The 60,948-nt window shown below is 44.1% G+C and overlaps 1 long non-coding RNA gene across 1 annotated transcript; it reads left to right on the top strand.

Annotated features, from left to right (window-relative positions):
* Positions 1-5,270: 5,270 nt before the first annotated feature.
* On the top strand, positions 5,271-44,638 carry LOC134757491 (uncharacterized). The gene is made up of 3 exons (XR_010131508.1): positions 5,271-5,626; positions 31,249-31,315; positions 44,294-44,638. It is a non-coding gene; the product is annotated as an uncharacterized lncRNA (long non-coding RNA).
* The last annotated feature ends 16,310 nt before the right edge of the window (positions 44,639-60,948 follow it).

Below are 60,948 nucleotides of genomic sequence, written 5' to 3'. Positions count from 1 at the left end.
GTTTTCCAAAGTACTTTTATCTTACCATGTCTTGGTTCAGAAGAACACGAAGGCACACTACAACCTCTAATTATGCCCATTCTTGATAACTTATGGGGGAAAGATCTGCTTCAGCAATGGGGCACAGAAATTTCAATCCCTTCTCCCCAGTTCGGTCAAACTAGTCAAAAAATAATGTCAAACATGGGCTATGTTCCCAGAAAAGGCCTAGGAAGACAGGAGGCTGGCATTATTGAACCCATACAGGTTACTGTAAAAAATGACTGAAAAGGATTAGGTTACCATTTTTAGGGCTGGTCACTGTTGAGTCTCCCTTAAAATGGAAGACCCAAAATCCTGTTTGGGTTGAGCAGGGGCCACTTTCTCAGGAAAAATTGGGGGCCTTACAGGAATTAGTCAAAGAGCAATTAAACAAAGGAAACATTGAGCCCACATTTCCTCCATGGAATTCACCAGTGTTTGTAATAAAGAAAAAATCCAGCAGATGGTTCATGCTAACCGACTTATGAGTGGTCAATGCAGTCATCCAGGTGATGGGGGCCCTGCAGCCAGGGCTTCCATCACCCACCATGATTCCTAGAGACTGGCCATTAATAATTATAGATTTGAAGGATTGCTTTTTTAATATTCCTCTAGCAGAGTCTGATTTTGAGAAATTTGCTTTTACTATTCCTGCTATGAACAACAAGGAACCAGCAACCAGATATCATTGCAAAGTCTTGCCGCAGGGTATGTTGAATAGTCCTACTATTTGTCAAACTTTTGCGGGGAGGGATTTTCAACCTGTGAGAGATCAGTTTCCCGATTCATATGTCATTCATTATATGGATGACATATTGTGTGCAGCTGAAAATCGAGACCGACTTATCCAGTGTTATTCATATTTACAGGAGGTGCTAGCCAATGCTGGATCGCTCATAGCACCAGATAAAATTCAAACGGCCACTCCTTTCCAATATTTGGAAATGCAGGTTCAGGAAAGGGCAATTAAACCCCAAAAGGTTCAAATTCAAAAAGACTCTCTGAAAACTAAATGATTTTCAAAAATTATTAGGGGATATCCGTTGGATTTGACCTACTTTCAGAATCCCTACCTATGTTATGTCTAATCTGTTCTCTATTTTAAGAGGAGACCCTGCTCTCAATAGTAAATGATAACTGACTCCTGAGGCTGACAAAGAATTACAAATAATTGAAGAAAAAATACAACAGGCCCAGGTTAATAGAATAGAGTCAAGTTTACCATTACAGTTCATTGTGTTCCCTACTCTCCATTCTCCTACAGGGGTTATAGCTCAGAGTGAGGACTTAGTTGAATGGTCTTTTCTGCCTCACAATACTGTTAGAACACTCACAGTATACTTGGATCAGATGGCAATCTTGATTGAGCAAGCTTGCCTTAGAGTTGCTAAACTTTGTGGCTCAGATCCAGATAAGATTATAATTCCAATGAATAAAAATCAGATTTGGCAAGCCTTTGTTAATTTGGTCAATTGGCAAATAAATTTAGCTGGCTTCATTGGAATTCTTGGTAATCATTATCCAAAAAACAAAATTTTTCAGTTTTTAAAGCTAACAACATGGGTCCTTCCAAAAATTACCCATAGTGCTCCATTGGAAGGAGCAGTGACTGTGTTTACAGATGGCTCTAGTAATGGAAAAGCAGCTTACGTAGGACCTAAAAACAGAATTATTCAAACTGACTTTCAATCGGCACAGAAGGCTGAATTACAGGCAGTTATAGGTGTGTTTGAAAACTTTAAGCAACCTGTAAATATTGTCTTTGATTCAGCTTATGTTGTTCAAGCCACTCAATACATAGAAACTGCACTCATTAAATATCTGGTGGATGAACAACTCTATCAGCTGTTTTCTTCTTTACAAAAGGCAGTGCATGGTCACCGTTTTCCTTTCTATATTACACACATTTGAGCACACACTAATCTTCCTGGGCCCCTTGTAAGGGCTAATGATCAAGCTGATTTATTAATTTCCACTGTGCTTACTAATGTCCAAGATTTTCACTCCCTAACACGTTAATGCAGCAGGACTTAAACAAAAATAACAAATTACTTGGAGACAGGCAAAGGGCATTGTGCAACATTGCCCTCAGTGCCAGGTAGTACAATTGCCACGTGAAAGGACTGGTGTTAACCCACAGGGATTAACCCCCAATATGTTGTGGCAAAAGGACCTAACCCGTGTACCTTTGTTCGGGAAACTTTCATACGTCCATGTTACTATAGATACCTTTTCTCATTTTGTATGGGCAACTTGCCAAACAGGCGAGGCAGCTGCTCATATTAAGACATTTACTTCCCTGTTTCACTGCCATGGGGATCCCACAAAAGATTAAAACCAACAATGGCCCAGGCTACTGTAGTAAATCTTTACAGGCGTTCCTTTAACAGTGGAACATTGAGCACAGTACTGGAATACCCTATAATTCTCAAGGTCAAGCCATTATTTAATAGGCTAATCGAACCTTAAAATCTCAATTACAAAAACAAAAGACAGAGGGGGGAACCAGAGAATACGCTACTCCCCATATGCAGCTACAATTGGCTCTTATCACTTTACATTTTCTGAATTTGTCTAGAGATCAGGTCACAATGGCAGCAGAGCAGCATTTGACAAGGCAAAAAATAAATGCTTATGAAGGAAAACATGTGTGGTGGAAGGACATCAGAACCAAAACCTGGGAAAAGGGCAAAATCATTACATGGGGTCAAGGGTTTTCTTGTATCTCACCAGAAGAGAATCAGCTTCTTGTCTGGGTACCCACAAGACATCTTAAGCTGTGCCATGAGCCAGAATCCAAGGAAGAGGAAAAGACCTTGGAACATCCCTGCACCCCCAGTTCATCAGATGGCTCAGATGAACATCTCTGTTGAGCAGATGGAAACCAGTAAAACTCGCCAAGCAACTCCACTGACCTGGGGGCAGATGAAGAGACTAGCTCACATTGCAGAAGAGAACCTGAGGTCTCTGAACAAGCTGCTGACCACCAGTAATCTAATGGTAGCTATGATGGTGGTAATCTCCCTGCAGTGAGTCTCCCCATAGCTGAGGCAGATCAAAATTACACTTACTGGGCCTACATTCCATTCCCACCGCTGATTAGGCCTGTTACATGGTTAGACCCCATGTTAATGATAGTATCTGGATGCCTGGACCAATAGATAACCAAGGCCCTACTCATCCAGAGGAGGAAGGAATGTTAATGAATGTTTCCATTGGTTATCACTTTCCTTCCATCTGCCTGGGGCCGGCAGCAGGATGTTTAAATTATGATAAACAAAGTTGGATGGCTTGTGTCCCTGCAAATAATGGATCAAAAGCCTCTATTCATGCAATCAGTGGAAGAACATTTAAATCTTTGGACACTATTAAATACCTTGAGCACGGCTATGTTATGACACATCGCCAGATTAATAATTTTAAACCTAATAAGAAGCCCTGCCTTAGGAAGGCCACTAAATGGTCTGGAAAGCTAGAGGTGCTAACCTGGGAAGATTGTATTGCAAACAGCACTGCTGTACTGCAAAGTAATTCCTATGGAATCGTCATTGATTGGGCCCCTATGGGACGCTTTGCAGTAAATTGTACTGGACAGAGCGAAGATGGTAGAGAGACTCCTTTTGCAAACAACTACCCAGATAATGCACCAAAATTATATAGAAGAATTAAAACAAATTAACCTATTAAGTGGGAGGAGAAAGGTATGGCTCTTTCAAGCCCAAAAATGATTGATCCAATTATAAGTCCAGAACATCTAGAATTGTGGAAATTAATGATGACTCAAACCCCAATTCGGATTTGGAAAGGAGAATATAAAACAAAGACCCTTAGTAAAAAAAACTTTGATTTGTTGTAGCCATGACCTCTAATCAGACATTCCCATTGCAGAGTTTTGTTAAACCTCCTTTTATGTTGGCAGTGGGAAAAATTAATATCCTAACTGACTCTCAAACCATATCATGCCTCAACTGTCATCTTTTTACCTGCATTAATTCTACCTTTAATAAAGATAATAGCATTTTACTGGTTAGGGCCCAAGGAGTTTGAATAACTGTTTCCCTCAATAGACCTTGGGAGGCCTCTCCCTCCATACATATTATCACGGAAGTACTAAAAGGAATACTTAATAGATCAAAGAGATTCATATTTACTTTAATAGCTGTGATCATGGGCCTTATAGCTGTCACAGCTACTGCTGCTGCTGCTGGTGTTGCTTTGCACTCTTCTATTCAAACAGCGGGCTTTGTGGATAGTTGGCAGAAAAATTCTAAGCTTTGGAATTCCCAAAGCCAAATAGGTCAAAAATTGGCGAATCAAATTAATGATCTCTGTCAAACAGTAATTTGGACGGGAGATTGGATTATGAGCTTGGAGCATAGAATTCAAAAACAATGTGACTGGAATACTTCCGATTTTTGTTTTGCTCCTAGCTCTTATAATGCCATTGAACACCAGTGAAAGACGATTAGACGTCACCTACAAGGAAAAGAAGATAATTTAACATTAGATATTGCTAAACTGAAAAAACAAGTTTTTGAGGCATCTCAGGCTCATCTCACCCTACTGCCTGGAGCTGATATTCTTGCTGGAGCCTCTGATGGCCTTTCTAATACTAATCCTTTAAAGTGGATTGAAACCATAGGTGGATCAACAATTGCAAATTTTATTTTGGTTTGTGTCTGTTTATGTTGCTTGTTTTTAGTCTACAGATGCAGATGGTGCCTTGGGAGAGAAACCAGACACCATGAACGAGCCATGATAGCAATGGCAGTTATTAATCAAAAAAAATTAATAGAGGCAAAAAAGGGGAACATGTGGGAAAGTGTTTCTGGGGTGCCAGTTGAGTTGGTCTCCCCTGTGTGAGACACCCATGGGAAGCCATGGGCGGTCTCTGGGGAGAAAAGTCTCCTTATTGCTTTCATGTCTTTATGCCCTGAGAGCATAACCACTCAGCAGCATTCCACAGGTTGCTCAGGGGGACAACACTCCCTTGAAGCAGTGGAGTATAATCAAACATCTTGGCTCCTCCTTAAACTCGCTCCCAGCCATTTCGGTCCTGATAAGCTAAAGATCTTAAGTAGTTTAGACACACGCCTTTGCTCAAGGAAATTCACAGAAACCGCCACTGCTACACATCTTATCGAATGACTCACGAGTTCTCCTTCACTGATTAATCCTTTTCCTCATCCCTTCCTCCCCCTCCCATCTGCCCTAAGAACAAAGAGCTTGTAAGCCAATAAATTGGGTGAAGCCCAAGAGCTCTGGGCCCTGAGCAAGCCTCTGATGCTCTGGTCCCCTGAACCCACCTTTTAAATGCTTATTCTGTCTCTTACTAACTCCTTTGTGTCTGTCGGACTTGGGGTACCCACTGGGTGGTGTGGGGCTGGTTTCCCTAACATTCCCCACCCAAATAAAGCAGCTCCAACCTTCCAGATGGTTGCTCAGCTCAGAAGTCTTAGAGAAATTCTGATGCCTCTCCTCACATTTGCTCTGTCAGCAAATCCTGGTGTCACAAGAGGGCTCAGGAGGGTTTCTGGATGCCAATGAGACCCCAGCCACAGCCGGTCCCCAGATTCTTGACATCGTCACAAGAAAGAATTCACAGGTGAGTCAGAATGAAGTGAAAAGCAAGAAGCTTTTATTGGAAAGAAAAAGTCCGCACTTAAGAGAGAAGTGGGTGCATGCTCGTGAGAACGAGTCACGCAAACAGAGTTTGGGTTTCTAATTTTATTAGGTGTTTCTTTAGTTAGGGTGTGGAATAATCATTAGGTATTCTGGAAAAGGAGGGGACTTCAGGGACCCCTAAAATTGCCCATGCTAGAGTGTTGTGGCACAATCCTAGCTCACTGCAACCTTGACCTCCTGGCCTTAAGTGATCCTCCTGCCTCAGCCTCCTGAGCAGCTGGGACTACAGACGTGCACCACTATGCCTGGCTAACTTCTAAAAATTTTTAGTAGAGACAGGGTCTCATTATGTTGCCTAGGCTGGTCTTGAACTCCTGGCCTCAAGTGATCCTCCCACCTCGGTGGGAGCCTGCAATTACAGGCATGAGCCACCACACCCGGCTTCTGCTTTATTATTTTCCAAAGCACTCATCCCTGCCTGACACATTATAGATGCATGTGTGTCTTGTCTCTAGAATGTGGGCTCCCAGAGGGCAGGGACTTTGCTCTGTTCTGTTCTCTGTTGTTGAATCCCCAGTGCCTAGGATGGTGCCTGGCACATAGTAGGTATTCAATATCTATTGAATGAATATGGTCCCTGGGGCTAAAAGTAAGAAAGGAGAAAAAAATAAAGCAACCCCCAAATTTGATGAGAACCCTATAGTCCCTGACTGATTGTTTCCTGGCCATCATCATCATCAGCTTCAACTTTGTCAACACACCCTTAATATGGGTGTACTTTGTTTTACAGTTTGCCAAGCACTTTCACACCCATTACTGGATATGACACACAACCTGGTGAGAGTGCTCTCAGTGGAGTTAAGATTCATACTTTTCCCAGACATGGTGGATTGCCCCTGTAATCCCAACAACTTGGGAGGCTGAAGTGAGAGGATTGTTTAAGGCCAGAAGTTTGAGACCAGCCTGGGCAACATACTGAGACCTCATCTCTAAAACAAATAAATTAGCCAGGCATGGTGGCACATGCCTGTAGCCCCAGCAACTCAGATCACTTGAGGCCAGGAGTTAGAGGCTGCAGGGAGCTATGGTCACATGACTGCACTCCAGCCTATGCAATAGAGTGAGACCCTGCCTCTAAAACAAAACAAAAAAATTCACACTCTCCCCAGACTTCAGTTTTTTATCAAGAAATGGATAAAACCAGGGGACTTTCCCACAGTTTACTCAGTGGTAAGGAACAGTGATTCAACCATGTGTTTTAATTCCAAGTCCAGTTGTCTTTATCTCGAGCAGAAAGTCTACATATGCAGCAGTTAAGACCTGCAAGCTGTGGAGTTTGGACAGAAAAGACTTTGAAACTTGCCTCCAGCATTTCCTGGCTGTGTGATGTTGGGAAAGTTGTCAGCCCTCTCTGTTGTGTCTATTTTTTTCACTCATCAAATGGGGCTAATAATAGTACCAGCTGTGTTTGGTGGCTCACACCTGTAATCCCAGCACTTTGGGAGTCTGAGGCCAGTGGATCACTTGAGTACAGGAGTTCAAGACCAGCCTGGGCAACATCATGTTGAGAGGTGGAGCCAGCTGGACTTGTGGGTCGAGTGGGGACTTGGAGAACTTTTCTGTCTAGCTAGAGGATTGTAAATGCACCAACCAGCACTCTGTAAAAATGCACCAATCAGCGCTCTGTGTCTAGCTAAAGGATTGTAAATGCACCAATAAGCACTCTATAAAAATGCACCAATCAGCACTCTGTGTCTAGCTAAAGGATTGTAAATGCACCAATCAGCACTCTGTGTCTAGTTAAAGGATTGTAAATGCACCGATCAGCACTCTGTAAAAATGCACCAATCAGCACTCTGTGTCTAACTAAAGGATTGTAAATGCACCAATCAGCACTCTGTGTCTAGTTAAAGGATTGTAAATGCACCAATCAGCACTCTGTAAAAACGTAACAATCAGTGCTCTGTGTCTAGCTAAAGGATTGTAAACGCACCAATCAGCACTCTGTAAAAACACACCGATCAGCACTCTGTGTCTAGCTAAAGGATTGTAAATGCATCAATCAGCACTCTGTAAAATGAACCAATCAGCACTCTGTAAAATGGACCAATCAGCAGTACGTGGGTGCAGACAAATAAGGGAATAAAAGCTGGCTACCCCAGCCAGCAGCTGCAACCTGCTCGGGTCCCCTTCCACACTGTGGAAGCTTTGTTCTTTCACTCTTCACAGTAAATCTTGCTGCTGCTCACTCTATGGGTCCGCACTATCTTTACAAGCTGTAACACTCACTGCAAGGGTCTGCAACTTCATTCCTGAAGTCAATGAGACCACGAACCCACCGGGAGGAACAAACAACTCTGGACACGCCACCTTTAAGGGCTATAACACTCACTGCGAAGGTCTGCGGCTTCACTACTGAAGTTAGCAAGACCACGAACCCACCGGAAGGAAGAAACTCTGGACACATCTGAACATCTGAAGGAACAAACTCGGACACACGATCTTTGAGAGATGTAACACTCACTGCGAGGGTCTGCAGCTTCATTCTTGAAGTCAGACAGACCAAGAACCCACTGGAAGGAATAAATTCCGGACACAGTGTGACCCCATTCCTACAAAAAATATAAAATTTAGCTGGGTGTGGTGGCATGCACCTGTGGTCCCAGCTACTCGGGAGGCTGAGATGAAAGGATTACTTGAGCCCTGGAGGTCGAGGCTGCAGTGAGCTGAGATTGCACCACTGCACTCCAGCCAGGGTGACAGAATGAGACCATGTCTCAAAATAATAATAATGACAGTACCTATCTCATAGGGTGGTTCTGAGCATTGAATGAGGTAAGACCTGGAACATAACAATAACTGATTTTTAAAAATAATTTAAAAAATGTAAGTGTTACCAAAATACCAGGGGTTCAGTCTTGGTCCTGCTGCTCACCACACAGAAAGCCAATGACTGGGACAATGACTACTGCCAAGGAAGAAGGCTTTAATCAGGTGCTGCAGCCAAGGAGATGGGAGCTCAGGCTCAAATCCATCTCCCTGACTGACTAAATCTAGGGGTTTACATAGCAGGGAAGAAATGTAACAATGTATAAGAAAACAGGAAGGGGCAAGGAAGCAATCATGATAAATGAGGGGTCCCATATCTTATTGTTCTGATGTGGTGATCTGATGAGTTTCAGTTCTTTCATAGTTTTTTTTTTAATTTATTTTTTATTTTTTGAGAGGCCTGAAGATGTTTTCTGAGGAAGGAACTCAGACAAAACAAATGTAAGTTTCAAGCTTTAAGACCAGAAGCGGCCAGACATGGTGGCTCATGCCTGTAATCCCAGCACTTTGGGAGGCTGAGGTGGGCGGGTCACTTGAAGTCAGGAGTTTGAGACCAGCCTGGCCAACATGGTGAAACCCCGTCTCTACCTAAAATACAAAAATTAGCTGGGCGTGGTGGCGCATACCTATAATCCCAGCTACTTGGGAGGCTGAGACAGGAGAATGGCTTGAACCCGGGAGGTAGAGGTTGCAGTGAGCTGAGATTGTGCCCCCACACTCCAGCCTGGGCAACAGAATGAGACTCCATCAAAAACAAAAACAAAATGAAATAAAAACAACAACAATGAAACAACCAGAAGAGTCAATTTCCATGTTTAAAGAAAAAAAAGAAGTCTGTCTGTGGATCTATTGGGTCGGTTTCATAAGCATGTTACACTGTGTTCATGCAAGCATTTTTTGAGTGGCCCTTGATTCTGTCCAAATTTCTTCAGCTAACCTGATAGAGAAAACACTGGAAGTACGACATCATCTACTTTAAAGTTGGTAAAAACTAAAGCTCCTGATCACAAAAGGGATTTCACTCAGTGCCTTTGGGAAGAGAAGGACGGAAAATTGCATAGCAACTAGAAGACAGGCTCCCCAGAGGGAGAACAGAGCTGTGGCCAATCCCTGGAGCACTCATAACTGAGATCATTTTATTGTGCCCTCGCCTGAGAGGATGGTGTTTGCACACAGCAGAGACATACAAAGGTGGTCCCTTAGCCTCCACGGGCAGGGACTGTGCTCTGCTTCCCGGCTGCAATCCCTTTGTACCTGCGCCCCCTTGTGGGAAGTCCCACAGTCTTTCCAGAAGTGGGGTGCAGAAAAGGGTGTTAACCTAGACCAAAGAAACGGTGCTAACCAAAACTAAGAAAAGGGAGCCAACCTAGGGCAAAGTAAAGGTACTAACCTGGACCATGGAAGGGAGCTAACCTGGACTAAGCACCTCAGGCTAGGAGTCAACTTCGCACCTGACATCATGCATGACTTCACTTAACATATCCATGAGGTGGCTTTGCAAATATGGAAACTGAGAGATACAGACAGACAAACAAAGAAAAACTTGCCTAAACTCATCTCATTAGGAAGCATCAGAACCAACATTCAAATCCAGATCGGTCTGCACTTCAGAGCTCACACCCTTTCTCCAATATTGCATTGTAGGTGTGAAATGAAGTCAACCAGCCTATTTGTAGATCCAGCTGTATCACAATTCCATTATTCCATCCTATGTAATATCCCAAAATATGAAAACATCCCCCTACCCTCTAGAAAAAAAATATTTCACAATGGTCATGCCGGCAGGAGTGAGGTGGGGCTTGGGGCTATTATCTAAATGCCTTGTTATAACATGCATAATTTTCAAGATAAACTGTTCAACCAATTCTTAAATCACTGACCCATATAAACACAATAATCCCATGTATTTAATGCCAGTACAGCATGTCTTTTAAGACAAAGTGGTCAGAAGAATATAAACTTAAAAGTGGTTACCTCTGGGAAGAGAAGCATGAGAGAGGTATGAAGAGGGATGCTACTTTTTATTCTGCTTGTTTCTGTGTTATTGAAAACAAGCATATGTTATACATATGTCTTTTTTCTTTTCTTTGAGACGGAGTTTTGCTCTGTTGCTCAGGCTGGAGTACAGTGGCACGATCTCAGCTCACTGTAACCTCCACCTCCTGTGTTCAAGCGATTCTCCTGCCTCAGCCTCCCGAATAGCTGAGATTGCAGGCACGTGCCACCATGCCTGGGTAATTTTTGTATTTTTAGTAGAGATGGGGTTTTGCCCTGTTGCCCAGTTGGGTCTCAAACTCCTGACCTCAAGTGATCCCAAAGTGTTGGGATTACAAGCATGAGCCACAGTGCCTGGCCATGTTATACATATTTCTGTCAAGTTTTTCAACAAGCATTATTTTCATAAGTTCAAAACCATTTAAAATTGTTTTAAAAGACAACATTCAACTCAAAAATCCGTAGGTGATTTTGAGATTGAAGATGGGCAAAAAAAGAAAAAAAAAAAGAAAATTGCTGATTTTAATCTGTAACCAGATAAAAACAAACAAACAAATGAAGACAGAAAGATTATTACCTTAAAAATGACAGTATCTGTAGTGAAACTGCTATACTACGGGCCAATAATAACAAAAACTAACATTTATAAACATTTACTATATATAAGCTTTGGTCTAGGATTCTTTCCATATACTAACGCATTTAATCCCCATGGCAACACTTTGAGTTAGATAATTGTGGTAGACAGCCTTCAAAATGGCTCTCAATGATCCTCCCCTCCTGGTATTCACCTTCTTGTGTATGCCCTGTGAATAGGGCCAATATGTGCAACCAATAAGATATTGTAGAAATAATGGTATGTCAGCCTGAGCAATATAGTAAGACCCCACCTCTACAAAACATTAAAAATTAACTGGCATGGTGGCAATGTCACACATCTGTAGTCCCAGCTACTCAGGAGGCTAAGGCAGGAGGATCTCTTGAGCCCTCAGGAGGTTGAGGCTACAGTGAGCTGTGATTGTACCACTGCACTCCAGCCTGGGCTACAGAGTGAGACCTTGTCTCAAAAAAAAGGAAAACAGAGAAATGATGGCATGTGACTTCCAAGACTAGGTTATAAAAGACACTGCTGCTGCTTCCTTCCTCTTTCTCTCTCTTGAGTTACCCATTCTGGGAGAAGCCAGCTGTCATTTTGTAAGGACCCACAGTTAGCCCTGTGGAGATGCCTGTGTGTAGGGGAACAGAGGAACAGCCATGTGTCTGGGCCACCTTGGAAGCAGGTCCTCCAGCCCCAGTCAAGCCTTCAGATGACTGCAGCTCCTGCAACATCTTAACTGCAAACTCATGAGAGACCCTGAGTTTCTGAGCCAGAAACTCCAAGCTAAGCTGCTCCTGAATTCCTGACCTATAGAAGCTGTGAGAGACAATAAATTCTTATTTGTTGTTTTAGATTGCTATATTTTGGGTAGATTTGTTATGCAGCAGTAAATATTACTCAGTTGGGCATGGTGGCTTATGCCTATAATCCCAGCACTTTGGGAGGCCAAGGCAGGAGGATTGCTTGAGCCCAGGAATTTGAGAACAACCTGGGCAACATAGCGAGACCCTATCCTTATTTATTTTTTAAAACATTACAGCACTTATTATCACATCCATTTTACAGATGAGGAAACTTAGGCATAAAGATGTCAAATAATTTGCCAATTACCAAGTAGTCAGAGCTGGGGCCAGGATCACAGCCTGAGTAAATCACTCCCAGAGGTGGTGCAATGAACCTCAGCACCAGCAGAAATGTGATAGAGGGCAGAGTGCAAGAAACCAGGTCTCCTATTCTCTCTGCCTCTCATCAGTTCCTTTGATCCCCCGACCTGCACCCCCACGCCACCAAAGCCTCCTTGGTGAGTTTCTAGCTTAGTTTCCAGGGAGCACATCATGTAAGTTTGTGACCAGCATGTGACTTGGTAATTAGTATCCATGACACTTGGCCTTTGAGCACAAGAAACAAGCCCAGTGTATTCGTCTGTTCTCACACTGCTATAAAGACATACCTGAGACTGGCTAATTTATAAAGGTTTAATTGGCTCACAGTTCCACAGTCTGTACAGGATGCATGGCTGGGAAGGCCTCAGGAAACTTACAATCATGGCAGAAGGCAAAGGGGAAGCAGGCACATCTGCATGGCAGGAGAAGGAGGAGGAGAGAGGCTTAGGGGAAGTGCTACACACTTTTAAACAAGAAGATCTCAGGAGAACTCTGTCACAAGACACCACTAGAAGGATGATGATAAACCATTAGAAACCACCCCCATGATCCAATCATCTCCCACCAGGCCCCACTTCCAACACTGGGGATTACAATTCAATATGAGATTTGGATGGGAACACAGAGCCATCACCCAGGAACCACAAAGTGAAGCTACCTGGCATGGGCATTGATGCTGTGGTCTGAAGCATGCCATCTTATTCTTCAGTGATGAAGAAGGAACCCTGCTGTTTGTATAAGAAGGAAAATAATTTTTAAAGGTTACATTCTGTCCAATCAGCAAAGGATGCATTTAAATGTTCAAATCCTACTTCTGACTACATTGGGCTTGGCAGTAATACTCCAGCAATATTTGAAGATGCTGGACTTTTCCATGCTGTTTTGTTTCATTTTATTTTATTTTTATTATTGTTAGAGACAGGGTCTCACTCTGTCACCCAGGCTGGAGTGCAGTAGTGTGATCACAGCTCACTGCAACCTCCACCTCCTGGGTTCAAGAGATTCTCCTGCCTCAGCCTCCTGAGTAGCTCGGGTTACAGTTGTGCGCCATCACACCCAGATAATTTTCACATGTTTAGTAGAGACAGGGTTTTGCCATGTTGGCCAGGCTAGTCTCAAACTCCTGGCCTCAAACGATCCTCTTGCCTCAGCCTCCCAAAATGTTGATTACAGGCATGAGCCACCATACCCGGCCTATACTGTAATGTTTTAAATGAGTATTTTTATTCCTTCCTCCATCTTTTATTTTGAAAATGTTCAAACCAACAAAAACTTGCAAGAACAGTACAATAGACAAACACATTCCTTTTATGTAAGTTCACTAATTGTTCACGTTTTACCAGACTTGCTTTTTCCTACTTCTCTCTGAGCCATATGAGAGTTAATTACAGACTTTTTGAAACTGCATTCCTGTATTCGTTTCTTGTGACTGCTGCAACAAATTATCATACATTTGTTGGCTAATTCACAAAGCTCCACCATAAATCACATTGCAAAATTATCTGATGTCACCCAAGGCTCCAGGTAAATAAAGATGTCCTGTCATGCAGGCCATCTCAGGGGCTTAGAGATCACCCCCCAGGAGCTGGAGGCAAAGGGATAGACCTCTCTGTGAGTAAAGTAATTCTTCACTACATAGTAACGTTCACACTTTTTTTTTTAGATTAGGGTCTGAAATCTTCGGGAGACATCTTTTAGCCTACCTCAATCCCAGCTACTTTTCTAGGTACCTCCTGAGAACAAAGACATCCTCCTAAATGGTCGTCTTTTATTCCTTCAAACAGGAGATTTAAGAGACTGTTGTTTCCTGAAGAACTATCCAATTTCTATTCCTGTAAAATTGTTCCTCTTCTGGGAGTGGGAAGTCTCCTTCAGGAACCTGGTTCATTCTTCTGCTCCTGGAAGAAAAAACTGAGGTCTCCCTGGCTCAGGTGCAGATCCAAGTCAGGGCCAGGTGCCAGGTGCCAGGTGCAGCCAGCAGGAAGTGCTGGGTCTTCTCTCTAAGGTCACTGCACAGTCACCACTCGCCTCCATCACATTCCATCTTCCATACGTGGAACAACTGGGTTCCACCCATCCCTTTCCAGATCTGCAGGCTGGGACAGGGGGCGGGGAGGTGGCCTCCAGTAAGGAAGGGAAGAGGGAGGAATTGTCTCACAATAGAAATAGCCATCATTTCCTGACACTTCCTCTGTGCCACAGACTTAAAGATCATTTTTTAAAATTTGAACATGTATTAGTAATATGTCTATGGAGTAAAAAAAAAGGGGTAATCAGTAAAATTTTCCCTGCCCTTGTCCTGAGATGTATGATGCATTTACAAACATATACACATATATTCTTGGTTTTTTAACCCAAAAGGTGGCTTACCTGGCATCTTGTTTTGTTTTGTTTGAGACAGTGTCTCACTCTGTCACCCATGCTGGAGTGCAGTGTCATGAGCATGACTCACTGTAACCTTGAACTCCTGGGCTTAGCAATCCTCCTTCCTTAGACTCCTGAGTAGCCAGGACTGCAAGCATGTGCCACCATCCCTGGCTAATTTTTACTTTTTTATTGTTTGTAGAGATGGGTGTCTTGCTATGTTGCCCAGGCTGGTCTTAAACTCCTGGACTCAGACGAACCTCCTGCCTCAGCCTCCAAAAATTCTGGGGTTATAGGCATGAGCCACTATGTCTAGCTTCCACCTTGCTTTTTCACTTCATAATATACCTTCTATAGGCTGGGCTCACACCTGTAATCCCAGCACTTTGGGAGGCCGAGGCGGGCGGATCACGAGGTCAGGAGATCGAGACCATGCTGGCTAACATGGTGAAACCCCGTCTCTACTAAAAATACAAAAAATTAACTGGTGTGGTGGTGGGCGCCTATAGTCCCAGCTACTCGGGAGGCTGAGGCAGGAGAATGGCGTGAACTCCGTAGGTGGAGCTTGCAGAGAGCCGAGATTGCGCCACTGCACTCCAGCCTGTGCGACAGAGACTCCATCTCAAAATATTAATAATAATAATAATAAACCTTCTATAAATATAATTTTCTATATATCTACATATAGAGGTAAAATTGCTGCACAGATGTGTCAAAATTTATTTAATCCATCTCCTATCGATGGAAATATAGGCTGCCTCTAGGCAATTGTTCTTGCCACAGCCCTGAGACCTAAGCTCTAGTCTTATATCCTCAGTTTATGGATGAGAAAACAGGCTCAGAAAGGTTGTGGCATGTGGTCCAGCTCACACAGGAAATAATCGGAAACCAGGTTCCCATCCAGTGACCTTACCCTTAACCATCATGAAAATAGCTTTTATTTTGAGCCAGGAAATTACTTACCCACACACATAATTTTCTGTTTTAGAACAGTTTTAGATCCACAGAAAACCTTTGAGGATAAGATAGAGACTGCAGCCGGCAGTCCACCGCGGTAGGGCCATGGGGAGCGCTCATAGGGAAGGTGTTCCTGGCATCCGATGGTGCACGGAGGGAGCCGGGTGCTATAAGCTGTGCCTGGTCACTGCCGCCTCCCACCCTCAGCGCCGGGTGCTCCCAGCTCTGGGGGATAGCAGGTGGTAAGGGTATCTTCCTTATTCCTGCTCCCTCCTCCAAAGTGTCCTCATCCAACCCAGACGGAGCCAGCCGACATCTCAGCTAGCCTCTCAGCCAGACTCTCAGCCAGCCAGCCTCTCACCCAGCCAGGAAGACTGCCCGCTAACCTCTCGACCAGCCCCTCAGCCAGCCTGCCAGCCTCTCAGCGGGCCAGCCAGCCTGCTGGCAAGCCTCCAAGACAGCCACTCGGCCAGCCTCCCAGCCTACCCCTCACCCAGCCTCCCAGTCAGCCCCGACCAGCCATTTAAGACTGAGCCCAATCTCTCTCCCACTGCAAAATTTCATTACTATGTTCCCTATACCTATCATGATGGTCCTGAATAGTCTGCCTTACCGTATTTTAACATGTGTCATTGAATAATTTTTTCTTCTACAGAGGTAGATGCTACTATTAGAATCACTTTATAGAGGAGGATACAGAAGTACAGAGTACTGTCTCAGATTCCCTGTCTCAGGTGCCCGGGCTCATGTACAGTCTCAGGTGCACTGCCTCTCTCTTTAGCCAGCTGGTTCCCCAGCCAACGGTGCACCCTAAATCCCCAGGGAATGACAAAGTTGAGAGATTGGGTGACGCTCAAATGCCATGGATGTTTTTAGTTATGAAGAGCTCAAGTCATCTCTAAACCTCCCAAAAGCCAGGGGTAGTCATTTCACAGAGCAGCCAGTATAGACCTTGAGCTCCCTCAGGCATGAACCTGGCTGTTGACTCTGGGTCTATTATAGAAATTCCAGATGAGAACTCCACTTTCAAGGGCAAGCACCAAGCCCTCACTGCCACTGGTAAACCCTCTGTTCTTATCAGCAAACTGTGAGATTATGCAATTTTTGTGTTTGTTCTCCTTGTGGTAGATGATTTCAAATTACATGAGAATAATTTATGACCAATTTGGGTTGCATTATTCAATCAGGATTGCAGGGGTGGCAGAATCACCAGGTCAGCTCAGGCTTTGGGTATTTCTTTTTTCCTTTTCTTTCTTTTCTTTTTTTTTTTTTAAGACGTGGTCTTGCTGAGTCTCCCAGGCTGGAGTGCAGTGGCATGCTCATGGCCCACTGCAGCCTCCACCTCCTGGGCTCAAGCAATCCTGCTACCTCAGCCTCCCTAGTACCTGGTACTGCAGGTGTGCACCACCATGACTGGCTAATGTTTGTTTTTAGTAGAGACAGGGTTTCACCATGTTCCCAGGCTGGTTTTGAACTCCTGGGCTCAAGCGATACACCTGCCTCGGCCTCCCAAAGTGCAGGTGTGAGCCACCATGCCAGGTGGGTATTTTCATTAAAAAAGGCAAAAGCCCTTGCTGATGGGAGCTGCATCAACTAAAACCTGAATTCACCATAATTGGTGATTTTTGCCCCCTGAATCCTAGTCATAGTCCAAGTGAAATAGCAAGACACAAACAGGGGCATTGGCCAACAGCCTAGTGCTGAAGGAGATGGATCAGATGTGGACACGTGGAGTCAGGCTTCCAGAAGTCATCAGGTGGATGTGTGGAGTCAGGCTTCCAAGCTCACACGCATGGCTGTTGGCTGGGGGCCTCAGTTTCTCACCACACTGATATTCCCACAGGGTTGCTTCAGCATCCTCACAGCAGGATGGCTGACTTCCCCAAGAGAGAAGCTCAAGAGAGAGCAAGGAGAAAGACACAACATCTTTAATGATCTATGCTTGGAAGCTATATGTTGCCACTTTTGCAATATCCTACAGATCGCTCAGCTCCATCCAACATGGAAAGGGATCAGACATGGGCATCATTGCCAGATGATAATCCCTGATGGTCATCTTGGATGCTGGCCACCACAGTTACATTTGAGGTGAGTGTGGCAGGGGCAGAGCACATCTAGGGCAGATGTGGCAGGAATGAAGGATGGAAAAGGAGCTAAGGTTGTGAGTGTCTATTTAAGCCAAAGATGAGAGTTCTAGCTGGGAATAAACAGACATTACTAATATAAGAGTGTGACATTATCATGTTGGCATTTTATTTTTATTTTATTTTATTTTATTTTATTTTATTTTATTTTATTTTTGAGACAGGGTCTTGCTCTGTCATCCAGGCTGGAGTGCAGTGGCACAATCATAACTCACCGTAGCCTCAAACTCCTGGGCTCAAGTGATCCTCCATCTCAGCCTCCTGAGTAGCTGGGACACAGGTCTGCACAACCATGCCCAGCAAAAAAAAAATTTTAATTAGAGTCTTGCTCTGTTGCCCAGGCTGGAATGCAGCGGTGCAATCATCACTCACTGCAGTTTTGACCTCCCCAGGCTCATGTGATCCTCCCACCTCAGCCTCCCAAGCAGCTGAGACTACAGGTGTGTACCACCATGACCAGCTAAGCTAATTTTTGTATATATATATATATATATATATATATATATATATATATATATATATATACATATTTTGGTAGAGATGTGGTTTCACCATGCTGCCCAGGCTGGTCTGGAACTCCTGGCCCTAATGCCTGCCTTGGCCTCCCAAAATGCTGGGATTACAAGCATGAGTCGCTGTGCCCAGCCTCATGTGCTCATTCTGAGGGAGATATTACAGGATTTGGTGATTGAATGAAGAAGGAGGAGGAGGGAAAGGAAAATATTTCTGATGACAGTGAGGATTTTAACATGTTATGGTTTCAGAAGACACCATCACCCAGGGAGGCTTGAATATATCACCTGACTCAGTTACTGATATGCATCTCTCCTTCCTTAGCAAATGTGAAAGCCTCAATTTTTTTTCTTGTCACCCTGCTCATTCAGGCTGCTCTCCACCCCCAAATGTACTGCCAGCTGCTGTTTATTTAGGAAACGAAAGCTAATTTTAGTGTTAGCTTTAGCAAACCCCAATCTCGAAGCAAATCAGCTGCAAGTACAAGGGGCTTCAGAGTCAAACAGAAATACCTTTGGACTTACCTGCTGGACAAAGTTATCTCAATACTCCCCAGCACCGCTCTACTATGGAGCTAAAAATAATGATTTTCCCTGTTGAATTTTGAAAATATCATGTTCACTGTATTTGCTTTATCCTCCACCTGGGATGCTCTTCCTTCAGTTCTCTGCTCAAATGTCATCGTATCAGTGACAGATGCTGAACTCCTTATGTAAACTAGCACCCCACTCCACCTTCTTGGGTGGAAAATCAACCACTTTGATTTTCTTCATAGCACCAATTGCCATCTGACAAATGACATATTTACTTGGCAAGCAGTTTATTGTATCTCCTCATCCCTTTCATAGATTACAAGCCCCATGAGGGCAATGACTTGTGTATTTTGGTCACTGCTGTATCCCCAGAGGCCCCTGAAACAGTGGAATACCTCAATTTCTATTTGCATAATGTCATCCAGGGCTGGCCAAGGTAGAAGGCCTGGGAAATGAAACCTTTAAACAAACTGCTGGTGGCAATGTTGTTTGAAATCAACTTTCTGAAAAGTAATTTGACTTGATACTCTCTTTAAAAAACAATTAAGGTCAGGTGCAGTGGCTCATGCCGGTAATCCTAGCACTTTGGGAGGCCAAGGCGGGAGGATTACTTGAGCCCAGGAGTTCAAGACCAGCCTGGGCAACATAGTGGTACCCTGTCTCTACAATTTTTTTTTTAAATTAGCCCAATGTGGTGGCATTCGCCTGTGATCCCAGCTACTTAGGAAGCTGAGGCAGGTGGATCATTTGAACCTGGCAGGTCAAGGCTGCAGTGAGCCATGTTTGCACTATTGCACTCCAGCCTGGATGATAGAGAAAGACCCTGTCTCGATTTTAAAAATTTAATATTTTTAAACTTTTATTATCTTAAAACAATTATACATATATATATATTTTTTGTGTGTGGAGACAGGGTCTCACTATGTTGCTCAGGCTGGCCTCAAACTCCTGGCCTCAAGTGATCCTCCCTCCTTGGCCTCCCAAAGTGCTGGGATTATAGGCATGAGCCACTGCACCTGGTCTTACTTTTAAATTTTTAATTAATTTATTTATTTTTAAGAGGTAGGGTTCTTGCTATGTTGCCCAGCCTGGATTTAGACTCCTGGGCTCAAGTGATCTTTCTGCCTCGGCTTCCAGAGTAGCTGGGACTATGGTGTGCAGCACTGCACCTGGCTGGTTCTATTTTTTTTTTTTTTTTTTTTTTTTTGAGACAGAGTCTGGCTCTGTTGCCCAGGCTGGAGAGCAGTGGCACAATCTAGGCTCACTGCAACCTCCATATCCCAGGCTCAAGCCATACTATCACCTTGGCCTTCCAAGTAGCTGGGACTACAGGTGCATGCCAGCTAATTTTTGTAATTTTTTTTTTTTGTAGAGATGGGGTTTAGCCATGTTGCCCAGGATCCTGGGCTCAAGCGATCTGCCCACCTGGGCCTCCCAAAGTGCTGGGATTGCAGGTATGAGCCACCACTCGCGGCCTTGATTCTCTTTCTATATGTTTATCCTAAGGATGGAATCAGCATTGTAGATACATATTTAGAACAGAGGTTGGCAAACCTTTTCTGTAAATAGTCAGATTGTAAATATTTGAGGCTTTGTGGGACATAAGGTTTCTGTTGCAACTACTCCACTTTGCCTTGAAAGCAACCATAGACGCTATGGGAATAAATGCACGTGGCTCTGTTCCAACAAAACAGGCAGCAAAGTGAATCTGGCCCACAAGCTGCAGTTTGCTGACTGAGATTTAGAACAAAATGCCGATTATAATGGCAAAGATTGTGAATGTCCTAATTATTCAGCAACTGGGAGTTACTTAAATTATACAGCATCCACAAGATAAAAAAGAAGTTACAGCCATTAAAAATGGTATTTTCAAAGAAATTGTAATGAACTGGTGATGGGCTCAGAGCATAATTATGTCAATGAGAGTCAGTTTAGCCATTAATTAAGACTCTGAACTCTGGAGTCAGGGAAATTGAAACTTCAAACTTGAGCACTTTCTAGCTGTTTGACCTTAAGCAAATTCTTTAACTTCTGGGAAACCTTTCCTTATTTAAAAAATGGAAACAGAAATATTATCTATCTTGTAAGGTTGTTGAAAGATAATGCATAGAGCATATTGCTTAGCATACAATAAGTGCTTAACAAATCATTGTTTCCAAGTGGGGAATTAAAAATGGAATTATTTTTATAGGTTCGTGGATTTGAAAGCTGGAAGGAAACCTTGTAAGTCCCTCAAAATAGGTGCTCAGTAAATGTCTCCCAGTCTGTTTCTAAAAGGCAAGGGAAGGACTTTGATTGGTTCATTGAGTGTCACATGACCACACTCTGGCCCAATCATTGTGTTGGCAAGTTGAAGTACTATGGTTCCTCTCAGACTTGCTGTTTGACTTGTGCCTGCAACAGGCAGGGCAGCAGTACAAACTGGCCATGGAGCACAAGATTTCTTTTTGAGACAGGGTTTTGCCCTGTCACCCAGGTTGGAGTGTAGCGGCACAGATTACAGTTCACAGTAATCTTGAACTCCTGGGCTCAAGGGATCCTCCCACCTCAGCCTCCTGAGTATCTGAGATTACAGGTGCCTGCGCCCATGCCCTGCTCAATGTGTCTTTTCTATAAGCACCCACGTGCTTATGGACAATGACGGTGATGGCAGGTGAGTCCCTGCCTTGGTTAGTTTACCAGTCCCTGTCTGGTGGTCTTTTGGGAACTTTCCAGACTTTGGCACATAGCATGGTAGAGCATTTCCAAAATATATATCCTGGATTGCACTTCTTATCACGCTTTGTGCTCTGGGGTGCTGAGTGTCTGTTTGTTTCTGTCTTTGTTCCTTTCTTTCGTTCATTCATATATATATATATTCACACACACACACACATACACAGGGCCTTTCTCTGTCACCTAGGCTGCAGTGTAGTAGTGCAATCATAGCTCACTGCAGCCTTGACCTCCTGGGCTCAAGCCGTCCTCCCACCTCAGCCTCCTGAGCAGCTGGGAGGCCTCCTGAGTAGCGGGGACTACAGGTGCACACCACCATGCCTGGCTAATTTTTGTATTTTTTGTAGAGATAGTGTTTCATCACGTTGCCTAGGCTGGTCTCAAACTCCTGGGCTCAAGTGATCCACCTTCCAAACTGTTGGCATTACAGGGGTGAGCCACCACACGGGGCCCTGAGTGTCATGCTTACTGTTTTGACTCTTTTGAGCCCTTATAGTACAGTCCTGAGTTGCTCAACGATGAAGATATGTTTCAAGACATGTGTCATTAGGCAAGGTCATCTTTGTGTGAACATCATAGTGTGTACTCACATAAACCTAGGTGGTATAGCCTTCTACACACCTAGGCTATAGGTATAATGGTATAGCCTGTTGCTCCTGGGGTACAAACCTGTAGAGCATGTTCCTGTACTGAAGATTTTAGGCAATTGTAAAACAACGGGAAGTATTTGTATATCTAAACATAGAGAAGTTACAGTAAAAATACAGCATTATAATCTTATGGGACCATCATTATGTACGCAGCCTGTTGTTGGCGGAAACACTGTCGCAGTGCATGACTGTATACATGATGCAGTGATTACAGTGGTAGGGATTGAGTATCCTGGTATAAGGGGCTGTGCTTTTGAAAATCTGTTTTTTTCTCTCTTGCTTTCTTTTCTTTCTTTTTTTTTTTTCTTTTGAGACAAGGTCTCACTCTGTTGCCCAGGCTGGAGTGCAGTGGAGCGATCTCAGCTCAGTGCAACCTCTGCCTTTTAGGCTCAAGTGGTCCTCCCGCATCAGCCTCCCAAATAGTAGGGACGACTGGCGCATGCTACCATGCCCAGCTAATTTTTTTTTTTTTTGGTTGAGACTGGGTCTCACTACATTGCCCAGGCTTGTCTTGAACTCCTGAGCTCAAGAGATCCGCCCACCTCAGCCTCTCAAAGTGCTGGGATTACAGGCATGAGCCACCGCGCCTGGCCTCTCTTGCTTTTTTCTCTCCCTCTTCTTCCATAAAACCCAATTCCCTGCCTTATAATCAATCTCCCCGTTTACTTTTCTCTCTCCCGCTTCCCTCTACAACTTTCTCCAGTTCCAACTGCCTTGCTAACCTGATGATTTCCATTCACTGGTTCTTGGTGCTCTGATATCTTTGCTTTGTTTGTAATTTTACTGTCAGTGCATTTAAAGTCTAATTCAACGTTCAAAGTTCCCTGTAACCCACCCCAAACCGATCTACTACATCCTTATCTGTGCATCAACAATCTTGTTGGGTGCTGACAGAAAATACAGACTTCCTGGGCCCCACAGTAGGCCTATGGACACAGATCTCTGGGAGTGGGGTTTTTGGTAAAAATTATTCTAACAAAATTCTTATGGGGATCTGATGAACAGACAGCTTGGGGATCTCTTGTCACGGCTGAATTTATTACACTCGTAAATTTACAGTTATTATATGTGAATGGATGTCCATCTTCTCTACCAAATCCTGAGCTTTATGGACATAAGACTGTGTCCAACACATATTATTTGTTCAATATGTATTTATAGAAGAAATGAAAAATACCCCAAACAAGCATCACATGGTGATGAGCTTCCCAAATCCACCAGCAGGTGGCGGAAGAGGCTAGTCCACAGAGTCAATAACTGGACCTGTGTTCTCATTCCCCCTAAGATTGACAGCAGGGGTGGGTTTACATTTTTTTTAAAAGTCGTTTTTAATGAACAATCCCATAAGTTTATGGAATGATTTCTGTTTGCAGCACATGAAAAACCTTCTTGAAGATCCTTTTAAAAGTCATTAAAAATGGAAACATTAAATGGATTTCCCTAGAAGAGGAATGACTTTTCCTCCAACAATTCTATCAATTAAGCATTTTCAAAGAGTACTTGATATTTTCCAAATAAATATATGGTGCTACTTACTGCACCTTCCTGGGCCTTGGTTCTTGCTAGTTCCCACAGGCTCCTTCCAGGTATGAGGGGGCTCCTGGGGGAGGGGTCATAGAGTTGTTTCTTGATCCAGATGCTGGTTTTACAGGTGATAAATTGTGAAAACTTAGCAAGCTGTTTGCTTATAGGTGCATTTTTCTGTGTGTATGTTATACGTCAAAAAGGTTGGAAAAAAAAAAAAAGGCTGAGCATGGTGGCTCATGCCTGTAATTCCAGCACTTTGGGAGGCCAAGGTGGGAAGATGAACTGAACCCAGGAGTTCAAGACCAGCCTGGGAAACAAAGTGAGACCCTGTTTCTACAAAAAAAAAAAAAAAAAAAAAAAAAAATAGAAAAAGTTAGCTGGGCATGGTAGCATGCACCTGTAGGCCCAGCTACTCAGGTGGCTGAGCTGCGAGAATTGCTTGAGCCCAGGAGTTTGAGGCTGCAGTGAGCCGTGATTGCGCCACTGCACTCCAGACTGGGCAACAGAGCAAGACTCTGTCTCAAAAAAAAGAAAACGTTAATAAAAAGAAGCAAAATCAATAAAGACCCAATATTAGTTTCCTATCACTACCACAACAAATTGTCACAAATTTAGTGGCTGCAAACAACATAAATTTATGATGTAGCCACTCTGGAAAACAGTACGGAGGTTCTTCAAAAAATTAAAAATAGAATTACCATATGCCCCAGCAATCCTCCTTCTGGGTATACACCTAAAATATTTGAAAAAGCATCTGTGCAGATATCTGTACTCCCATGTTCATTGCAGCATTATTCACAATAACCAGAAGTAGAAGCACCTAAATATCTATCAATGGATGAGTGGATAAACAAAATGTGGTATATACACATAATGGAATATTATTCAGCCTTAAAAAAGGAAATCTTATCATATGCTGCAACATGGATGAACTTTGAGGAAATATGCTAAATGAAATAAACCAGTCACAGAAGGACAAATACTGCGTGACTCCATTTATATGAGGTATCCAAATTAATCAACTTTTTTTTTTTTTTTTTTTTTTTAGATAGGGTCTCACGCTGTTGCCAGGCTGGAGTGCAGTGGTGTCGTCATAGCTCACTCCTGGGCTCAGTGGGCTCAAGTGATCCTTCTGCCTCAGCCTCCAGAGTAGTTGGGACTACAGGCACACAGCACTGCACCCAGCTAATTTTTTAATTTTTGTAGAGATGGGAGCTCACTATGTTGCCCAGGCTGGTATCAAATTCCTGGGCTCAAGTGATGCTCTTCTCTTGGCCTCCCAAAGCATTGGGATTGCAAACATGAGCCACCATGCCTGGCTGTCAAACTCTTATAAACAGAAAGTAAAACAATGATTATCAGGAGGCGTGAAGGAGAGGAAAACAGGGCATTGTTGTGGATATAGTCTCGGTTTTGCAAGATGAAAAACTTCTAGAGGCTCATTGCAGAACAATGTGCCTATAGTTAACACAACTGTTCTGTACACTTAAAAATAGTTAAGATGGTATTTTTTTTACCAGAATAAAAAAACCTCACAAATGTATTATCTTATATATCTATAGGTCAGAAGTGCAAAATTTGTCTCACTGGACTAGAATCAAGGTGTGCAAAGAGTTGCATTTCTTTCTGGATGTTACAAGGGAGATTCCCTTTCCTGCTTATTTGAGTTGTGGGCAGAATTCTGCCCTTTGCAGCTATAGGGATGGAGCCCTGGTTTTCCGTCCGGCCATCAGCCAAGGGCTGTTGTCATCCTCTAGAAACTTCCACATACCGTGTTCCCCTCCTCCATATTCTGAGCCAGCAGTGACTGGAGGTGTCTTTTGCTTATAGCATTTCTCTGACCCACTTTTCTGCCTCTCCTTTCTATTGATAAGGACTTGTGTTATTAGATTTGGTCCAATTGGGTAATCTAGGATAATCTCCCACTTTGAGATCCATAATTTTTTTTGAGACAGGGTCTCGCTCTGTTGCCCAGGCTGGAGTGCAGTGGCACGATCTCAGCTCTCTGCAACCTCTGCCTCCCTGGTTCAAGCAATTCTTGTGCCTCAGCCTCCCTAGAAGCTGGGATTACAGGCACCCACCACGACACCCAGCTAGTTTTTGTATTTTTAGTAGACATAGTGTTTCACCATGTTGGCCAGGCTGGTCTTGAACTCCTGGCCTCAAGTGATCTGCCCACCTCAGCCTCCCAAAGTGCTGGTATTACAGGGGTGAGCCATTGCATCTGGCCTGAGATCCATAACTTAATCAAATGGGCAAAGTCTCTTTTGCCATGTAAGGTAACATATTCTTAGAAATTTGGGAGAATTAGAACGTGTCCATCTTTGGGATGTGTAGTTCTACCACACCTCCTCCCACCCTCACCTGATCATTTTCATTCAGCTCCACTTGATGGCAGGAGAGAGGATTCAATCTGGCAAAAGATGCGAATATTGACTTTCATATGTGTATAAGGACTCACATTTATTGAGTATTTACTATGTGCCAGACACATTTTAAGCACGTCACAGGCCTCATCTTATATAATTCTCCTAGAAGTAAATGTTATTATTTTGTAACCAAGTAATATGGTTTGGCTGTGTCCCCACCCAAATCTCATTTTGAATTGTAACTCTCACAATTCCCACATGTCGTGGGAAGAACCTGGTGGGAGGTAATTGAATCACAGGGGGCGAGTCTTTCCCATGCTGTTCTCACCATAGTGAATAAGTCTCACAAGATCTAATGGTTTTAAACGTCAGTTTCCCTGCACAAACTCTCTCTTTTTGCCTCCTGCCATCCATGTAAGACGTGACTTGTTCCTCCTTGCGTCACACCATGATTGTGAGGCCTCCCCAGCCACGTGGAACTGTAAGTTCATTAAACCCTTTTTCCTGTATAAATTACCCAGTCTCAGGTATGTCTTTATTTGCACCGTGAAAACAGACTAATACACCAAGGAAACTGAAGCTTAGAGTGGTTAATAAATCTCTTTAATGTCACACTGCTACTATTAATAGATTTGGTGTAAACTTGGGATTTATATTCATACAGTCTCATCCTTAATCAATTAGCTATGCTGTCTCTTTAATAAATATAATAATATCGATGACAAAGTGTTATTAGAAGGTTGCACTTGTACATTAAAAAAACTCAGTAAGCAGTAATTTCAAGAAATTGGAGATAGCTAGGGATGATGGCTCATGACTGCGATTCCCAGCACTTTGGGAGGCTAAGGCCAGAGGATCACTTGAAGCCAGAAGTTTGAGGCCAGCTTGAGCAACATAGCTGTCTCTACAACAACAACAACAAAAGTTAGCTGGGCGTAGTAATGCATGCCTGTAGTCCTAGCTAGCCGTGAGGCTGAGGTAGCAGGATTGCTTGAGCCCAGGAGGTCGAGGCTTCGGTAAGCCGAGATCATGCCACTGCACTCCAGCCTGGGCAACAGAGCAAGATTGTCTCTAAAAAAATAAAAAATTGCAGAATTAGACATATTTCCATATTTATTTACAGTCAAATACATTGTAACTCAAAGAGAAAGTGGTTATATGTTGAAGGTCACAAAGAGATTTGACGTCCTAGATAGAAACTTAGTGTCTTCAGACTAGAAGGGTCTTGAAATGGTAATTTTTTTCTCTCTTTGCATTTGGGTAGGACCTCATATAACCCAACCTAGTGAGAAAATCTGGCTTTGGGGAAAGTGGTGTGTTTTGGTGACAGGAACATAGTTTCAACTTGGTTTTCCTTTTTAGAATTATTTTTACTTGTTTTAGAAATAGTGATGGGGTCTCCCTATGTTGCCCAGGCTGGTCTTGAACTCCTGAGCTGTAGGGATCCTCCTGCCTTGGCCTCCCAAAGCGTTGGGATTACAGATGTGAGCCACTGAACCCGGCTTCACCTTAGTTTTCTAATTACACATGAAAGGAGTTGTTCTTTCCATTTTCTCTTGTATTCACAAGACTGTGCTGAAGCAGCCAGCTGCCCTTATGCAGCCTGAATCCTGACTTTTACGCTGTGTCCAGCCCTCCCTGTGTGACTGCAGGGCAAATTCTGATTGGTCTCAGCCTGTTATGGTGATGCCTGGGCTTAGCAAGGGGTGCTAGGTTCTGGTCAATGAGGCAGAGTCTACTGGGCAGCTTCTGGAAATGTTTTTTTAGTCTTAAAAAAGAGACACACAAAGAAGAAACAGCTCCTGCTCTCCATCCCTGCCTGCCCACAGTGCTTGGAAGTGCCCATATCAGGTCAATCAGAGGAGGAGACCCCAAAAACGGCCAAATATGAAGATGGAAGGGCTTGACTTGGTTAAGCCACTCAACCAATTGGCCCTGGATTCTCTCTGCTGCCTGAATTCTTTTTTTTTTTTTTTTTTTCTTAATTTTAGACAAGGTCTCACTCTGTCACCCAGGCTGGAGTGCAGTGGTGTGATCTCAGCTCACTGCAGCCTTGAACTCCTGGGCTGAAGCAATCCTCCCACCTCAGACTCTCAAGTAGCTGGGACCACAGGCATGTGCCACCACACCTGGCTAATTTTTGTATTTTTTTTGTAGAGATGGGGTCTTGCCATGTTGCCCAGGCTGGTCTCGAGCTCCTGAGTTCAAGCAATCCACCCGCCTCAGCTTCCCAAAGCGCTGGGATTACAGGCATGAGCCACTGAGCCAGACATTTCCTTTCCTTTTCTTTTTCTTCTCTTCTTCTTCTTCTTCTTTTTTTTTTTTCTTGAGATGGAGTCTCACTCTGTTGCCGAGGCTGGAGTGTGGTGATGTAATCTTGGCTCACTGCAACCTCCGCCTCCTGGATTCAAGTGATTCTCCTGCCTCAGCTTTCCAAGTAGCTGGGATTACAGGTATGCACCACCACACCTGGCTAATTTTTTTGTATTTTTCACAGAGACGAGGTTTTACCATGTTGGCTGGGAGTTCAGACCTCCCAAAGTGCTAGGATTATTACAGGCGTGAGCCACTGAGCCCACAACCTTTCCTTTTCTTTTTTGAGACAGGGTCTCACTACATTCCCCTGGCTGGTCTCAAACTCCTGGGCTCAAATGATCCAATCCTCCTGACCCAGTCTCCTGAGTAGCTGGGATTTCATGTGCGCACCACTGCAGCTGGCTCTGGATTCTTACACTTAGGCCATTTTTGGCTGGAGTTTCTCTTATTAATACTTGCAGATGGCAGCACCCCAACTGAATCACACCACACTAGTTTCTCTGTGTTTTATTCATGGGTTATACTTTGTCTCAAAACCAGAAATGGCATTAAGTCCTTAGTTTTCTGTAATGTCCTTTTTCTGATCCTGGATCCCATCCAGAAACATGACATTGTACTTAGTCCTAATATCTCCTTAGGCTCCTCTTCATGGTGACAGTCGCTCAGACTTCCCTTGTTCTTGGCTTTTTTGACAGTTTTGAGGAGTGCTGGATGGTTATTTTGTAGAATGTCCCTGAATTTGGTTTTGTCTTATGTCTTTATTATCATTAGGCAGAGGTTATGGGGTTTTGGGAGGAAGACCTCAGAGGTAAAGTGCCTCTCTCATCGCATGTCGAGGGTGCCTACCATCGACGTGACGGGTCACTGTTAATGTTGACCTTCATCACCTGGCTGAGGCTGGGTTTACCAGGTTTCTCCACTGCACGCTCACTCTCCCTCCACCCCTTTCCATACTGCATTCACTCTTTGGAGGGAAGACACCGTGTGCTGCCTACACTTAAGGAATGAGGCATTGTGTTCCCCCAACTCTTGAGGACAAAGTGTCTACATGAATTATTTGGAATATTCTTCCACATGGGTGATTCGCCTTCTGCCATGATTGGAAGCTTCCCGAGGCTCTCACCAGGAGCAGATGCCAGTGCCATGCTTCCTGTACAGCCTGCAGAACCATGAGCTAGTTTTCCTTATTTGTTTATGAAATCATTTATTTAAACCGAGCTTGGTGGTTCATGCCTCTAATCCCAGCACATCGGGAGGCTGAGGCGAGAGGACTGCTTGAGTCCAGGAGTTTCAGGCTGCAGTGAGCTGTGTTTGCACCACTGCACTCCAACCTGGGTGATAAAGCAAGACCCTGTGTCAAAAATAAAAGTAAAAATAAGATAAAAATAGATAAATCATTTATTTGTATCAGTATGGACTCAGGAGTTCTTTTGAGTTCTAATCTAATATAACTTTATGTTTTGGGGGGCTTTTTGTTGCTTAGATTATTCTAGTTTTGGTTACTGTGACCCTTTTAGTCGGCATCTGTCTCCCTTTGGCATACTCCACCATTGTGGGGGGGGGGGGTGTGTGTGTGTGTGTGCGCGTGCATTTCCTTCCTTTCTGGCACTACGAGATTCTCCAGGCTTGTCTTTTATATTTCCTGGTTGATATACTTTGGATGTGTGTCCCCTTTACATCTTATGTTGAAATGTGACCTCCAGTGTTGGAGGTGGGGCCTGTTGGGGAGGTGGGAAGTGACTGGATCACAAGGGCGGATCCCTCGTAAATGGCTTAGTGCTGTCCCCTTGGTGATGAGTGAGTTCTCACTCAGTTCACATGAGAGCTCGTTGTTTAAAGGATCCTGGCTCTTGCCTCTGTCTCTTGCTTCTGTTCTCACAATGTGATACATCAGCTCCCCCTTTGCCTTCTGCCATGACTGGAAGCTTCCCGAGGTCCTCACCAGAAGCACATGCAGATGCCATGCTTCCTGTACAGCCTGCAGAATCATGAGCCAATTAAGCCTCTTTTCTTTATAAATCACCCAACCTCGGGTACTTTTTTACAGCAATGCAGAAATGGACTAACACACTGGCCCTGTCCTAGAATCAGCTGCCTCTCCAAAGAGCTCTGTGCTGGTTAATACTAAATGCTAACTTGATTGGACTGAAGGATGCAAAATATTCATCCTGGGTGTGTCTGTGAGAGTATTGCCAAAGGAGCTTAACATTTGAGTCGGTGGGCTGGGAAAGGCAGACCCACCCTTAATCTAGGTGGGTACCATCTAATCAGATGCCAGCGTGGCCAGGACATAAAGCAGGCAAAAGAAACATGAAAAGGCTAGACCGGTCTAGCCTTCCAGCCTACATCTTTCTTCCATGCTGGATGCTTCCTGCCGTCGAACATCGAACTCCAGGTTCTTCAGTTTTGGAACTTGGACTGGCTCTCCTTGCTCCTCAGCCTGCAGATGGCCTACTGTGGGACCTTGTGATTATGTGAGCAAATACTTAATAAACTCCGTACATGTGTGTATATATATATATACACCATCTGAATGATAGTACACTAAACAGGACTTTGTACTAATGTCTCTAACTCAAATCCGTTTCCACGTGGATCATTTTAGTCATCTCTACTTGTTTATCTGTAATCTCCCACCCCAACAATGAAAACATTAGCTTCCACCATTGCTAATCTAGGTGAGTACCATCTAATCAGCTGCCAGCGTGGCCATGATGCTTCCACCATTGAATGTGTCCCCCAAAGTTCATGTGTTGGCAACTTGATCCTCAACATGGTGGTGTTGGGAGGTGGGGCCTAGTGGGAGGTGTTTGGGTCGTGGGGGCCCTGCCCTCATAATAGAGTAATGATAGAATGGATTCCTTATAAAATAATAAGTTTGGCTCTCTTTTGGCTGTCTGTTACCTTCTCCTTGCTCATCTGCTATGAGATGGCGCACAAGAAGGCTCTCGCCAGATGCTGGTCTTGTGATCTTGGACTTCCCAGCCTCCAGAACTGTGAGCCAATACGTTTCTGTTCATTATAAATTACCCAGCCTGTGGTATTCTGTTATAGCAGCACAAAATGGACTAAGACACCTTGTCAAACTCTCTTTTTTCCTGTGCTACACTGTCCTGCACCTTCCAGATAATGGCTGCTCCATCAGCCTGGTTCTTGGAATGAGGATGACATAAGGTAGAGTCCCAGCTGACCAACAGTGGAGATGTATCATGAGCAAGAAATAAACCTTTCTTATTTTCAGCCACTAAGCTTTGAAATATTCATTACAGCAGCCCAACCTAGCTCATCCTGACTGACAATTTATAACAGTGAAAGATGGAAGTAATGCAATTATCTACCAAGAAGGGACTGATATAACTTGGATATTTGTCCCTGACAAGTCTCATGTTGAAATTTGATGCCCAATGTTGGAGGTGGGACCTAGTGGGAGGCATTTGGGTCATGGGGGTGGATCCTTTATGAATGGTTTGATGCCCTCCCTTTGATAATAAGTGAGTGGTCCCTCCATTAGTTCATGTGAGAGCTGGTTGTTTTAAGAGAGCATGGCACCCCTCCTATTCTCTCTTGCTCCCTCTCTTGCCATGTGACATGCCTGCTCCTCCTTCACCTTCCATCATGAGTAAATGCATCCTGCAGTCCTGACCAGAAGCAGATGTTGGTGTCAAGCTTTGTGTTCAGCCTGTAGAATTGTGAGCCAAATAAACCTCTTTTCTCTATAAGTTACCTAGATTCAGGTATTCCTTTATAGCAATGCAAAATGGACTAATACAAGGACAAAGTTAATAAATTATGGTACATTTCAGCAATGGTTTACTTGTACAGCCCTTGCAAAAAAAAAAAAAAAGTCAGTTTCTGTTACTGACATGAAAAACTGTCCGTACTGTCAAGTGAAGAAAAGAAGCAAGTTATGGAACAGTTTATTCAGTATGATCACATTGTTGTAAAACAAATAATGTACGTACATTTTTTAGTATATGGATAGAAAAAAAGCACTGGAGGAATGTACACCAAATTGTCTACAGAAATGATCTTTGCATTTTAGAGTTTTGAGTTGTTTGAATTTTTACAAGTTCTGAGTCAAGATTCTCTCTGCTCTGGGCTGGATCTGTTTCATTTGTCAGTTGGCAGCTAGACTAGATTATGCAAATTGTATTTCCCCTTGGATGGATTTGACAGTCTACAAGGTTAAGTCTGGAGGCAAACATGTGGACATGTTAAGTGGGGACAGGCTAATAAATAAGGCAATTTGAGCAACATTCCTGGAATTTTTTCCAAGCCTATCAAACGCCCAGAATGTAATCGGTACTTATCTTGATTCCCAGCATAAACAATGGTGATTACAAACCGATGAAGACCTTAGATGGTTTCTGAGCCTCTGTTTGTTCCTTATGACTCTCGAATAATTACTTTCAGAGAGCAGTTTCAGCAATGATGAGGATTGGGTTTGGGGTGGGGGCTTTGTCTCATTCATCTTTGAATTTTCAGTACCTGGCTCTGGCTTGGCACGGGGTAGGTGTTCAATTAATGTCATTCTGAAATGTCTGTTTTCAATAATGATTATTAGTTTCCAATATATTTATTTTATTTTTTGAATGATCATACAGTAAGATTGACCTTTTGTGGTGTGCAGAATTTTTTTTTTTTTTTTTGAGTACAAGGTCTCACTATGTCACCCAGGCTGGAGTGCAGTGGTGTGATCACAACTCACTGCAGCCTCAACACAACTGGCTCAAATGTTCCTCCACCTCAGCTTCCCAAGTACCTGGGACCACAGGTGTGCACCATCACACCTAGCAAATTTTTAAATTTTTACTTTTGTGGTGATGGGGTCTCCCTATGTTACCCAGGCTGGTGTTGAACTCCTGGGCTCAAGCAATCCTTGTGTCTCAGGCTCCCAAAGTGTTGGGATTACAGGCATGAGCCACCAGGCCCAGACTGGTGTGCAGATCTGTGAATTTTAAGACATGTATAGATTTCTGAAACCACCACCATCATCAGAATACAAAACAGTTGCGTCGTCCCCACAACTCCATCATGCTTTCTCTTTATCATTACATTCCCCCCACCCCTCACCCCTGGCAAACACTCACAGGCTCTGTGTCATGGCTTTGTCTTTTCAAGAATGTCCTATAGATATGATCACGTGGCAGATGAACTTTTGAGAGCAGCTTCTATTACTCAGTTAGTTTCTTTTTATTGCTGAGGAGTATTCCTCAACATTCTTTTTTCTTTCACCTTTCATTTCACATTCAATGAGTACATGTGTGAGTTTGTTACATGGGTAAATTTTATGTCATGGGAGTTTGGTGTACAGATTATTTCACCACCAAGGCAGTAAGCATAGTACCCGGAAGGTAGTTTTTCAGTCATCTCCCCCACCTTCCACCCTCAATAGGTCCCAGTGTGTATCGTTCCCTTCTTTGTGTCCATGCAAACTTTGATATTTAGCTCCCATTTATAAGTGAGAACATGTGGTATTTGGTTTTCTGTTCCTGTATTAATTTGCTTAGGATAACGTCCTCCAGCTCCAACCACGCTGCTGCAAAGGATATGATCTCATTCCTTTTTATGACTGCATAGTCCACGGTCCTCAACAACATTTTTTGAGCACCTACTATGTGCCAGGCACCATGCTTGGTATTGGGAATATAACATATAAAGGGAAGACGTGGTCTCTGTTGGCTTGGAGCTTTCACACATTGATGGGAGATTCATAAATCTTTGGGGTCCTAAGGGAGTCTGGTTCATCCTCAGCTTCTCAACATATGGACTATAGACCAAGAGCACCGGCATTCCTTGAGAGCTTGTTAGAAATGCAGAATCTCAGGCCCTAAACCCAGGCATATTGAATCACGGTCTGTACAAGATCTCCGTGCACATTCAAATTTGAGAAGTGTCGGTCTTACTATGCCCTCCACAAGTGCAGAACTTCCTACTTGCCTGCCCAATACCCATTCAGTCTTATTATTTTTTTTTTCTTTTTTGAGACAGAGTCTTGCTCTGTCACCCAGGCTGGAGTGCAGTGGCACAATCTCAGCTAATTGCAACCTCTGCCTCCTGGGCTCAAACGATCCTTTCACCTCAGCCTCCTGAGTAGCTGGGACTACAGGTGTGCACCACCATGCCCAGCTAATTTTTGTATTTTTTTTGTAGAGACGGGGTTTTGTTATGTTGCCCAGGCTGGTCTTGAACTCTTGGGCTCGAACAATCTGCTGGCCTCAGCCTCCCGAAGTCCTGGAATTACAGGTGTGACCCACCGTGCCCAGTCAAGTGTTTTACAATTTTTAATTAATTAATTTAGAGATAGGGTCTTGCTCTGTTGCCCAGGCTGGAGTATAGTGGCATGATCACTACTCACTGCAGCCTCAAATTCCCAGGCTCAAGCGATCCTCCTACTTCAGCCTCCTGAGTAGCTAGGACCACACGTGTGCACCACCACTTCTGGTTAATTTTTTATTGATTTTTTTATTTTTTTGATACAGAGTCTTGCTCTGTCACCCAGGCTGGAGTGCAGTGGCATGATCTTGGCTCACTGCAACCCCCACCTCCCGTGTTCAAGCAATTCTCCTGCCTCAGCCTCCTGAGTAGCTGGTACTACAGGCGTGTGCCACCATGCCTGGCTAATTTTTTGTATTTTTAGTAGAGATGGGGTTTCACCATGTTAGCCAGGACGTTCTCGATCTCCTGACCTCGTGATCCACCCACCTAGGCCTCTCAAAGTGCTGGGATTACAGGCATGAGCCACCGTGCGCAGTCTAATTTTTTTTTTTTTTTTGGTAGAGACAGGGTTTCACTGTGTTGCCCAGGCTTGGCCATTCAGTCTTTGCAAGAATGCCTTCGGTAATGGAGGTCTCATTCTTGGCAGCCAGCCCTTTCCAGCGATGGGCAGCTCTAATTGTTTGCAGTTTTTCTTAGTCTAAATGAAAATTTGCTTCTGTATAAATTGCACAGTACAGCTCTAGTTCTGACTTTTGGGTCAAGCCAAAATACACCTACTTCTTCTTTGCCCTAATATTTCTCTGGTTGTTTACAGACGCTGCCCTTTTCTCCAGGCTGCACATTCCCCTCACTGCCACTGATGCTATAATCATTCTTTATATTCATTTATTCACCCACTTTGTGTGTGTGTGTGTGTGTGTGTGTGTGTATTTTTTGAGATGAAGTATTGCTCTGTCACCCAGGCCGGAGTGCAGTGGCACAATCCCAGCTCACGGCAACCTCTGCCTCCTGGATTCAAGCAATTCTCCTGCCTCAGCCTCCCAAGTAGCTGGGATTACAGGCAACCGCCACTATGCCCAGATTTTTTTTTTTTTTTGTATTTTTAGTAGAGATGGGGTTTCACCATGTTGGCCAGGCTGGTCTTGAACTCCTGACCTCAAGTGATGCGCCTGCCTTGGCCTCCCAAAGTGCTGGTGTTACAGGCATGAGCCACCACATCTGGCCCCACTTAGTATATTTTTATTGGAACCTACTACATCCAGACATTGAACTTGACCAACGTCAAAAAAAAATTGACATAGAGTTAAAATGGCTTAATTGGATGTTGTAGTTCTGAGTATTTCTTATAAGATATTAATATAAATGATGGAAAGAAAACTTTTAGATGAAACATTTAATATGGATATTGAGGCATAATTAGAAAGATATATTTGGTCTTTGTCCCTGGTGTCTGGCACATTGCTCCTAATACCTTTGGAATTTCTGGACTGATAAGGGTGTTTTTTTTCTTTGTTTTTTTTTAGAGACAGGGTTTTGTTCTGTCTCCCAGGCTGGAGTGCAGTGGCATGATCATAGCTTACTGCAGCCTCAAGCTCCTGGGCTCAAGTAATCCTCCTGCCTCAGCCTCCAGAGTAGCTGGGACTACAGGTGCGGGCCACCACACCTGCCTATGGGTGTATTTTATATGCTAATGAGATGATTGGTGACTGGGGGCCCCTACATCTCTTCAGATGAGGCTGGTCACTGGAAAGACCAAGGCAGGATTAGAGGCTTGGAACTTCTGGCTCCACCTCCAACATCCCAGGGGCTCGAGATTGACTTCAGTCACCAATGGTCAATGATTTAACAAATCACGCCTATGAAATGAAACCTCCTAAACCACAGGGCTTGGAGAGCTTCTGGATTCATGAATACATCAAAATGCTGGGAGGGTGGTGCACCCAGAGAGGGCATGGAAGGTCTACGTCAGCCAACACCCCCATACTTTGCCCTAGGCATCTCTTCTATTTTGCTGTTTCTGAGTTTTATCCTTTACAATAAACCAGTAATAGTACACAAAGAGCATTCCTGGCTGGGTATGGTGGCTCGTGCCTGTAATCCCAACACTTTGGGAGGCTGAGGAGGATTGCTTGAGGCCAGGAGTTCAAGACCAGCCTGGGCAACATAGTGAGACCCTGTCTCTACAAATAATAAAAAAATTCGCTGGGCACGGTGGCTTATGCCTGTAATCCCAGCATTTTGGGAGGCCTAGGTGGGCAGATCACAACATCAGGAATTCGAGACCAGACTGGCCAACATGGTGAAACCCTGTCTCTACTAAAAATACAAAAATTAGCCAGGCGTGGTGGTGGGCACCTATAATGCCAGCTACTCGGGAGGCTGAGGCAGGAGAATCGCTTGAAACCAGAAGGCGGAGGTTGCAGTGAGCCGAGATCACGCCACTGCACTCTAGCCTGGGCAACAAGAGCAAAACTCCTTCTCCAAAAAAAAAAAAATTCACTGGGCACAGTGGCACACGCCTGCAGTCCTAGCTAGTTGGGAGTCTGAGGTGGGAGGATCACTTGTGTCTGGGAGGTTGAGGCTGCAGTGTGCTATGATCACACCACTGCACTCCAGTGTGGGCAAGAGTGAGACCCTGTCAAAAAAAAAAAAAAAAAAGAGCATTCCTGAGTTCTGTGAGCTGTTCTGGCAAAACATCAAACCTGAAAGAGGAGGAGTTGTGGGAACCCTTGACTCTGTGGCCAAGTTGGACAGAAGTGTGGGTTCCCTGAGCACCCAGTACTTATGACCTGCATCTGAAGCGAGGCTATTCTTGTGGGACTGAGTCCTTAAGCCAGTGGAGTCTGATGCCAGCTCCAGGTTGTTAGTGTCAGAATTGGATTGAATTGTAGGATACCCAGTTGAGAGAGCTGGAAAAGTGGTTGTTGGTGTGGAAAAAACTCACACATTTGGCGTCAGAAATATTGTGAGTAAAAACAGTTCATAGATAACTAGGACTGAAAGACATAAGCCCAAACAACATGTTGGTCACCAAAATATACCATTGAAAGGCAGGTGGTAGCTATTACTCAGTGTCAGCCTACTGTTTCTGCAAGGAAATTAAGGTCCAGTCTTGCATAGTCTTCTGTTTTTTGTTTTTTGTTTTGTTTTGTTTTGTTTTTGAGATAGAGTCTCACTCTGTTGCCCAGGCTGGAGTGCAATGACACTGTCTTGGCTCACTGCAACCTCCACCTCCCAGGTTCAAGCAATTCTTCTGCCTCAGCCTCCCAAGTAGCTGGGACTACAGGCGTGTGCCACCACACCCAGCTAATTTTTATATTTTTAGTAGAGACAGGGTTTCACCATGTTGGCCAATCTGGTCTCAAACTCTTAACCTCATGATCTGCCCAGCTTGGCCTCCCAAAGTGCTGGAATTACAGGCATGAGCCATCACGTATGGCCAGTCTTCTGATTTTTTAAGACAAGTGAAAAATATGGATTTCAACGTGAATGTTTTGATTTTTAGATATGAGAAGTTATATCAGTCAGGGTTAACAACTGCTAACAAAATCCTTTCTGACTTAAGCAGAAAAATAATTTACCAGGTAGCTCAAAAAATTGACCACAAGGTGGAAAACTGGACTGAAGAAGTGGGCAAGAGGCAGGTTATGATGGCTTATATCTGTAATCCCGGCACTTTGGGAGGCCAAGGAGGGAGGACTGCTTGAAGCCAGGAGCTCGAGACCAGCCTGGACAACATAGTGAAAACTCATCTCTAACTAAAAAAAAAAAAGCTGGATGTGGTGGCACACACTTTTAAGTCCCAGCTCCTTGGGAGGCTGAGGTGGAAGGATAACTTGAGCATGGGAAGTTGAGGCTGCAGTGAGCTATGATCATGCCACTGTACTCCAGCCTGGGTGACAGAGTGAGACTCTGTCTCAACAACAACAACAAAACAAAACAACACACAAAAAAATAAATAGGCAAGAACCGGGAGAGGCCCAGCATCTGGGGACATAGCAGGTGGTAAAAAGCTAACATTGGCCATGTTGCCCAGGACACTGAACAATGACCTTCTAGACCACTGATATCACTGCCTTTGCTTTCTCCCAACTTCCCCCAGTGTTCAAAATACTGGGTGTGTGCTTCTGTTGGCAGCACCTGGGTTGCGTGTCCCAGTACCCTGGCTTCCAGGGGACAGGGAGAGGGAGTATCTGTCCCTGTTGACTTCTGAAATGGGGAGAAGAACCTGTTTCAGGATTCTCTCAACACATGAAGTTTAGATGCTGGGAGGTTAAAAAAAAGTCAAGCACAGTGACCATATTAGGGATGCATTCAGCTGCAAAATAGTAAGAACTGTTTAAGGCCAGTCACTGTGGCTGACGCCTGCAATCCCAGCACTTTAGGAGGCCAAGGTGGGCGGATCACTTGAGGTCAGGAGTTCCAGACCAGCCTGGCCAACCTGGCAAAACCCCATCTCTACTAACAAATACAAAAATTAGCCAGCATGTTGGCACCTGCCTGTCATCCCAGCTACTTGGGAGGCTGAGGCATGAGAATCGATTGAATCCAGGAGCACGAGGTTGCAGTGAGCTGAGATTGTGTCACTGCACTCCAGCCTGGGCGATAGAGTGAGACTCTGTCTCAAATAAAAGAGAACAGCTTAAAACACAAGGACACAAGAAAGTAGAGATGGGCAGTCACAGAGGTAGTCCAGTATTTCCACAATGTCAAGGACCAGGCACTTCCTCTCTGCACACTCATCCTTCACATATTGGCTTTTTCGGCTCTTAGTCTTGTTGCCTCATGGTCATAAGATGGCTACCACAGCTCCAGCATCACATCTGTATTCCACTTGTGAAGAGGAGAATGGGGTGGCACCCCTAAGCACCCCTCACAGGACTTTCCATTTTATCAGAGTAAACAAAAGCCCAGCATACTTTGTCTTATAGCTCACGAGCCAAACCTAGATCGCATGACCACATTTAGCTTCAAGGTAAGATAGGACAGTGAGCATCTGCCTTTATTCTCTTTTTCTTTAAAAAACTTTTCTCATTTTAATTATTTTTGGTAACTTTATTTTGAAATATAAGTTCAAATTACAACAACATTGCAAGAATAGTATTAAAAACTTCTATATATCTGTCATCACATTCTCCAATTAACATTTTGCTACATATGCCTTATAGTTCTATTTTTCATATTATTTTTCTGTTTATTTAAAAATAAGTTGTAAACAGAATGCTCTGTACTTCTGCACATGTCAGAGTTTATTTGCCATGTACAAGTTCATTCTTATATATAACCACAGTGCAATGGTCAAAATCCAGAAATTACATATTATTACAAGTATCTGTAATATTTTATTTTTTTATCTATATTTTATTTTTTTCAGACCCTATAGTCATGCACAAAGGAGAAGAGGATAGGGAATAGCCATTGAGATAGCCAACCACAAAAGATTTTTTTTTAATTTTTACTTTTATTTTTTAGAGATGGGGTCTCATTCTGTTGCCCAGGCTGGGGTGCGGTGGCACGTTCATAGTTCTCTGCCTCCTCAAACTCCTGGGTTCAAACCATCCTCCTGCCTCGGCCTCCCAAGTAGCTGGGACTACATGCGCATGTCACCATGCCTGGCTAATTTTTAAAAATTATTTTTTTAGACAGGGTCTTCCTATGTTGCCCAGGCTGTGCAATTTTTTTTTTTTTTTTTGAGGCAGAGTCTCGCTCTGTTGCCCAGGCTGGAGTGCAGAGGCGCGATCTCAGCTCATTGTAACCTCCACCTACCAGGTTCAAGCGATTCTCCTGCCTCAGCCTCCTGAGTAGCTGGGACTGACTACAGGCACGTGCCACCTGTAGCCATGCCTGGCTACTTTTTGTATTTTTAGTAGAGACAAGGTTTCACCATGTTGGCCAGGCTGGTCTCAAGCTCCTGACCTCAAGTGATCTGCTCGCCTAGGCCTCCCAAAGTGCTGGGATTACAGGAGTGAGCCACTGCACCCTGACTGTGCAACTGATTTTTTAAAAAATCCCACCAGAGGCCGGGCGCGGTGGCTCACGCCTGTAATCCCAGCACTTAGGGAGGCCGAGGCGGGCGGATCACGAGGTCAGGAGATCGAGACCATCCTGGCTAACATGGTGAAACCCCGTCTCTGCTAAAAATGCAAAAAATTAGCCGGGCGCTGTGGCGGGTGCCTGTAGTCCCAGCTTCTCGGAAGGCTGAGGCAAGAGAATGGCGTGAACCCGGGAGGCGGAGCTTGCAGTGAACCAAGATCCCGCCACTGCACTCCAGCCTGGGCGACAGAGCGAGACTCCGTCTGAAAAAAAAAAAAAAAAAAAAAGTCCCACCAGATGGAGCAAACAACTGTGTCTATGGACCAGATTCTGCCTGAAAGCTATTAATTTGCCTTACCTGCTTTATACATTTTGCTGGACTCTCTTTTTTTGGATTAGAGTACTTAGAATATTTGTGTGGTATACATTTCTACTTTTCATGTTAATGTCATTTAGACTCCAAATAGCGTTGAAAAGACTGCCAGTTAACAGGTATGCATGGGTATAGAGTGCTATTCTATCCAAATATTCACTAAATAGATTTAAAAAATGAACAGGATTTTTTCTTCTTCAGTTCTCTTTTAATGTCAATTTCCTGAAAACCTTCCCTAAATGATATAATTATGTTGCTATAATTCTCACAATTTATAATAAAATCAGAGGATAAAAGAGGAATATTGAGAGTTCTTCCTCATCTCCTAGCAAAATTAAATCCAAGTCTCTGGGAAGATAGGAAACAGCATTCATGGAGTAATATCTTCATATTATCCTTTTTAATGAAATGGAGGATAGGAAATGTTTTTTAAAAAGTGAGTACAAGCCGGGTGAGGTGGCTCATGCCTGTAATCCCAGCACTTTGGGAGGCTGAGGCAGGTGGATCACGAGGTCAAGAAATCGAGACCATCCTGGCCAGCATGGTGAAACCCTGTCTCTACTAAAAAATACAAAAAATTAGCTAGGCGTGGTGGTGTGTGCCTGTAATCCCAGCTACTCCGGAGGCTGATGCAGGAGAATCGCTTGAAACCGGGATGCAGAGGTTGCAGTGAGCTGAGATCCTGCCACTGCACTTCAGCCTGGGCAACAAGAGCAAAACCCCGTCTCAAAAAAAAAAAAGAAATGAGGGTACAATGGAGGCCTGGCCTCTGGTCTTTTGGGGGAGTGTGGGGTGGTTTTGTATATAACTAGCTAATAGGAGAGTCAGGGTAGGTGGGCAGTTATGAAGGAGGAGAGGACCAGGTGTGGTGGCTCACACCTGTAATCCCAGTGCTTTGGGAGGCCAGGTGAAAGGATGACTGAAGGCCAGGAGTTTGAAACCAGCCTGGGCAGCATAGTGAGAACCCCAACTCTATTAAAAAAAAAATCATGAAGGACAGCCCCTGTCCTTCCCATTCCATTATTTCCACTTTCTGAGGCTGTTCTTATTTGTGACAACACAAGGGAATATTGTATAGGTTAATCTCTTAATAAGTCAATCTGAGTAATGGCATCTGGAATACCGATGGTTAAAAAAGGGAAAATATGTATAACTTAGAGGTTAAACAGTATGGGATTGAGGCTCGGACAGCCCTGAGGTCTATCCTGGCTCTGCCACTCACTAGCTGTGTAACCATAGACAAGTTACTTAACCTCTGTGTGCCTCAGTCCTCCTTTACAAAATGAGAATAGCAGTAAAGTCTACCTCGTTAGGTTGTAGTGAAAATTAGATAAGACTATTTACGTACAGTGCCTAGCACAGATTCTGGTGCATACATAGTGGCTGCTATGTTTCTGGGTGACCTTAGGGACGTCATTCAATCTCTTGGGACTTCTTGGGGTTGTTCATGTGGAGAAAATAATACAAAGGATGGGAAATTGCCTTGAAAAATATAGAACTGTATTTATTAACAGAAGTTGTTTCTTTTTTAACCATTCAATAATATATTAATAAATACCTGAAGGGTTTTTGCTGGTTGAGTTGAAAGCCCCAGAGGGGCTGGAGGCCACCCCAAGGCAGTACACATGAGTGCAGACAGAAGCTAAGATCTCATTCATAATCAGCTTGGAGTCCTGCAGTGGCTTGATTCTTGGAAATTGTGTGTGGGATAGCATGGCAGATACCATTGCTTACCTGGTAGTCATTTTCTCTTTTTTACTCATCAGCCAAATTCTGGTTTCCTTCAGACATTCAGTGGCCATGAGCTTTAAGGAACCCTAGCCCTCTCCCCAGGTCCATGAGATGGGAGAGTGGATCTTGAATATTTCAAACCAATCATGGTAAGTCCTCTTTTTTCTGCCAGTGATTGGTTCAGAAACAGGCATGTGACACCATTCTGGCCAACGCAGGAAAGCCTGAGGGGTGGGGCTCTGTGAACATTTTTCTCATTTTATGAATGAAGCCAAGGAGGAAACATGTGTTCCTTTCTTGCTCTGGCTTTGGAAGTTACTTTGTGAAGATGTGATGTTCATAGCTGTGGCAGTCATCTTGCAACCATTAGGAACAACGCTATGTTTGGCAATATGAAAAGCTCAAAAGAACTTAAGCCTTTGATGATATCATTGACCCATTGGGACCCTCCCCAACTCTTCCACCCTCAGGCATTTTGCTATGTAATTATTTTGTATACGGACCCTGTATTCTGCAACCTTGTTAAATTCATTTATAAGTTCTAGTGGTTGTTTTGTAGATTCCTAAACCTTTTCTATGTGAGAATCAGGTTGGCTGGGTGCGGTGGCTCACGCCTGTAATCCCAGCACTTTGGGAGGCCGAGGTGGTCGCATCACCTGAGGTCAGGAGTTTGAGACCAGCCTAGCCAACATGGTGAAGCCCCGTCTCTACTAAAAATACAAAAATTAGCCAGGCATGGTGGGAGGTGCCTGTAATCCCAGCTACTCAGGAGGCTGAGGCAGGAGAATCGCTTGAACCTGGGAGGTGGAGGTTGCAGTGAGTCGAGATCACGCCATTGCACTCCAGCCTGTGGGACAAGAGGGAGACTTCATCTCAAAAAAAAAACAAACAAAAAACAAAAAAACAAACAACAACAACAAAGAATTAGGTCACCTGCAAATAGAGACAGCTTTTCTTCTTCCTTTCTGATCTTTATGCTTTTTATTTATTTTTTCTTGCCTTATTGTAAGGGCTAGAACTACCAGTACAATGTTGAATAGAAGTGGTGAGAATATGCATTCTTGCCTTATTCATGATTTCATCTTGAGGTATTAGATTGTGCATTTATCATTGCTTAAGTCAGTTGAATTGGGTTTTCTGCAAGCTTCAATGCTTCCAGCTAAAAGCACTCCATCAGACACCATCACTGAAGGAAAGATTGATCTTAGAAGACTTAGTTGTATCTAGGTTGGTGTTATCAGGGTTACAGTTAAAATAGTTAACATGTTAGTCCAGGTGCAGTGGCTCATGCCTGTAATCCTAACACTTTGGGAGGCTAAAGCAGGAGGACTGCTTGAGACCAGGAGTTCATGACCAGCCTAGAAAACATAGTGAGACCTTGTCTCTAAAAAAAGAAAAAAGAAAAAAAAAAATAGCCAGGCATGGCTGTGTGTGCTTGTAGTCCCAGCTACTCAGGAGGCTGAGGTGAGAGGATCGCTTGAGGCCAGGAGTTTGAGGTTACAGTGAGCTATAATTGTGCCACTGCACTCCAGCCTGGGGAACAGAGCAAGACCTCGCTAAAAAACAAACAAAAACAAAAACTAACATCTTGAATTACTTCTATCTGCACATCTCTTAGGTTCTACTTGAATCATAGTTTCTTTGCTCCTGGGATACCCCTGCTATTCCCAGTGATGCTGCGAACTGGGGTTCAAAGTGGGGTGGTCTGGTGAGGCCTAAAATCCATGTCCGGTGGAGAACTGGCTGCATCCCTTACAGAACCTGCCACATATTTCTGCGACTTCCAAGAGGAAGGCTGGAATTTACTGAGCTTACTGAAGCCAATTATCCAAAGAGGATGTGATCCAGAAGCAAGATAAAGATCAAAAGGACTCAGCTGGGATTTGGCCTTCTCCAAGTGGAAGGAATAAAATCTGCAATTGGCTCTGAAAATAAAAACCAAACAAAATCTCAGGCAATCATAGACACGGCTCTTTGCTATTTATGAGCTTTTCTTTCTTTCTTTTTTTTTTTTTAAATTTAAACAAATGTTAAAAGATTTTTGTGTGGACCTCAGATTCCAGCTTTCACACTGAAACTCAACATCAGTGTCGAAGCACTTGCAGGCCATATGTGCTCCAGCGAGGGTTTGGGAATGTTGGGTGGTGTCGGTGGGCACCCATAGTTGCCACTTGCTATCACGTGAATGCCTTAGGCATGACGGATTGCCAGTGCCCCTCTGAGCAGTCACTTGGAAGCTTTGCCAAAATATAAATATGTAACATGAACAGAGGGTGCGTGGCTTTTTAACTGCACTAGCCACCTTTCAGACACCTGAGGCTTTGGTGTCCTCAGTTCCAAAAGCCACACAGCAGCTCTTAACCTGGAGAGAGGAAGGCACCTGGGGAAAAGTCACATTCTTCCAAAGCCTTCACATCAATCTTTCATGGATATTGAGTTTTTAAATGTTGGTGATTGTCGTGTCTTTTGCAGCCTGACATTTGGGAGGAAGGGTGTCGAACTTTATTATTTAAAAAACTTTTTTTAAATTTAAATTTAATTTAATTTAATTATGGCAAGAACACTTAACATAAGATCTGGCCTCTTCACAAAATGTTAAGTGTACAATACATTATTGCTGACTATTAAATTTTTTATTTTATATATATATATATATATATATATATATATATATTTTTTTTTTTTTTTTTTTTGTGAGACAGAGTCTCTGTCACCCAGGCTGGAGTGCAGTTGTGGAATCACAGCTCACTGTAGGCTTGACCTCCTGGGCTCAAGCAATCCTCCACCTCAGCCTCTTGAGTAGCTGGGACTATAGGTGCACGCCACCATGGCTGGCTAATTTTTTTTTTTCCACTTTTAATAGAGAAAAGGTCTCTATAAAAGAGGGAATTTTGGCCTGGCGTGCTGGTTCACACCTGTAATCCCAGCACTTTAGGAGGCCAAGGCGGGCTGATCACAAGCTCAAGAGATCGAGACCATCCTGGCCAACATGGTGAAACCCTGTCTCTACTAAAAATGCAAAAATTGGCTGGGCATGGTGGCGTGTGCCTGTAGTCCCAGCTACTTGGGAAACTGAGGTGGGAGGGTCACTTGAACCCAGGAGGTGGAGGTTGCAGTGAGCTGAGATCGTACCACTGCACTCCAGCCTGGCAACAGAACAAGAATCCGTCTCAAAAAAAAAAAAAAAGAGAGAGATTTTTGCCCAGGCTGGTTGCCCAGGCTGGTCTCAAACTCCTGGGCTCAAGCAATCCTCCTGCCTTGGCCTCCCAAAGTGCTGGGATTACAGCACAAGCCGCTGTGCCCAGGCTATGGTTAACTCTATAAATTATTATTTGTCGTGAACCACAGAGAAATCATTTAAAAAATGGATCCAAGGGGTTTCTAAAGGGCTGCTCCCACGGCTGCCAACACAGGTCTTCCGTGGTGCTGGGATGGAGGCTGTAAACGGTCTTGCCCTTCACAACTGGCCCTGGATCTGAACAGAGCTGAGCTCTCACTGGCTGAGTCTTCTTACGGTTGTACTGTTGCACATTGACAATCCCGCAGGCTGTAGAAAATGCTCTCATAACAGAGGAAACAGTTCCGATCTAGTGAATATCACTATGTGATATTTTATTGAATAAAATAATAATAGTAAACTCCTGGATCACTCGGCATCTGTCCAAAATAGTCCAGACCTCTAGGATGAACAAGTGAATGAGTAAATTTTTTTTACTTGTGGTAAAATGTACATAACATAAAATTTAACATTTTATACTAAAGTGTTACACTAAAGTGACCACTAAGTTGTATATCTATGCTAAACATATACTCTATACAAAAGGCCACTAAATGCTACATTTTATTTTTATTTATTTATTTATTTTTGAGACAGAGTCTTGCTCTGTGGCCCAGGCTGGAGTGCAGTGGCGTGATCCCGGGTCACTGAACCTCTGCCTCCTGGGTTCAAGAGATTCTTGTGCCTCAGCCACCCAGATAGCTGGGAGTACAGGTGTGTGACACCACACTTAGCTAATTTTTGTATTTTTAGTAGAGACAGGGTTTTGCCGTGATGGTCAGGCTGGTCTTGAACTCCTGGCTTCAAGTGATCCACCTGCCTCGGCCTCCCAAAGTGCTGGAATTACAGGCGTGAGCCCGGCCACATTTTTCAATGGTTAATTTTATGTTTTGCGGATTTTGCCCTAATAAAAAGAAGAAGGACCTTAAATATTCACAATTTTAACCATTTGAGAGTGTACAATTAAGTGGTACTAAGTCCACTCACAATGTTGTGCAAACATCACCTCTATCTTGTTCCAGATTATTTTCCTCACCCCATATGGAAATCCTGTACCCACTAAGCAGTTCCTGCCATTTCCCTCCTGCCTCCAATCCCTGGCAATCACAAATCTGCTTTCTATCTCTATGGATTTTCTTACTCTAGATATTTTTTACAAATGGAATCACACAATATGTAGCCTTTTGAGTCTGCCTTCTTTCAGTCAGCGTAATGTTTTCAAGGTTCATCCATGTTGTAGCATGTATCAGTACTTCATTCCTTTTTAATAAGAAGGAATCTTATTATTATTATTATTATTATTATTATTATTATTATTATTATTATTTCTGAGACGGAGCCTTGCTCTGTTGCCCAGGCTGGAGTGCAGTGGTGCGATCTCGGCTCACAGCAACCCCTGCCTCCCGGGTTCAAGCGATTCTCCTGCCTCAGCCTCCCAAGTAGCTGGGACTACAGGCGTGTGCCACCACACGCAGCTAATTTTTGTATTTTTAGTAGAGATGGGGCTTCACCACGTTGGTCAGGCTGGTCTCGAACTGCTGACTTCAAGTGATCTGCTCACCTTGACCTCCCAAAGTGCTGGCATTACAGGCGTGAGCCACTGCGCCCGGCCAAGAAGGAATATTATTGCATAATGATATTAACGCATATTGCACAGCACAGGTATCTCTCATTTTGATTATCCATTCATCAGTTTATGGATATTTGGGTTGTTTTCACCTTTTGGCTATGAACATTTGTGGATAAGCTTTTGTTTAAATCCATGTTTTCAATTTTTTTGGCATATATGGTAATTCTGTGCTTAACTTATTGAGGAACTGCCACACGGTGACAGTCCCACAGTGCCTGCATAATTTTTCATTCCTACCAGCAGCATATGGGGGCTCCAATTTCCACACCCTTGTCAATACTTGTTCTTGTCCTTTAAAAAAATTATAGCCATCCTAGTGGGTGAGTAAAAGACTTTCTGTTGGCTGGGCTCAGTGGCTCATGCCTATAATCCCAACAGTTTGGGTGGCTGAGGCAGGCAGATTGCTTGAGTTCAGGAGTTCAAGACCAGCCTGGGGAACATGGTGAAAACCTGTCTTTACTGAAAGTACAAAAAATTAGCCAGGTGTGGTGGTGCATGCCTGTAGTCCCAGCTACTTGGGAGGCTGAGGTGGGAGGATTGCTTGAGCCCTGGAAGTTGAGGCTGCAGTGAGCCGTGATAGCACCATTGCACTCCAGCCTGAGCAACCGGAGTGAGACCCTGTCTCACAAAAACAAAAAAACCTCAACTTTCTGTCTAAACTCTGTCTCCCCTGCCTTTCTCCCAATTTCTCAAAGTACTAATATAATTTTGCACAATAATTTTTTAAGCTATCTATGGTTTAGTCTATCAATTGTGATTCTTTTGGTTGCAAGTAACAGGAAACCAACTCAAACCAGGTCAAACAATAAAAGCCAGCTTCAGAGACACTTCTGGTGTAGTTTGATCAAGATTCCAGCTCTGTTTCACTGCATTTCTTCTGGCACTGCCTTCTCCGTAAGTTGGATTCATCCACAAACTGGCTTTCTCCAGGCTTTAAGGTAGCTATCAACAACAAACAAGGTTACAAGCTTCCTTATTCATATCGGAGAAGGGCGAGTCACTGCCCTTAATTGATGAATACAAATCCTAACTCCGTTGATTGGACCAGTCTTAAGCCAGTTCTCCTAATCGTGGATCACTGAGCTGATTCGCTTAGGCTAGGCCTGGGTTACTTGAACCAGTCAAGGGCAAGTCTGATGGAAATACCCTGATAAGCTTGGACCCATCAAGTCCCACCCTTGGATTTGAGATTTAGGTCAATTCCATCCACCACGGCTTTTAGACAATGAGGGAAAAGGAAAAAGGAAATCGATGTCCGCTCTATTACTATTTGCTTTGTTAGAGGATTTGGTGAAAAGAAGTCCATTTGGTAGAATCTTTTTTCTTTTCTTTTCTTTCTTTCTTTTTTTCTTTTTCTTTTTTTTTTTTTTTGAGATGGAGTCTCGCTCTGTTGCCTAGGCTGGAGTGCAGTGGCACGAATTCGGCTCACTGCAACCTCCACCTCCCAGGTTCTAGCAATTCTCCTGCCTCAGCCTCCTGAGTAGCTGGGACTACATGTGCGTGCCACCATACCTGGCTAATTTTTTGTATTTTAAGTTGAGACGGAGTTTCACCGTGTTAGCCAGGATGGTCTCCATCTCCTGACCTTGTGATCCATCCGCCTCGGCCTCCCAAAGTGCTGGGATTACAGGCGTGAGCCACCACGCCTGGCCCATTTGGTAGAATCTTAATGTCCATCTGCTAGAGTTATGGTCAAATTGAAGTGGACTGGCGGCCTTTCTGTTATAATGATTCTCAATAGCATTATTAATACTTAGTGTCTTAAACCTTTATATATCTTAAAACTTATTTGTGGGTATTATCAGTATTCCCACTTTACCGATGAGGTTTGTAAGGTTGACAAATCTGAAAGATGCTATCACCTTGAACCAAGACGGGATATATGTGTGTCCTTTCTAGGCATATTCTGACAGCTCAGCAGAGTCGGCTAAGATGTGTGGGCACCTGGACAGGCTAATGTTGAGGTATCCTATTGAGTCTGGCGGTCAGGGTTAAAAACCTGGCCCCATCACCTACCAGGTGGTGACCTTGAGCAAGTTACTAGCACTTTGTGCCTCAGCACTTTGGCAATAACAAATAGTACCTACCTTGTTGAATTGTTAATGAAGATTACATCATTCATATACATGGTAAGAGCCCTGTTAATCTTTGTAAAAAAAAGTCTTTGTAAAAACTAATGACACTTTTCTCTATCTGGTTACATTTCCAGGGATGTTTTAGCACCATCCTTGAGGTTTGGCACCTGCTGTTCTATCCCTTAATCCAGTTCAGGCTGCAACCTGGACCTTCTCCAACCCCCAGCCACTTTGCTAATCAATATCTTATCACATCGCATCTCAGTCTGGGCTCTCCCAGACCAGGCAGGGAGCCCCTAGGTCCTGCCAGCCTGCTGCCACCGTCTGCATGGCTCTTAGCTGGGGAGACAGAAACCAAATCCTTCCCAAAGATGCTGGGAAATTAGTTTAGCACCGTCTGCCGGTGTGCGGTGACTCAGAGGCAGCCAGCCCAGCGGGGCTTATGGGCTCCAGGGTTTGAACAAGATTGATGTTGTCGTGAATGCAAAGCAGGCTGAGAGAGCCAGGGGGGCTGGGAGGCAGGGCAGGCAAGAGCCCTCTGTTTACTCCTAGCTCCCCTTCTAGGTGAGCTGAGGTTTTGGGCAGCAGGGCCAGCTCAGCTGCTTACTATGATGTTAGGGAAGCCAGAGGACTCTGAGGAGGGGCAGTGGGGTGCCCAGATTTTAAGGGTTCATGTGATTAAGTCAGTAGCTGGCTCTGGGGTCATTAGGGGAGAGGGACAATGGCCAAGAGTGTAAGATCCCGAATATGCAGATGGTTGGGGCTCTGGATTGGTTAGTTTGCATATGAAGGCGTGCTCACAGGCTCGCTATTTACTGTACCTAGGAATTGGCTGGCCCTGGGAGGGGTAGGGTCAGCCAGGCCCCGGATATCAAAGTGTCAGCAATACAGAAAGTAAAAAGGCATGATTAACTCAACCAGCACTTCTCAAAACTGTCACAGCCATAAAAAACAAGGAAAAACTGAGAAACAGTCACAGACCGATAGAGATTTAAGAAGATATGATGACTATATATAATCTGTGACCCTGGATGGGATTCTGGAACAGGAAAAAATACATTAATGGAAAAACTGGTAAAATCCAAATAAAGTCTATAACTTTGTTAATAGCATTGTACTAATATTAATGTCTTAGTTTTGATAATTATACTGTGGTTAAGTAAGATAGTGACTTTAGGGGAAGCTGGGTGAAGAGGATACAGAAATTCTCTGTACTAATTTTGCAACTCTTCTATAGCCTAAAATTATTTCAAAATTAAAAACTAAATAGCCCAGGTGCGGTGGCTCATGCCTGTAATCTCAGCACTGTGGGAGGCTGAGGTGGGCGGATCTCCCGAGGCCAGGAGTTCGAGACCAACCTGGCCAACATGGCAAAACCCTGTCTCTACAAAAATTAGCCGGGTGTGATGGCACACGCCTGTAGTCCCAGCTACTTGGGAGGCTGAGCCAGGAGAATCGCTTGAACCCAGGAGTCAGAGTGCAGTGAGCAGAGAATGTGCCATAGCACTCCAGCCTGGGCAACAGAGCAAGACCTTGTCTCAGACAAACAAGCAAACAAACAAGCAAACAAAGAAATTAAGAACTAAAAAAACCAGGGACCTTCGTTTATTTACTGTGTATTTTTGCTTGAACTATGCTAGGCATTTTATATGCCAATGAGGTAGGAGGCAGGACTTGACTCCAGACAAGGGGCTCAGACACTGGACCAAATTGAGGACTAGCTAAAATAGGGCCAGGGTGGAAGCTGCTTTCTAAAGCAGCTATGAAACAAATCACTACAAACTTAGCAGCTTAAGACATCACCCTAAAATAAGTGAGTAACAAAAAGACAAACGCCGTATGATTCCATTTATGTGAGGTATCTAAAATAGTCAAATTCGTAGAAACAGAAAGTGGGGTTATCAGGGGCTTGGGGGAGGGGGGAATAGGGAGTTGTTTAATGGGTATAGGGTTTCACCTTTGCAAGACCCAACAGTTTTGAAGATCTGTTGCACAGCAATAGAATGTACTTAACACCACTAAAATGTACACTTGAAAATGGTTAAGATGGTATGCTTAATGTTATATGTTTTCACTAAAATTAAAAAAAATACAAATTCTGTAGCCAAAATGTCCTGGACATTTAGTTGATCCTTTTAAGTTCAAATGTGAATGATTTGTCATGTATAATTATTTATGTTGAATGTAAACAGTACCTTTTAGAGATGAATATTGGGTGGCCTTATTTGTTTCAATATCTTTGGCCCTAAATCACCAGGCACCAAAATTGTTACTCATTTTTTTTTTCCAAATTGTACTTAGAGATAGTGATAAATATGCACTAAAATATAAACTTAAGAATGGTACCAACGATAGCACAAAATCATTACCTATAAACTAAACAATTTCCACAAAACCACACACATTTATTCTCTCACCATTCTGTAGGTCAGAGAAGTGTGGGCAAGCTTGGCTGGGTTCACTGCTTAGGGTCTCACAAAGCTAAAATAAAAACGCTGAGTCTTAATCTCCACACGTATACCCATTTTACAGGTGGGGATCCTGAGGCTCAAAGTAGTAAAGTGGCTCATTTATCAAACTGGTTGCCTGTGCAGGACGAGCAATAGGAGGTCTCCATTGTTAAATGTTTTAAAAATAAACATTAGAGTGTATGCCTTCTGTTTTCGGCTGGGACCCTGATGGAGATGTCAGGCAATCCAACCACAGAGTCTGAACACTCAGCCACTACTTTACGTTGCCTCAACCCAGAGAGGAAGCCTTAGAATACTCCTTGAAGAGGGAAGTGAGAGAGCCTCTAGTCTAACCTGATTTTACAAATGGGAACACTTTAGGAGGCTCAGAGTGGGGAAATGTTGCCTCTGACTGTAACAGATGCTGTCCTCGAAAGCAGCCTCAAGCAATGACAGATGGGAGCCGGTGGATAAATACCCCAACTCCCTCACCCCTTAAACAAGTTCTAAAAATCTCCCAGAATTCCCTGGCTGACTGGGTCCCAAATACCCTAAGCAGTGACCTGCTCATTAATGCACCCTGAATTGGTGCCTTCTCTTCACCATCTCACTTTCTCATCTCCTGCTGGTGCTTTCTGAAATCACCTCCCAAATAAATTATTTTCACCAAATCCTTGTCTCAGGGGACTCCAAGGAAGGTAGTGACCATCTGTGATTTCCTTCTGTCCAACATCTCCACTTTGTTTGCAGAGGCTGCCTTCCCACGCTTATCATCCTACGGCTTGAGTGGGTTAGATCCCATTCCCAGGTTCCAGGGGTAGGCAAGTCTCCTATATTATCCAAACAGAGTACCCCATCTTCCTGGCTACAGTGACTGGTTCAAGAATGGGCACATCACTCAAACCAGGCTGACAGAAATCAAGTTTAGGATTATTGGTGGAAAGAGAACTCATCCTTCCATGATTACTTAACTCCACGAAGATGTACAGTCAGGATGTCAGCAGACCTCTTCTACCTCCCAGGAAAGGCTTGTCTGGGAATGAAACCAGCACAGGGGATCATGGGGCTAGGAGATGGAGAGAAACTGCTCCCTGATACCATGCCCGAATCCCTGTTTTAATAGGTCTTATTATTAATTAGGTGTGGCAAGGCCAACCTGGAGATGACTGCCATTGATACATTAGCTTTGTTACACTCACAAGATCCCAAAAGGAGTACATGTCACCCCCCAGAAGGCTGTCTGGGGAAGCACCAGAGTCAGGCAGGAGGCAGAAAGGGAAGGGAGCTGTGGGCAAGAGCCTTTATTGTGGTTTCTGCAGGAAAGAGTAGATGAGAGAGGGTAGTGAGTGGGCTTAGGATTGGCTAGTTTAAAATATTTCAGTCCAGGCACGGTGGCTTACGCCTGTAATCCCAGCACTTCGAAAGGCTGAGGTGGGTGAATTGCTTGAGCTGAGGAGTTCAACACCAGCCTGGACAACATGGTGAAACTCCATTTCTACAAAAAAATACAAGAATTAGCTGGGCGTGGTGGTGTGCGCCTATAGTCCCAGCTAAGGTTAGAGGATGGCTTGAGCCCAGGAGATGGAGGTTGCAGTGAGCTGAGATCATGCCACTGCACTCTAGCCTGGGTGACAGAGTCAGATCCTATTAAAAGAAAAAAGAGAAGGAAAGAAAGGAAGGAAGGAAGGAAGGAGAAATATTTCAGTGGACTCTGGCCTGGGGTATAGGGGATGTTTCTGGCTGCCTGGCACCTGGCCCTGGGTGATTAGGGAAATCTATAATGGCCCAGGGCATGAGAACTTAATAAGGGAGGTGGTTAGGGTCAGACCCTGCAGACCCTGGAATGGTTGGTTTGTTTTGAAAAGTACACTCCAGGACAAGGACTTCTCCCAGAAGAAGCGGGTTGGGGAGGTGACAAGGAAGGCTGAGGCAAGTCCTGACTCAGGACTCAGGCCTCTCATCAGGTTGTCTAGACAAAGCAGTGTCCAGCATATGGATGCCGGGAAGATGTTAAAGCTTCAAGTTTACAGAAGCTAGAAACATGGTTCATCCAGTCCCTGGATCCAACCATACCTTGATTTTGGATGTTGTCAGTTACGTGAGCCAATAAATTATTTCTCTTTTGCTAAATCCAATTTAAATATTGTCACTTGCAAACAAAAAGAATCCTACAGCTAATTAAAGGCAGATTTTGGAGTAAGAAACCTGATGTCTTAATATCTAGGTCAGTGTTGCTTCCACTGCACCTCTGAAAGTACTCAGCTGTGCCCCAAACCTGGAGAATGCCACATTTCTCCAGACTGCAAGAAACAGTGTGGATGACTCAGTGGAGATCATAATGACATCTGAGTGATCAACGACAGCCTCCAGTTGCCACTTGGTGAGAGAACAAAGGAATTGGGGCATGCTCGGCTATGGCTGCAAGCCCTTCAAGTGAAGCTGGGCACTTATCCCCTTCATTCCGTTCTCCTCAGGATAACAGATTAAAATTCCAGAAGTGTGCACCTGTTGTGTATTCAGGAGATTGTTTTTGTGCATAAAGAGACCACTTGAGGCCCTGTAAGCAAAGACTAATGGGGCTGAGTCAAAATCTGGGAATTTGATGAACTAACACACTCAAATGAAACTGATTTGTGGGCAAGTACGAATAGAATAAATGCCTTGGGGTTGTGACGACATTGCAGTTAGTGCTTTCTTATCCTTCAGGGTCTGCTGCTAAAACAAAGCTTTTCCAGAGGGTATTTTTACGAGACTACAAGTTCTCGAATGCAGGTGAAAGAGGGAGACATCATCACATTGTCTTGGCACAGGGTTTGACTACTAAAAACAAGACTCATAATAATAATGGATTTAGCGAGATAAGAGTTTGTTTCTCTCTCACATGAGTTTTCCAGCTAGTGTGGCAACTCATTCTGTGAAGTCATCAGGGGTGCAGGCTTCTCTCACCTTGGTGCTCTGCCATTCCCAAGATGCTGCCCCCATCTGCAAGCACCAAGATGGCACCCCACTGTGTCCACATTCTAGACATCAGGATTGGGGAAAAGAGGAAGGGAGAGTATGCCTCTCTTAAGGGCACAGTACGGAAGTTGCTCACATCTCATTGGTCAAAACTTAGTCACCTGGCCACACAAACTCATATCTGGGCTTTATTCTAGGCAGCCCTGTGCCCAGCTAAAAATTGAGGCCCTGGCTCCTGTTGAATAGGGTTTCTCAACTTGAGCACTACTGGTATTTTGGGCCAGATAATTATTTATTGCAGGGGGCTGCCCAGTTCATTGTAGCATATTTAGGAGCATCTCTGGCCTTCACCTACAAGATGCCAGCAGCATCCCTCCATCAAGTTGTGACAACCAAATATCTCCAGACTTTGTCAAATGTCCCCTTGGAGACAAAATTGTCTCTGATGGAGATCCACTCTTATTTAAGAAGGGGAGAGTAGAGACTAGCGGACAGTTGGCCATCCCTGCCAGATATAAGTTGATATTTTTTATTTCTTTCCTCCTCATGTACAGAACAGGGCGGTCATTAGGACTACCACTTTAGAAGTATTACTGAACAATCAATGCACTCACGGCTTGATGCTCATGAAGCCAATACCATGGCAACGGCTTTGGGGAAAAGAAAAGCTTCCTTTGGGGATTTACAATAGCAAAAACATGGAATCAACCTAAATGCCCATCAATGATAGACTGGACAAAGAAAATGTCGTACATATACCACATGGAATATCATGCAGCTATAAAAAATAATGAGATCATGTCCTTTGCAGGGACATGAATGGAGCTGGAGGCAATTATTCTTAGCAAACTAATGCAGGAACAGAAAACCAAATACCACATGTTCTCTTATAAGTGGGAGCTAAATGATGAGAACACATGGACACAGAATGGACAGAAAGAAAGAGAGAGAAAAGCTTTCTTGCAAGTTGACTGGCAAGGAGAGAGGAGGAAATGGTCGAATCTGTCTTCCTGAGCTGGGCACTGGGTCAGGTTTTATAAGCATAGGGTAATGAGGCATAATCTGATTGGATCTTGCAATGAGGTGATGCTGGGAGGCATGATCTGATTGGATCCTGCCATGGGGTGACACCAGGTCTCAATTTGATTGGATCCTGAATCCTGCCATGTGGTGTTCACTTCTTAATTCAGTCCCCATTCCTTGGCCTGAGAACTTAAGTTCCATCTATGGTTGTACAGTTGGTTCATCTGGGCAAGCTCAGGTTATGTGATCTTTAACCTGGGGGTTGATACCAACTGAAAAACAACTCACAACTTTGTTACATAAAAGTTGAACCAGATTGGTCTGGTGTGGTTACAGAGGCCAGGTGGACTTGAATTCAAATTCTACCTCTGCCACTTATGACTCTGTTTTTCTCATACAGAAAATCTGATTGGGTTGCTGGGTGCATTCAAATGAGATAAGTAGAAAGTGCCCAGCACAATGCCTGGCACACAATATACACTCAAAAAACACTAGATATTAACACTGAGATGGGTTTTGTTTGGGTGATGGTGGAGGAGTCTTGGGGAACTTTTCTGGAGGGAAAAGATGCTTGGGTCATGGGAAGTTGTGCAAGATGAGGGAGACTGATGGTGACCACTGCTTGGCTGGGGACCAGAAGAATTTTGGAGAGTCCAGCGATGCTTAGAAGGTGAACAGCAAGGACATAGGTTCTTTCTTATATAAGACAGAATTAGGACTAGAACCAGACCCATGAATTACATTTAGTGTTTTCTTCTCTATTGTTATACCGTGACTCTGAGTAACAATAGCCCAGACATTGGTTCTGGGCTGATTATTCTCCTACCTATGTAGCCCTGACTTTCTGTATCCATTCCATAAAACAGAAAACCTAATCAATGATGTCTTTAAAAGATAGAGTTGTCTCTCATATAAAAAAATTCTGCAGGCAAGTGTCCAGGGTTGGTATGGCAGCAGGGATCCAGGTTCCCCTGCCTCACCATGGTTAACATGTGCCTTTCAACCTCAAGGTCACGGCAAAGTCACAAGTGGTCACTGCAGCTCCAGCTGTCCCCTCTGCATGCCAAATAGCAGGAAGGAAGAAAGAGATGAGCAAAAGTGTGACTCTCATCTGAGACAGCCCCCTTTTAGGGAGTTTTAACAGAGTCTCTACCCAATAACTTCTACTTCCACCTCTTTGGCCAGAATGATCTCTGAATGGGTAATGTAGTTTTCTAGCCCAACATATTGCCTCTCCCAACATAATCAGAGTTCCTTTGGAAGGAATAAGGGGTAATAATGCATAGGCAACTAGAAGTTTCCATCTTACCTTCCAGGGTGGGGATCTGTGAGTGACTAGAAGAAGAATGATGTGGAGAGAGAATGAGAGAAAGCAAGAGAGGGAAGACAAAAGGGGAAAGGGAAAATTATTGTTGAGTCCAATTCATTTTTGTTTTTGCTTCTGAGACAGAGTCTCGATCTGTTGGCCAGGCTGGAGTGCAGTGGTGTGATCATGGCTCACTGAAACCTCGACTTTCTGGACTCAAGCAATCCTCCCACCTCAGCCTCCCAAGTAGCCGGAACTACAGGCATGCACCACCACGTCTGGCTAATTTTTTAAATTTAAAAAAAAATTTTTTTGTAGAGATGGGGTCTGGCCATGTTGCCGAGGCTGGTTGCAAACTCCTGGGCTCCAACGTTCCACCCACCTCAGCCTCCCAAAGTGCCGGGAGTACAGGCATCAGCCACCATGTCCAGCCTTCCTGAGTCCAATTTTGAAGGGAGAGATGACTTCTAGCAGGTGTTTGAAATGGGTCTTGGAAATTAGGTAGGATTTGGACAAGAACCCATGTGAGTTAGGGTTCTTTGATTGTAGTGTTCAAGCTAATTTTAGAAAAGAAGGAATTTGTTGGAAAGATATAAGGAAGTTGCTTAAGAAAAACACTCAAACTGACTTTTTCTCTCCTTTCACATCGCAGACATCAACACAGAAGACCTCTGTGACCAAATGCATGGGGTTTTCCCCACCACCAGGCACTGGACACGTGCTGGTGTCCTCTAATTCAATTCTGACACTACCTACTTGGAGATAGCGTCAGATCCCACAGCTTGAGGGCTCAGTCCCCAAAACTGTCCCCCTCCCCTAGACACCAGTTGCAAGTCCAGGCCTCCAGAACTTCTGACCGAACAGCTGTATGTTGGGGTTCCCATGATGCCTTCTTTGGGTTGGATTAATTTTCTGAAGTGGCTCAAGGAACTCAGGGAAACACATTTACTAGTTTATTTTAAAGAATAGAGATGAAGAGATGTGTAGGGCGAGGTATAGGGGAAGGAGCGTGGAGCTTCCATGCCTTCCCTAAGTGAGCCACCTTTCAGGAAACTCCATGTGTTCTGTTATCCAGAAGCTCTCCGAACCCAGTCCTCAGGTTTTTATGGAGGCTTGATTACATAGGCATGATTGACAACCATGTAGAAATGTGATTAGACAAAAGTGCATGATCTATACCCAGCAAGGCCTGTCTGCTCAGACTTCTTGGCCCCTCTGCGTAGCATTCCTTCCTCTAGGGTATGGAGCAGGACCCACTCTGGAATGAAGGTCTTTTGACCACAATCAGATTAGAGTCCTACCTTATCAGGTAAAAGGAGGACAGGAGGCTGGGCACGGTGGCTCACACCTGTAATCCCAGCAATTTGGGAGGCCGAGGCAGGTGGATCATGAGGTCAGAAGATTCAGACCATCCTGGCTAACACGGTGAAACACCATCTCTACTAAAAATACAAAAAATTAGCCGGGCATGGTAGCACACACCTGTAGTCCCAGCTACTCAGGAGGCTAAGGCAGGAGAATCACTTGAACCTGGGAGGCAGAGTTTGTAGTGAGCTGAGATTGCACCACTGCACTCCAGTCTGAGGGACAGAGCAAGACAAAAAAAAAGAGGACAGGAGAAGATCAGAGAAAGATTCTGCCTCCTAAAACCTAAAGCACCCAACATTGTAACAAGGACTATGGGAGTTATGACCCAGGAGCTGTGGATGAAAACCAACATATATAAAACTGTAATATCACAGAAGACTAAGGAAGACTAAGGAATTATTTTTTTTTAAAGGTGAGGGCTGAGAGGAGGAGAGATCTGTGTATAGCCTTAGATGGAACTCATCAGGAGTCTTGTCAGTTCAAACCATTTTGTTGTTGGTAGTGGTGTGTCCTCTACTCAAGATTCCAAGTCCCAAGAGTGAGCAACCAACTATCCTTACTTGGGCCATGTGACCAGGAAAAGACACCATGAAATCCATCTCTAGTTGGGTAAAGAGATTCCCCAGGTCAGGCGTGGTGGCTCACACCAGTAATCCCAGGCCAAGATGGGAGGATCACTTGAGCCCAGGAGTTTGAGCCCGGCCTGGGCAAACGAGCAAGACGCTGTCTTTACAAAAAAATTAAAAAATTAGTCAGGCACAGTGGCACATGCCTGTAGCCCCAGCTATTTGGGAGGCCAAGGCGGGAGGATCACTTGAGCCCAGGAGGTCGAAGCTGCAGTGAACCTTGATCACACCACTGCATTCCAGCCTGGGAAACAGAGTGAGACACTGTCTACAAAAGAAAAAAAGAGAGATTTCCCTAGAGGAAGTCAGAACACCATACCAGATGAAGGGAGAATTAGAGGTTGTAGGGCCAGCACTACCCAAAGTCCACTAGGAGCAATGGGAAGAGAGCTATTCTAGACGAGGAAAGACAGGAAGAAAGTCACACAAGTTGGAGAGTGAAGGAACATCCAGTTGACCAAGCAAGAGAGGGAGATGAAGCTTGAAAGGTGGGTTGAAGCCAGATTCTAGAGATGTTTGACTACCAGCATGAGAAAATCTGTGTTTTTATCTGGTGGGCCATGGGGAGCTATTGATGATTTTTGCCTATTAGGGTAAAGTGATCAGGTCTGATCCAAATATAAAGATTGGTCCAGGCTAGGCATGGTGTCTCATCCTTATAATACCAACACTTTGAGAGGCCAAAGCAGGAGGATTCTGTGAGGCCAGGAATTCAAGACCAGCCTGGGCAACAGAGCAAGACCCTGTCTCTACAAAAAAATATGCCAGGCATGGTGATGTGTGCCTGTGATTCCAGCTACTCAGGAGGCTGAGATGGGAGGATCATCTGAGCCTGGAAGGTCAAGTCTGCAGTAAGCTATGATTATGCCACTGCACTCCAGCCTGGGTGACAGAAACCCTGTTAAAAAAAAAAAAAAGATTGCTCCAAGTTGTGGCATAAGTGTGGGGAAGACAAGTATCACTCTGGGTCTCAGGGACTCAGATGTCACCAGGCAACTCACTCTTTCTGTCTTCCCAGCCCCTCTCCCTCCTATTGGCTTCTTTTTTCCAGATCCTTATCTTCCTCATGGTAGCTGAGCTCCTCAGTGCAGCTCCTGTCACCTCCTCTCAAGCCACCTGTCTCAGCTTCATCCCCTGCTAAGCACTGAGCCTTGTTCCCTTGGATCCTACACTGAAAAATGCAGGGAAGTCCCCTGATTGGCTTAGCTTAGGTCAGGTGACACCCCCAGGCCAATCAATGGGCGTCAAGGGAAAGGCTCTGAAAGAAGGAAGCAGGTCCCTTTTAAGCCATGTGGTTAGTGCAAAGCCAAGGATCATTTCCTGGAGGGAGCCTGCTTGCTGGTTTGTGGAGATAAAGCAGTAGAGGTCTAGATGTCTACTATTCGCAGGGGCTCCTTGAACACCTACTATGTGCCAATCACTGGGCTAAATGGCTTATCCCATTTTGCCCCCTCAACAACATTTTGAGGTCTTATTATTATCCCCATTTTGCACATGGGCAAAGTGAGTCTCGAATAACTTAGAATCACATGTCTAGGTCAGGTAGCCAGTTTAAATGGC

The sequence above is a fragment of the Gorilla gorilla genome, chromosome 18, assembly GCF_029281585.2.
Source record: "Gorilla gorilla gorilla isolate KB3781 chromosome 18, NHGRI_mGorGor1-v2.1_pri, whole genome shotgun sequence".
NCBI lineage: Eukaryota > Metazoa > Chordata > Mammalia > Primates > Hominidae > Gorilla > Gorilla gorilla.
Note: the sequence above shows the minus strand (reverse complement) of the source record. Positions and strands in the feature narration are given on the sequence as shown.